At 49.3% G+C, this 60,948-nt stretch overlaps 1 protein-coding gene across 4 annotated transcripts; it reads right to left on the reverse strand.

Annotated features, from left to right (window-relative positions):
• Positions 1 to 25,211: 25,211 nt before the first annotated feature.
• Positions 25,212 to 60,541, reverse strand: USO1 (USO1 vesicle transport factor). Of its 4 annotated transcripts, none has more exons than XM_075422064.1 (25): positions 60,426 to 60,541; positions 60,253 to 60,339; positions 60,114 to 60,178; positions 53,690 to 53,769; positions 48,406 to 48,506; positions 46,307 to 46,409; positions 46,095 to 46,150; positions 45,335 to 45,455; positions 43,469 to 43,647; positions 42,577 to 42,717; positions 41,659 to 41,747; positions 40,788 to 40,942; positions 40,325 to 40,530; positions 39,451 to 39,471; positions 35,669 to 35,779; positions 34,884 to 35,002; positions 34,316 to 34,497; positions 33,230 to 33,351; positions 32,093 to 32,231; positions 30,678 to 30,841; positions 29,994 to 30,083; positions 29,117 to 29,203; positions 27,553 to 27,651; positions 26,863 to 27,078; positions 25,212 to 25,659 (listed from the first exon to the last, which is right to left on the reverse strand). In XM_075422064.1, the coding sequence occupies exons 1-25, from the start codon at positions 60,489 to 60,491 to the stop codon at positions 25,582 to 25,584; spliced, it is 2,877 nt and encodes a 958-aa protein (XP_075278179.1). In that variant the 5' UTR covers positions 60,492 to 60,541; the 3' UTR covers positions 25,212 to 25,581. The 4 variants fall into 4 exon arrangements, with proteins under 4 accessions (XP_075278179.1, XP_075278178.1, XP_075278182.1 ...); XM_075422063.1 differs by having other exon boundaries at positions 40,325 to 40,536; XM_075422067.1 differs by lacking the exon at positions 39,451 to 39,471.
• Between the last annotated feature and the right edge of the window lie 407 nt (positions 60,542 to 60,948).

Below are 60,948 nucleotides of genomic sequence, written 5' to 3' on the forward strand. Positions count from 1 at the left end.
ATACAAACAGTCTACTTTTTTTTCCTTGTGCCACATCTGTGCAACATCCAGTGAGGTCAGGGAGTGCTTTATTTAGATGACTTCATATGTATTTTAGGCTTTCTGTAGGAATACAGGGCTGGAAGGTACTGCGTAGTGCCTCAAGTCCAGCCACTGGCATGGCAAACAAACACTGTAAATCCTGTTCATTCCTTTGTCACGCTCCCCTTTAAACACACTTCGTTTTCCTGCCCCAGCTCCCATCGGTGAAAGGCCGCGGCAGAACGTCGGCGTGCATCCCTGCTGCGTGTCTGCACACCTCTTACCCTGCATTCACCTGGTTTCAGGCACAAGTTTGGTCTTTAGCACACGTTCCACGTCCACCTTGCTGGTTTATTATGGACTCGGAAACTCACAGGATTTGATGAATCTGTGCCGAAGAGTTTGGAAATCCCTCCCGAAAAACACCCAGGCCACAACAGCCTGTGAAATTTGAGACTTCGGCTCACCAGAGACTCGAACCTAGTTCCTCCTGCTGGTTTTGTATTAGCCTTATACCTAAAAGAAAAATACTCACAGCAGAAATTCAAATACTTCCTTTCTACAAAGCCAACAGTCAGTGGAGGTGACACAAATACTGGCTGTCGCAGCGCTTCCCGGCTGGCAGTGCTGTGAGCAGCATTTAGTCTCTGGATGAAAGCAGCCACCAGCAAGACGCTCAGAAGTAGCAGTATCAGGTAATGGAAAATGAGCTTTTCATTGTTGCTTGGAATTGTGTGCCTCGAAGCTTGGTAAATGTGGTCCTGATGTAGAGTTTTATGTGTAAGGTAGTGATTCATTTTTAAAGGTGCAGTTGTCCTCTGGAGGCTTGATTTTCTAGCTGGTTTGTGTCTGTCTTCCGTGGTGGACCCTCGGCCCCTTTGTTTAGTGGGTCACGAGCAAATTGTCTGTAAGGTGCTTGGTCCATGAAAAACCAAAGGGACGTGAAATGCACTTTTTTTTTTTTTTAATTTTTTGAGAAGGTTTCTTTTTTTTTTTTACTTGTCTTTATGTACCACAACAAACATTGTGGTTTGTCATTGTAGGATCTTGTTCTTTCTAACTGCTTCAAAAAATGGTGATAACATCAGTAGCCTGCTAGGGAGCAACATCATCTGATGTCTGCCACTGGGTGTGTGTAGGGGTACAGTCTAGCTCTCCTGAAGTCCATACAGAAATTCCTCCTCCTCTCCGTGCGGATCAGGCCAGTATTGCTAAAGACAGGTTTTTGTGGGTTTTTTCAAGTGATCAGGACCCAGGAGCATTTCGTGTGAAGTACAGTCAGTGCATGGGCAAGTCCTTTGGGCACACAGCTGCAAATCAGGCGCGTGGTGGTTGTGGTAATTACGGCCTCAAATCCAGTTGCCATTAAAGCGGGCATTTTCCACTCAGCTGAAGACTTCCCAGGCCATCCAGCGCCAGCCCGGCCGACCCACAAGCCCGGTTCATTCACCTCTCTGCCTCTTCTCAGGAGCAAACTGCCGGGACAGAGCCTGCCTGCCGAGCAGCCGGATAGCTTCTCTGGCACCCCTGAGCCGTGGCACTTCCAGCCAGAAGCCACCAGCGCTGCCGCTGTGGGAGAAGGGCTGCACGGCTGGGAGGGCCCTTCAGCCCGCTGCCCGCGCAGGGACGAGCGGGGCAGAGACCTGCGTGCCGCCAGCGTCCGTTCGGAGGGGAGCAGGGAGAGCGGGAGGGCCCGGGAGCGTCCTGTCACCCCGGCTGTGAGCTGACCTTAGCTGCCACCGGCCACCATCGCCTCTGCCCTGCAGAAAGGGGAAGAGAGAGAGAAGGGGAAGAGGGGGAGGCCGCTGCTGGTGTCACGAGCGGGTCCCGAAGCCTGCAGCCCTCCCCAGTAACTCGTGGCTTCTCTGGGCATGGGGTCGGCGGCGTGCATCAGGCCTGCAGTAGCAGAGGCAAAACACGAATCAGGGCCCAAGCTCCTCTCCCAGCGCTACGCCCTTCCTTTCCAACCTCTCCCCTAAATCCAGGTTACCCAATTCCAGCATGATTTAGCTGACAGCTGCCACTTTGAAATGCTTTGCTCCTGTCACCCTCGCCTGCCCTTCACTGTTTCTTAACCACTCTGTCACATGCCTCGCATCGCATGACTTAATCATTGGAGACTTTGTACTCGATTTACATACATAAACAAATAAAAAGATACACACCTGCAGGTGCTTGGGCCAGCTGGCAACTGCCTGAGCAGTGGCTGCATTCCTGGATCATGACATTTAGCAGGGCAGCAGATGTGACTTACACAAAGTGCTCCTCGTTGACAGCCGTTGGCAGCAACCAGTGCCTTTGCTCCCCTTGGCCCTTCGGCCGTGAAGATGAGGTGCAGCGAGAGGAAGGCCCAGAGCACCAAATCCAGCCATCTCTGCTCCTTTTTGTGCAAGCACCTTGCATCTGCTCCAGCACACAGCCCAGGAAACTCAGTCAGGACTGCGGGAGTGGTTGGGAGTCTCCGTGCAGGAGCCGAGATGCAGCTGCATCCCGGTCGCGCGCACAGGTAGCAAAGACAGGGCATGTTCCTGAAGCCTCCCTGTCTCCATCCGATAGCTTGCAGTGCGAAAGCAGATTTGGAAGGGTGGGATGAGAGAACAGACACACTGGTGTCAAACATCGACTTCCTTTAAATAATGAACAAACCTCCCTTTGCCTTCTGCATATGGGCAAAAACCTCAGCTATGCTGTCTCTATGATCTGAGCCAGCTGCAGTCACGGCCCAGGCTACCCCTGTGTCCTACCGTGTAAGCTGGTGGAGCATTTCATCTCAGCTGTGAGCTCATACACAGCTTGAGAAAGCATGTTGCCACCAAGGGCCACCGTCAGAGCGTCAGGATGTTTACATTTGGTGTGCAAATGTCAAAGCTTGGCTTCTGCCTGGAAAATTTTGACAAAAGTGGTTCCAGATATTACAGACCCCAACTGAATGTGGCTCAGAGGCAAACCAAAATCTATGGATAGATATTGCACTGACGAAATCCAGACATTTCTTCCTGCAAGACCTAAGGAAAAGAAAGGTCTAGTTAAAGCCCTGCCCAGTTTCAGGGGCACATGAAGTGCTCGGCACTTTCTGATGAGGGATTTTGAGTGGGACATGTGAGGAAATGAGTTTCATAAATGATCGAACATGTTTTTAATAGTTAACAAACATGGTTTTAATAGTTAACATTTCTTGACATTGCATGAAAAGCATTGGTGGCTCCTTTAGCAGGAATGAGAGTGCCCACATGTTTGAAGTCAGGCATGTGTTTAAACGCTTGAGTCAATTAAAACTCCAGGGCAGCACAACTTTCATTAATAACAACCCAGTGTTTCACCCCAGGATACTCTAATTGTTCCTCCTCAGGAAGATGTGATCCCAGGGACAGAAAGATTCAGCTTTTGAGAAGCTCAGATGATAACATTCAACGCGCTACCCTGAATGATCATGAATTGCCTGTTCATCTTGTAGACTTTGATGATAGCAACCATAACACACGAATGTTGGGCAGCTGGTTTCGGGTCAGACTTCCCCTGGAGGACAGCGAATCTCTGGATAGCAACCTGTCATGGTTTAAGGAGTCCCAGTACGTCGTGATACTTTGTTCTTCCGGTTCAGTTTTCATAAGACCCCCAGGAGCTTTGCAACCCACTAATTGAGCCTGTGTGCTTTTACTGAGAAATAACCACGTCGGAGCAGCGCAGCAGCTCAGCATAAACAATGAAAAATGTAGATGGTAGATGTGATTTGGGAAATCGTGTGGCATCTGTCCCTAGTCCCAGGTGGCCTCTCTAAAGTTTACCCGGTGTGGTCATCCCTGCCACGTGGTCGCTGTGCAGAAGGCGCTGGCTATGGAGACGCCTTTGGAATTAAAACAGCAGATGAAAGCAGTAGAGATCACCAAGAGAGATCCAGACTGTCTCAGGGACATCTGAGGAACGCTTTCTAAGTCAGGATTCATCCTCTCCACCTAACCCCTAGCCACCCTGGCCTTCTCTCTGCGCTCTGCTCCTTGTGACTCAAACACCTCTAGCCAGGAACTCTGCAGGAGAGATGTCTGGAGCCAGCGTGCAACCACACGAGAGACCAGTATGGGGAGTAACTTCTCTCTCTTTGTTCCTCACATTTAGAAAACCTCTGCCTGCCTCATCTCCTCTAACCTCTGTTGGAGAACCAGCCGTCCACTACATGCTGCAGCATGAGGTGAGGCAGGTGAATACGCGTGACACAAGCGACAAAACAAGTCAAAGCATTGATCGGCACAGTCCCTTCTCACCATGGCCCTGGAAGGCATTTACTCCTGTTCCCTGCAGGGCAGCTCAGACAAGTGACATTTGGGACCAAGCCCCAGGTGATCGGCCTCTGAGGGGACACAGGCAAGGACAGCTAAGGTTCTCCTTAGCTGTCTCACCCAGCAAGTTACTCCTCTGGCAGGATTTTATCCTGTGTTGTGTTTTAAGCTAACACCAAGAATTCTCCTGCTCCTCGCATGCAGAGGGTTGTAGGCAAAACGCACGTTATAAAGGCAAAGAAATTAAAAAAATTACTTTACTGCAGTATTGCAAATGAGAGGGAACTGAAAGCAGGGCTGTGAAACTGCTGGGAACCAGACTAAAGAGCAGGAGAGTTGCGGTGCGTTCAAGGGCTTGGAAGGGTCTCCCCGGGCGTGCGTGGTGCTGTAGGCTGGGCAGAGAGGAGCCATCCCAGCGGAGCGCCTACAGATCGATGGCACGAAGAGAGCACCTGGTGTGGGTAACAACTGGAGCTTAGCATCATGGGCAAAGTAATTAACTAATTAGAAAATACAGGGTAAACACAGGATAGAAGCTGATAGGAGGATACATGACGGAGAGAAGATGAAACAGATTCAACCTAGATGAAGGGCGATCATGGGATACGTTCAGAGGGCTGGGCAGATGGTACCCTCCGCACGTGCTGGCCAGCCACCGCCTGTCACCCGTGTCACCCGGGATCGGCGGCCTTCCTGTCAAACCCTCTTTGGAGTCCAGCCCTGCGGCTGGGCAAGGCTGGGAGAGCTGGGTCAGAAACATCGCTTGGGCTGCAGCCAGCGGAGGAGCAGCTGCCCGCTGGGGTGCCGGTAATGGCAGGGGCAGACCCTGGAAGCAGCACCCGCCGGCAGCACCTTGGCACGTCAGCACACAGCACCCGGGCACCTGGCTCTGCTGACTCGCTGGGACAGAAAATGTGCCCTTCTGCACTGGGAAAAACTCCGGGGCTCCGGCCCCAGAGCGGAGCGGCTGCGGTGCCCAGGGCTGCCGCACGAGCCAGCAGCAGCCGCGCTGGGCGCGAGGCAAGGGGCCGAGCGTGGAGGGAGCCAGGCGGCTGTCGGGGACTGTCCGGACCAGCGCCGCAGCACGGGAAGCTGAGATGTTTTCCCAGGGCAGGTTAAAGCCGGACAGAAGTCAGCATTAAAGACAGATCCAGAGATAAAAAAGCTCAGATTTACATAGATTTACTTTGCCACATCATTCACAAGCACACTTTGATCTGGAGTCATGTGTTGCTGTAATTACTGAAAGGTGGTTGGTGCAAACACACTTCCCACTGTGGCTGGGTCACTGCTGCGGGGACTTGCTTGCTCTAGCACTGACCCAAGCCTGCGTTCCCAGTCCTTTCTCTGTTCAAAGGGCTTCACACCCAGGGGTATCTGACAAGTAACCATTCTTTGGATATCAAACCTTCCTGAACAGCAGTCAGTTAGCCCTTGCCATGAAGCGATCGCCATGGAAAGAGGCTCTGGTACAAGGGAGAGCTGGAGAGAGAGCTCGTCAGGGGCAGACGAGCTACTAAGCCGTGCCTGGGGGTAGCTCAGGATCAGACAGTTCGGGTGCTTATCTGCGGATCATCGCTGCACCTTTTGATGTTCCCTTGCTGCTGTCAGGACAAGCCCATTCAGGAGCGGTTCCAGAAAAGCCACTCCACCTTACGGTTTTAGCAGAGTGAGACAGGAGCTGATCCCCGATGTAAAGATGCCCTCAGTGAAACAGGTGCACTTCGTATTCCGCAGCTCCCTACCTCACCGGCGAGGTCAGCCCCGCGTGCCTCCCGCTGCTCGCGCTGCCGCGGACGGCATTGCTTCGGGACAGGCCACAGCCTGCCCTCCTTCTCTTTGATGCTGCCTGCAGGCTGCAGAGGATGTGCTGATGCAGGGAAGAAATCACTGCTTCGTGAAGCAGGGAGAAGGGAAATCGTTGGGAGTAAGGTTGACAACAGAAGAAGCCTCGAACCTCTTGGGGACGAGAGGGAAAGGAGGTGCTTTAGAAATGCTGTCTCCCTCGAACTGGCACGCAACTGTTAGTCCAGGGGCTGGAGTTCAGTCTTAATCAGAAACAGTTGTGGACTCCAAAGCATCTTGATAGAGCAGCCAGCACTGTCAGTGTTTTTCTTGAGATATGGCTGGTGTGAAATGGGTACCAACCCAGCTCTTGGAAACAGCCAGCACTGGGAGAAATCATCTGCACAGGCACAGCGACTGCTGAGGAGCAGGTTCACATCTGTGGAGAGTCTGCAGGGCTGGTGCTGAGATACAGGCCCACACGTCCCGAAAGGCCACCTGAAATAAAGGTACCATTGCTCATCCCAGAGGCAGGACCAGAATGAGATGTCAACATCTCCGGGTGCAGCAGGGAAGAGGCAAAGGCCGGCGGACACACCACTCACGCATGGGACCTTCCTTTAGTAGCCACCTGAAGGTTAAAATACTTCCAGCAAAATATTCCTCTCCATCCCGGGCTGGATTCCTCCCCGTCTCGGTGCAAAGGTCTTGCATGATGAAGCCTTGCAGAGAGACTGTGCAGAGCACAGCAGCTGCTCATACCCAGGGCGGAAGAGAGGATTTGGCCCCAGTTGTCTTCTGTGGGGAGGGATGAGGAGTTTTAACGCGGAGGCGGTCAGGGAGACGGGACACCGCTACCTTCCTAGAGTTTGGCATGTGACAGCCCACCACTTGAGGTTAGAAATTGCCTTGGTCCTGTCTGAACTCACTGCTCTTTCTCTCTTTTCGTGCCAGTAGCAGGAATGACATCAGAGGCGCTGAGTCACGAGCAGATGTGCCTGAGACTCTGCCACGTTAGCCCCAGTGCTGTGCCCTCTGGTCTTTCAAAAAAAACCCTTCCTGAAGCAGGTCACTGTCACCTGTGTTAAAGGCCAGTTTGCCAATGTAGTCCATTGCCAGTCAGGAAAGGAGGCGGCGTTTTATTGGTTTTATCAGTTTGCACTTTGGCGTATCAGTGGTTTCCGTTCCCACTTACTTGTCGTCGTCCAGGCAGTGTCGCTTGCTCCCAGGGCAGTTACAGTGAGATTATGCGTGTTAGCAGTTGCCACATGCTGACTTGACTTAAACAAAGAACGCAACAAGTAGCAGACAGGAAATGAGAGGACAAAATATTTATGGAAAGGCATTTTTGAGAAACAGGCCACTCAGCGAAGTTTGTTTCAGATGCTTTGTTTGGAGGCTCTTTTGCTTATATGTCATTTCTTAGGCAGGAGAAGGGGGAATTCCCCTGTATATGTAACTGTAAGATTTTTATAATAGAACTACAGAAGAGGCTCAAATGAGAACACAGACTTTGAAAGGCCAAGATTTCACAAGCAGATCCATGCTGAAAGTTCCAGGTTAATGCTCACAGTTGCAGTGGCGATGCAATCCCTGAGAAGTGGTGCCTTCTCCAGGTTTATTTTGCCTTGGATCCAAATCTGACTAGCTTGTTCCAGTAAGTCATGGTCTGGAAAGGCTGCAGCTTGTCCCAGGCCTTGTACATCTGTGACATCCTCAGAGCTGAGCGCCGAAGCCTGGTGTATCTGTGGTGTAGAGCTGGGCGCGAGTTCCTCGCCTTGCCCCCATGGCCTGAGGGTGAGGGCTCCCTAAACCCTTCTGGTGTGGCAATCCATCCGCCCCGGTGAGGAGGTAGCTGTCAGCAACCATCACAGGCGAAGCCGCTGGGATGTGAGTTGAGCAATGCCATTCACTGTTCCAGCTGCTTGAAACCTGAGTCCCGCTTCACTCCCATGCCGCCCAAGACAGCTGTGCCCGCTAGAAATCAAAACTGCTCCTGCAGAAAATCTCAGGAGTGGGGCCCTGAGGGAAGGATTCGACATAGCGCTGGCCCTTCACTGCTTCCTGCTCCTCTGCCGCTTCCTTCTGCAGATCTTCAGCCTTCCTAGGGAGTCCTCAGCCCCCTTCCGCCCGGTAACATGACAGGAGGGGTCTCTCAGGCCCTGCCTGCTCCCTCCTGAGACAGCCCTTCCAGGGAGCCGTTCTCCAGTCCCACCACTCCCCTGCCTCTCGCTGGATCTTCTGCCACGCACAGCAGTCAAGCCCTTGCTCCCGGGAAGCCAGCTCTAGCGTGTCTTCTGGATAGAAAATTAAAAAATGACATTTTCTATCCAATCTTTACCCCTGGAGACACACAAATGCTTCCTGAAGGCAAAATGTTTTGTTGGGGCGGGAAGCTGAGGCACAGGCTGCAGTCTGGGGTTGAGATGCGGTACGGGAGCGTGCTCGTCTTTCACGCCACGGTGCGTGTGTGCACCAGCGGTGACCAGGACGCGTGCATCTGCGTGGCAGCCAGCCTCCTGGCTTCCCAGCCACGCTCCTGTGCCAGGTATTCACCCTCCTCCTTCTCTTCAGGTGTCCGTTTCATGGGAACTGGGTCCCCTCGTCCTACCCCCAAGGACCCTACTTTTCATGAATCTCATTGTGTTACGATTTGCCGTTCACAGTTATGTGTAATACTGTCTCAGATCTTAAATGCAACATATCATTACTACCTTTTGACAGGCAAAATATTTTCATCATTGTCAAAATGAAATACACTAATGTTATGGCAACAAAGCAATTGCATTGTCAAAACAGAAAGCTCATGTTCTTTAGCATTCTCCTCCTGTGGGAAATTGCCAGCTCTGGAGTTTTGCTCCTGTCAGACCATGGGAAATGCTAGAGAGTCACTGCTGCATGAAAAGAGGCTCCGCAGGCTTTAACCCTCATGTTTTTCAGACATCTCCAGTGACTATTAACACCAATCACTGAATATGTATTATCTAGGCCCATTCCAATTCAGCTGCCGGTGCTTTCTGGAAGGAAGGAACATGTGAGATCTTTCATACCTGAAAATAACCCACTTTGTGTTAGTATCACCAAAGCACTGAGGAATTCCAGGCCAAATCTGACCTCTGGCTCTGTGAGGATCATCCTCACTAAAGCTCATACGTGTCGTAACAGCCCAGTTACCGGCTCCCTGGTAGGAAAGCAAGTGGAAAAGTACTGCCAAGATGGAATTCCCTCACCCCCTCATCAAGGGCCGATGACACAACATAGCACGCCTGGTATCCTCCATTTCTCAAGCATCCTCTGTGCTAGGGAGGGACCTCTTCGAAGTCTGCAATCGATGGAGCTGATAAAGTGTGCCCGCAGCAGCTACGAGGAGTTGGTAGGTCACATGAGGCATAGCGCAAGATGGCACCATCCAGAGTTATGTCACATTCAGTTGATCCATGTATCACCACCTCGATTGCAGAAAGGATCAAAGCATCTATAGATAGTTTCAGTAACCTGTGCCCTTGTGAAGGACTGTAAGGAATACTGGTTTTGAGGTCACAAAACAAGCAATTATGTGCCAAGAGGAAATTGCCCAAATACTTGCAATGCAAGGTTGCTTTTCTTAATTTCACCTGCACGGTGTGTCAGTTCCAAAGGGTCAATTATGTTTCCAAAAGATGCATGTTTCTGTAATTGTACTGGGTCTGCAGTTGAACTGAGCAGGGCCCTGCAATCTGACACTCGAGTATGGGAAATACCGTGGGTATGGAGAAGGCTGGCCAGGTAACCCCCGAGCATCCTCCCGTAATGACTGCCTTTCCTTGCATCTAATTGCTGCTCTGCCTCGAGAAGCACCACAGCGTTCTCAGGCTACCGAAGAGCCAGGCTGTCTGCCCCTGCCCCATGCCTTGGTCGTTTCCCAAAGCCCACCAGGGACCCAGGTTCCTGGGGGGTGCCAGGAGGCAGCAGAGAAACACAGTGGTGTCCTGAGCCAGGAGTGAATTTCACCGGGAGAAGAAGGGAGCGTTTTAAATATCCATAACCCCAGAAAGAAGGCGATTCGGATCTTATAACCAACACGAGGCATCTCAGCTAAGGAGCTGCAATTCCTTTACGTTTGATTTTCAGTTTTTAATTCACTGGGTTTGAAAGAGTTTGGGAAAATCAAGGCATATGATGCAAAAGAAGGCTTGGCCTGAGAGTCACACCTGGCTCGTCCTTCCAACGTTCACAGAAAACAGCTGTCACGTAGGAACCCACAGGTCCCATTTTCCATCTTGTGAGTGGAAAGGGATGCGTGAAGTGTGGCATCTCCCTGCAGTGTCAGCACCGGGGGCTGGCAGTGCCCTCCTCTCCTGGGGGCCGCGAGGCAGAGGGGTGGCACAGCAAGAGTCCTTCCCCGCTTGTTTCTGCTCTGCCTGTTGCGCCTGTGTCCGGCCAGACGTGCGCCTGACGTGCCGGCCTCAGCGGCCCTGAGTAGTCCTGCTTCTGAAACGAGTAATGCTAACTGGGAGAGAGGTGAGAAACAGCAGCCCACTCCACAGAACCGCGTTTACTCACGGCACCGCTCCGAGGAGTTGTGTAATTCTTCCAGCCTCTGCTTTGAGGCCTGCTGCTATAGCCTCTCTTTCCAATATTTATTTTTTATTTCTACAGCTTTCTCGTGATTCATGAGGCTATTCTGCCAGGAAGCGAAGGCAGGAGAAGCCCACCCATGGGGAGGGCCCTGGCAGCAGGAAGGAAGCGATTAGCAGGTGGCATTCAGAGCTCCCACTCGCAGCCAGCCCTCCCCTACCAACAGGAAGTGCTCCTGCTTTGAAGTCTATTTGGAAAGCTTTAAAAATACGTACTAATTGCCTTGCACAGACCTATTGATATACAAGGAACACTTTGCAATGTAAATATGCTCCCTTGGTACACTGAGAATTAGATAACAAGCCCAAGCTCATACCTCTTGTAGGAACATAGCTCGTCACCACCACAACCCCTGTCTCCAGAGGCTCTGAGTTATTCTTTTCCCTTTATCCATAGTGAGTGGTTTCTGTGCCGAAGAAATGACATGTGAAAATGTGTACACTTGGTGTCTCTCTGATCAGTTTTATGTCCCACCTGTAGCACTAGCCAGACAGCTCTGAAATTCACCCAGCCCAGTCCGTCTTTGTCAGGAGAGAGTGAAAATGAGTTCCCATCTCCCAGCCAAAGTGTACCTGGAAAGCGAGAGGAGTAACTGGCCGTTGTGGAGACACGCTCCTTCCCCGTTCCATTGCAGGGCCTAACCCGTGGCTGTTGGCGCTGATGCACGGAGCTGGGAGCCATGGCAGAGTCTCCAGGAGGACAGGGAGCTCACGTAATACAACAAACTGTAACGGAGCCAGGTGCCAGATCGGAGAACATCCATAAACCAGAAGACGTAAGTGATTGATTGTTTCTGCAAGATAAATACACATGGAGTTAGCTGGAGCCAGTCTGAACTAACAAGGGCATGCTGGGGCAGGGGAGGTGTGTGAACAGGGAAACGAAAAGTTGGCTACTAGTTAAAGTGGGTGGATTTCAGAAATGATGTGTTACTCTAGCGAAGATTCAGGCCAGGTGAGATGGGATGGCAGAGAGAAAAGTACGGGACTGTTGCCCCAGCCAGCTTCCTCCTTGTGAGTACTGGCCACGTTTACGACTGTTTTGCCTTATTTGTAAAACATGCACCTCTGTCTGTTGCCCTGTAATCTTTGTTGGCTTCTGGACCTCTGTGAAGGAACAGTAAAGATGGGAGCAAAGGCAGTTTATGGAAGCAGCAATCCTTGAAACATCACAGCCCGGTTCTACCAGGAAATTTAGCCTTCCTTGCAGCTCACGGACATAATTTCCTTTCCTCATCCCTCAGCCAGCCCTGAATGCCCTGAGACTGTGACCCAGCTGTATGGAAAGATACAGGTTGGCAGCAGTGCTCCTGTGACACCGGCATCATGGCGAAGTGCCATTGACTCAAGGAGACCAGGATCAGGTCTTCAGAGAGGAGAGAACCTACCAGTTAGAGCAAACTGGAGATAGCAAGGGCTAATTTTTCACACATCTGATAATGTTACTGTAGAACGAAGGGAATTAACGTCATTCACATTCAGTCATTTGCAAATAATCAACCTAAAGTTGACCGTCCCCAGTTACTTCTCCTCCAGGAGTAGGCAACTTCCAGGTCCCGGCTGGGTGGGGGATTTCCTGTCTGCACTTAGTTTGTACCTCTTCCAAGGCTTGCGGTTTGCTGGGTGGTTCGTGCCTTCCATTAACACCTGCTGGATGTTCAACTCATTTTTAATTTTACAACGGGGGGGGGGGGGGGGGGTGAGCCCTGACTTCTGCAACTGGCAGAATTCATCCTGGCAGCTGAATCTGTGCCGCCGCCTTCTGTCTGCTGAGAGCCAGAGGCTTTGCTCAGTTTTGTTTCACCAGAAATTACCCTGATAGTTTAGAAATGAAAACTAAATAAATAGAAAGAAAGGCAGCAATGCAGGAGCATAGCTTCCAAGTTATCTTTGTTAGTTTGCCAACGGGCTGTGCAAAGCTTGCATTCTTTCTGCAGACTCTAAAAAGCACCTTCCCAAACAGAAAGTAAAACTCATGCAATCTTCGCAGTCTACACATGAAGCTGCCTCGTATGAGGCTGGGTCAGTGGCACAGTGGGAAAGCTTTTCATGAGCACAATGAAGGAACCAAAATCTTCCTTTTTCAAAAGACTGTGAGCTGCCGGTATTGATGAGTACACATAGTCAGTGTGTATTCTGAATTCATAGGAAGCTGGCTTAGCCCTTCTTTTACCCAACACCAGATCACACAAGATCAACAAGACCAGCCACAGAAGCTGTCTGGCTTTCAGCTGCAGCCATCTGCTTCCCTGAGGAGGACAGGCCCTTCGTCTCGGTCTGCTTTCGGTCAAGCAGCATTTGCACCTTGTCGTCTGGTGGAGCTGCCTCAACTTGGAAGTGCTGCTTTTATTTTTCAGTTTCTACTTCACAACCTCACAGGCTGTGAATAGATATATTTAAAATACATCTGCCATGAGTAGATGTATTTAAAAAGCTAGGTTGAGAGGGGCATTTTTGTTAAGGAGGAATGAAAAAAAAATCAAGGAAAATACTGTCTTGCGTCAGCCTGAAAGCATGTTTTCACCAGAGTGAAAGGAAAACTCTTAAAAACTTTGTTTGGTGTTCACCAAAACATTTCCTTTTTTCAGCATCTAATCCTAGCTATTTTCACCACGAACACATGTAAAAAATCCAAAGGGTTTCCTTAAAAAGAAATGGCTTGATATGAAAACAAAATGAAACGAAAATTAAAAATGTCCCCCCCGCTGGTCCTTGACTCTGCCAAACGTATTTGCCAAATCCAAGCCACAATCCTTCTTTCCTGAAAGCGCATTTCTTTGAGTGTGTAAACAATCCACTGGATTAAAATAATATTAATGCATCCAGTGGTAGCATTTAAATATATTCTAGCCGTAGTTTCTTTTCAGGTTTCACACCACAATAGAGATCTTCATGGTTTTGACAAATATTAAGCAAGACACAGGCTTCTCACTGCAATGGGAACTCCTCCTCAGAAGCTGTGGGGTTCGCTGTGGCCCAGACAAGCTGGTCCCCTGGGGATGTCCTGGGTGCAGTTCACCCCAGCACTGCAGCATCTCTCCTTCCAGACAGCTACTGGAGAGCAGCCCATCATCAGCACAGAGTTTCTGAAATAACAGGGAGGTGCCCCCGCCCCGCTGATGCCAGCTAAGATCTTTGCATGGAAGGATCTTTGGGGCACTTGGAGGTATTTCGTTTGACCTCCAGCCACAACGACAAATTTTGATTAGAGTCCTGGGTGATTTAAAGGTACAGTCATGGATATGTGTATCCCTACTCACGCAAAAACCATCTCTGAGGTGCAGTGTTCCCATCACGTGTCGTAAATCCATCTCCAGGACACATTTCAGTCCTGTATCATAAATATGCAGTTGGCATGAATTCAAGGGAGGTGCTTTTTAAGTACCACCTTTTCTTCAGCACCATTCGAAATGTCATGTGATAATAATGATAACAAAATGCTTCTGCAAGGCCCCTCTTGTAATTACTTTTCTAATAGCACAGAGAGGAACTGGAAGGCATTAGCTGACAGCGTCCTAGATATGTATGTCAAAACTGCCACATCTGATCTGCATTTGCTGAATCCAGAGCAGGCTCACTTTGGCTAACCTGTGGCTTTTCAGCAGGATAAGCAAGTGTGTCAATATATACACACACACACACGTATATTATAATATAATATATATGCAATTGGTTTTGTTGGGTTTTGGAAAACTGTGTAGTCAGGTTTGGGGAAATCCATGCTCGTTCAAGCCTCCTCACTGATACCAGGTTGGACTCTAGAGTTCTGGCATTTCGGTGTTAGCAGCCCTCCCCGAGGCGGAGCACAGCCCGGATACAACAAAACTGCTTTGTGGGGAGCCAGGAGGCCCCCCAGAGCAGCAGCACACCAGAGCTGCAGTCGCCCTGTCTGCCGTCCTGGTCTTTAGAGCTGTCGGGTCTGCAGCTCCCAGGGGGCTTAGTGCTTTCAGGAAAACAAAGGCCACGACAGAGGAAGGCAAAACTACTTCTTGTAGTCTTTTACTCTATACTTTTCAGTCAGCACGGGGTGTGCAAGGTGTTAGTATGGAGCCATGTCACCTGTAAGCCTTTATTCTGCGGTGGCTGGAAGTTTCTAACGCAATCCTCCCCTCTTTAGGGCTTGGGCGATGGGAGCACAGTTGAGCCAAAGACCGGCTCTCGGCGCCGAGGCCTGCGCGGCGCGTGAAGGGTGTCTGCGTGGCTGTGCACGCTCGGCTCACGAAAAGGCAGCAGAAGGACCAGGAGGTGTCCGAGCAGCCTGGGGTTCTCAGGTGCCTTTGTTCACACAAAGCGAGCAGCTCCCCCCTGCCGATGGCGACGGGACAAGACCCAGCTCCACACAACACAAACAGCACAGCGGAAGCTGTGATGTTGCAGAATACCTCCTGCCACCAAGATCTCACAGGAGATTGCTCACCCTTGACTCAGTAGGCAGAGCTTGTCTTTGCCCACTTGGTCTTCTGCCAGGCACGCTCAGGCACTGGCTGCTGCCGTTGCTCCAGCATCATGACTGTCTTCCGAGGTGTTACAAGAACCCAGCTTGCATGGGGCCAGCTCCTTCCTCCGTAGTTTGCGTTCTGCCTTGATCCAGAAAACACTGAGCAGGCAAGACCACTCCTGTTCTCCTCTTGTCCAGCCGAGGTACTGGAGGGGCTGGGCAGCAAGGGGCCACACACAGGCCACGTGAATGACGTTGTCTTTAGGCCACAACTGCAAGGTGGTCACCATTTCGCTCCCCATTAGGGTGGCTTTTCCATCACACCAGCAACCCTCTCTCTCTCTTGTTGTTTGGACAAAGAATGGAGACACGAAGGGTTGAAACGGTTTTGCTCTGTGCTCATCTGTGTCCGAGGGAACTGGACATAATGGGCTGCTGTGGAAAGCAGACATGTGGCACATGCATGGTCTGAGGTCTTTTAAGAGAGAGGCCATTTGAAATGTGGATTTCCCTCCCTCTGTTTCTTTGCTGAGGAGTCTAGGGCCCGGGTGTTTCTTTGGGGCCTAGACGGGTGCAAGACATACACACACGCCCAGAAATCTGGCTGGAAAACCACAGACAGACATGCAGGGAGAAACTGAGCATGGGCTTCACGCTGCAAGAGTGCTCTGCCTCCCGAGCTTGCTCCTTCCTTCCAGGCAGCAGCACGGCCTCTGGCAGGTGTGGGTCTCGGGCACCGCAGGTGAGCAGAGAGCTGAGGCAGGCCCGGAGGCCTGCTCGTGCACATTGCTGAATGCCAGGCACAACAGACACCGAGAAGCACATCTTCGCCAGCAGCCTCCGAGGAAGGGGGTACCGCTTTCCCCTGCTGGCAGAGAGGGCTGGATGTAAGGACTGGCTTTGGCAGAAAGCAGGGATCCTCCATGCAGTTCCTGGTCTCGTGTTGACTTGTAGCTGCTGTCAGTCCTGTGGTCCTAACCTGGAGTTAAATCCAGCTGGCGGCCGGTCACGAGCGGTGTTCCCCAGGGCTCAGTTTTGGGTCCGCTCTTGTTTAACGTCTTTATCAATGATCTGGGCGAGGGGATCGAGTGCTTCCTCAGTCAGTTTGCAGATGACACCAAGCTGGGCGGGAGTGTCGATCTGCTCTAGGGTAGGAAGGCTCTGCAGAGGGATCTGGGCAGGCTGGATCGATGGGCCGAGGCCAACGGTATGAGGTATAATCACCCTGCTGAAAGCTTCTAGCTGTGACATTGAGGCTGCTTGTTACCCTGCTCGTGCGACAGCGCAGCGGCTGTGGGACAGACGCAGCAGTTGCTCTCGGTCCGTGGTGGTCGCAGGAGGCAGGCAGAGCTGCGGGGGCTGCCCAGAGGGTGGCAAAACTCCCCGCAGTTCGAGCCCCTCGGACCCCGGTCCAAGCCCCATTAGTTCTGGCCCGGCAGCCAGTCCTGTGGCCTGCCGCCACGCGTGTGGCGAGAAATCCTTTGAAAAGCAACTAGCCTGGGCCCTGCCGGGAAGGGGAGTGAGTAATCGGCAACCTGCAGCTGAGGCTGCTCCGAGTGGAAGCCTGGTATCAGTTGCCCAACCGTCACCCTTCCTTCCCATTGAAGTGCGTAGCGTGCAAGATAAAATCTGCTCCAGACAGCTTACGACAAGAAGTCGAGTGTAGGTGTCTGAGATTTAAAAAAAATAATAGAGAAAGTTTGTTCTTATCCAAGCGGATTTCCTGGAGCGATGAGTGAGCCTGGCATGTTTCTGCTCTGCCTTTGGCATGTGCCTGCCCACCTGGGCGGGCTGCCACGGCCGGGTCCGTTGCTGCTGAGGAGGGAGCAGTCACCCTTACGCGCTCTTAGAGCCGGCTCTGTCCTCGCCTCTGCAGCCCTGGGCTTTGGGTGCCCTCGCTGGGGCGGCTGCGCTGCGGGGAGCCGGGCTGCCAGCCTGCGTGGAGAGCGTCCGGCTGCCGGCACCGCGCGTGCCGTACCTGCGGCCTCTGCTCGCTGCTCCGCGCCAGCACCCATGGCCGCTGCCACCGCAGCGCCCGTACGCCAGACCCCTGGCAACCTCCCCGCTTCCCCCCCTCGCTGGTGGCCGTGGCAGGCCGGAGAAGCCCCTTGGCAGTCACCAGGCATCCCAACAGACGCTCTCTTCTCTAGCCACCTGGGAAAATGCATTGCCCCCCAACAGGCGTTTGGGAGAACCGCTCCCCCGAAAAGAAACCCAGGCACAACCCTGCCCACAAGCAGACGGCGCTCTGCACTGAAGCCCTCCAGGCAGCCCGTTCCGGTTCCTGGTCTCTGTGTGGGCAGAGAGGGACACGGGCACATTTTGCAGTGGAAGATGTGGAAGACTTAGCACTGGGTTTATTTCCAGAATTTTTTTTTCCATTTTGGGCTTTCACATAGCTTAGAAACCTTTGAGAAGAGATCTCCCAACACTTTCGCCTGCCGCTCACGCCCTGGTGATCTCAAGCATGCCGATATTTCCGCTCAGATAACGCTTTTCATTCAAGCTGGGTGATCTTTTATGAACTCCTTGGTTTACTGAGACGTAAGTAAACAAGCAGTCCTCCAGTCACCTTGCAGTGAACTCGGGAGAGGTGATTCAGCGAAAAGGAGCCGGTGAGAGGGGAGGGGATGGATGGGAGGGCAGCCTGGGAGCCAACTGCGCTGCGTCTCGCCTGCGTTTCCCAGGACCCCCAGCCATCCCTGTCCACGCGCAGCACAACGGGCGGCACTGGAGTTCGCAGAAGCCTGGGAAACGAAGTTGCGTGGAGGTTGAGGCAAATCAAGCCGCTCATCTGCGGCGGTCACACTGGATCAGTGGCAAAACACGTCTGCTAACTTGGTCCAGGATGCTCTCTCGTAGGCGCTGTTGCTTCTCCACCAACGAGCGGGAAGGCAGGCCTGCAGGGTTCCAGGCGCGTCACCACAACGCTGAATGGGCGTTTGGAAGGTTGGAGCGCGGTGTGACAGAGAGTGGCTTCAGCCTGGCGCCTGGAGCATAGACAGGGCGCTTTCTGCTCCACCTCAGGAGCAGGGACAAGGGCTCCGACCACTTTGAAACCGCCCGGCACGTCCATCTTTACTGGGGAATTCAGCAGCGGAGCCTTGTTCGCCGCTTAACCAGGACACAGCAGAAACCCCAGGAGTGCAGAGGCTACCGGGCAGGAGCACGCTAACGGGGAACCCCTGTGGGCACCCAGAGTGGGTGCCCTGGAGCCCACCCCTCCTGTGGGTGCTGGCTCACCGAGCATGGCCCTGGAGCCAGCACCGCTCTGCCCGCGGCTTCAGATCAACTTGTCCTCAAACTGTGCTGGCCGCTGAAACTGTTTTAGGTTGAGAATTACCAGGATTAGGTAGCAGGGGAGTGACTTGTATTGTAGCTGTTTGCCTACAGCTGGGTTTAAAACCAAAAGCAGCCATCTGGTTAGCTCGGCAGCCCTTCCTTCCACTGGTGGGACCCGGTCCCTGCCGCGCGTGGGCTGCCCGGCCGTGGCTCAGGGCTCACAGCCGGGTCCCTGCCATGCGTGGGAGCACCGTGAGCTCTGGTGGCTGCGTGGCCGTCGGGACAGCAGGCATCAAGGCACTGCCCGGGACTGCTGCGGCCGGCCCGGCTGGCGCAGCGACGTGGCTCCGGGTTAACCAGCGCTCACTAACTGCCTGGGCAGCTTGCTCCCACCCAGCCGCACACCCCGTCCCCGCGGCACCGGGAGAAGCCTGCAGCCTGCAGCACACCCGCTGTCCCTCGCATCATCACCCGTGCGGCGGAGAGCGCGCAGGTGAGGGTCAGGGGTCCCCGGAGCGCAGGGGCACGCACAGCTTGCGGCGTTGTGCTGGCATTTCCCAGCTTGCCTGGGTCACGGGGGGTGAGGTGAGGTCAGCATTTGGCTGTGCTTTGGGCTCCGGTTCGACTGAACCTCATTGCCAGCGTTCAGCAGCAAGCATCTGTCCCCACATGAGGTGCAGGAAGGCTTGCACTGGCAGCTTAAACAAGTACTTGCCTGAGGACTCCCCTAATTGGTGAGGAAGCCCCGTGTCTCCTTTGCTTCTGGAGCGTATGCGTATCCGGGAGCGAAGCTCTTTCCCCAGTGAAGTGTCCATGGTGGATTTCCTGGTGTCAGTACACACCCCAGAGGCAGCCTGCGGAGTCAGAGCTGGGAGCGTGCCGCAGCCTGGCCACTGCCTCCGCTGAGGCGGCAGGGAGCCTACCATGGTGTACCTGCTACGGGTCTTAAGCTGCAGACAGCAGCGTGCAGGCCCTTTGTCCCATGCTGCACTTTATTCTGAGAGAGGAGATATGAATGGACAGGATGGGCTAAAACTTGGGCAAAGTCAGATACAGAAGGAAGAAGAAAGGTCTTTCAGGCAATATCCCTGGAAATATATTAACATACAGGCAACAAATCTGTCCACAGGGGGAGGAGCAGGTGATTGGCAGTTCAAGAAGCAAATTTAGAGTAGTGCAAGTGCTGGCAAAGCTTCTCCTTAGACTGGAGTGCTTCCGCAAGTCGGCTCCTGCTCCGCTGGAAATCTGGGGCCAGCACGATTGAGAAGTGCCTGAGCACCAGCTCTGTCTTTGGCCCCAGCATGGCCCGAACGGAGAGCCAAGAAGCCGAAGAGCAAGCTGGTTTCCTGCTGTGGATGCAGGATTTGCCTTCCTCGGGCTCACCAAGGCTCCTTGGTGTGAGACAGGGTGTTCAGAGGTCTCTGCCCTGCCAAGAGCCCTGGCTGCACCAGACAGCTCAGCAGCCGTCGGGGCAGCTGGGGGAACCCCGCACTGGTGGTGACACTGAGACGAGAGCCTTCCTGCTCTCTGGGTGCGGGGCCCGGACCTCCCGTGCTGGCTGTCTCAGGGGCAGGCAGAGACTGCACATACAGCCCCGCTGATTTTCTTGGTGACGCTTCAAGGCACAGCCAGGGACTTGCATGAAAGTCAGACTGTTCTTCCCTTGCCTAAATGGAGATGCAGCAACAGAAGAGTCAGAAATGGTTCATTCCCATAGCGTGGGCCTGATTTTGTGAGCTGCGTGCTCGGCGCCAGCCCTGTGAGCTGGGAAGCACCTCTCTCACCCAGCCTGTCACGTAGCCTCGACAGCCCAGGTCAGTCAGGAGATACCGATCTGGCTGCTGACATGGCTGAGGGGAGTCTCGGCTGCCCTGCGCCTCAGGTCTCACCAACCGTCGGGGCTAATTCATTTTTCTTGGTGCTGAGCTCCTCTGTCGCTCTCAGGGGCATCGGGCCGAGGCCCCTCTGTGACACTAACCCCAGAGCACGTGCTTTCTCAAGGACCTTCCCATGTGCAAATGCACTAGTCTGAGGAGCAACGGCTCCCCTTGACTGGCACTGATATCTCCCTGCGATCGAGCAGGCTGTCTGCCCTGTGATTTATGGTGCTGCTGCTGGTGATACACAGGCTGCCTGCGAGCAACCGGTAATGACCACTCACTGGCCCCTCTTTGCCCAGCAGTGAAATTTTCAGCTTCAAGGTTCAACACTAGGCACCAACGGTATTTTCAGCCTTGGCCTGACCTTCAGGTTAGCTTTAGGCTCCGAGTCCGTTGCATCACAGTTTGCTCCCAGTAGGATGTCCTATATCAAGAACAGTGTCACAAGGTGATTGGTTTCTTATAGAAGTGGTAGGAAGCCATCACAGGCTTGCCCAGACCCATGCCTTATTTCTGAAATGTCATTTCAAATAAAGGTCACGTTCTGCGCCTGCTTCATGGAGCGAAGGAGTCGGATAGGTATGGGAAGACCTACAGCGTTCACAACAGGGCTGTAAAATGAGCGGAGAGCGGTTTGTAAGCGCTGCAACCATCTATCTAGTGACATAGATTCAGACCTTGCCTCCGCAGAGAGCGCCTGTGGTTTTTGAAAAATCAGTGTGGTTGGATCAGCATGCCAGGTGAGCTAAACATCTCGCCTGGCAGGGACTTGAGCTCCCAGCACCCGTTTCTGCCCAGGGTCCAGGAGGAGCCGGTCCCATACAGACCACAGATGCACACACAGCAGTGCAGGTTACTGGCGTGCTTTATAGAATCATAGAATCATAGAAAGTTTTGGGTCGGAAGGGACCCCTAGAGGTCATCTAGTCCAACCCCCCCGCAGCAAGCAGGGACACCGCTAACTAGATCAGGTTACTCAGAGGCCTGTCCAACCTGGTCTGGAATGTTTCCAGGGATGGGGCCTCCACTACCTCTCTGGGCAACCCGTACCAGTGTTTCACCACCCTCATTGTAAAGAATTTCTTCCTTATATCCAGCCCAAACCTACCCTGTTTTAGTTTAAAACCATTACCCCTCGTCCTGTCACTGCTGTCTCTACTAAAAACATTGTCCCCATCTTTCCTGTAGGCTCCCAAATGGTGTCACAGAGACAGATAAGTCGTATGACAGCAGTCCCACCTTAAGTAGCAATTGGGAGGGATAGTGAGCAAATAAAAAACGTGTTTCTCTTCTGGCTTCACAACAGAGTTGTGCTGCAGAAGAAAAGCGCACAGCTCGGCCAGCCACAGGGACCTCGCTCTTGTCTGATGGCTCCTGCCCTTTTGCAGCTGCGGTCCTTCTGCGCATGAAGGCACGAGGCTGGGGTGACCCAGTCAGCTGTTTATTGAAAGTGGAGATGCTGTCTGGCGAACACTCGGGCACTCAGGAGGAAGAGGAGAAAAGGTCCTGGTTCTCCTCCAGTGTCTGCTGGGGGCTGAGGGACCGACTGCCCGGTGGGACGACGGCGAACCTTGCGCATGGGATGGATTGGTTCAGCGAGCAGGGTGGCTGCAGGAGGACAGAATGGTTGGAAATCCTCTTGACGGAAGGAGGCCGACACTGAGTGGTGCTACGGGAGCACCCGAGAGCAGTGTCAGGTTTGCCAGCACTAAGTCCCGCTCACGCCGCTGGCCACGGACCGCGCTGGCAGCCGCCCGAAGGGCTGTAGGGAGCGGCCGCGTTTCGTGGACACCCACACCCGCCTCACCTGAGCACGCACAGGCCGGGGACGCGATTGCTCGGCAACCAGCTTCCCCCATCAAGCAGTCTCCAGTCTCTCCCCACACAAACTTTCCCTTATTCCTGTAGTTCAAAGAAAGGGAGACATTCTTTATAATAAAGTATTTACAAAAAAAGATCTCTTAAGCCTGTATGCACTGTTGAACACTTTGACTTTATTTTCTAGGAAGAACTTCACAGAAATGAAGAAGGTTTGGCAATTTTTGAGCTTGGAGAAGACCCGCGGCAGGCAGAGACTGCGTAACACAGGTAAGGCTGCTTTTGCTTCCCAGAAGTCCATACTTTGCAAACAACTGATCCAGAAAATGCAAGCTGCCTTCAAGAAATTACAAAGACTTCCCGTGTTCAGACCAGGCAGCGCTGGACCTCTCCTGAAAACCCTTGCACTGAAGGGGTGTGCATGAAAGGACCCACTCTGCGTGGCCTGGACGTGGCACACAAGCACCAGCTCTGGACTCCAGGTGGGTTATGGCGTTCTACTGTTGGCATACAATAATCAGAATTACTTGCTTCTGCTCTTGACTCCTGGCACTCTCTGCAGCTCACCACTCTCGGCCTGATTATCTGTACCAATGTCAGTGCGTGCAGCAAGCAGGCTAGAAATCTGTGATGTGTTTACCTCCTCACTATCATCAGTTCCTTGCTTTGACAAAGAGACTATGTGGAAACGATCCAAATGCTGTGCAGCGTGAGGAAAACCCCCCTGCATTCATGATGTCCCAATCACGGGACAAGAAAAGATTCCAAAGAATTTAGAATAGGTCTAATTTTCATGACACAGCCAAGAATGCACAGTGAAGTGAATACCTTCTGGGCAAAGGCCACCCATTTGACAATACTACAGTTATAATCCAGACACGTCTACTACCAGCAGGAAGATATACCACTAGGATGGTGCAAGAAAATAATCCACAAAACAGGTTTTCTAATTGGGAAAAGTGCTTTGAACAGGCTTCTTTAGAACCTGTTTGTAACCAGTTTCTCTGTCTCCTGAACTTCCTACCCCACCTAGTTATCTCTTCCTTCATTTTTTGCAATTTCAAACATTCTGAAGTTGCATCCAAAAGGAAGAACTTCCCAAGCATAACACTGCAGAGAAGAGCAACACAACTTTGCGGCATGCCATCTTCTGGGGAGTGGCACTGATGTCCAGGTAAGGCTGCCAGATTAACAGCTCCTGATCAACATCAGGCCAGACCATCAATCACATGCCTTGTGCTTTCACATACCCAGCCTGTGCTGATGTTTATTTTTCAGGTGATTCCGTCCCATCAGTGTAAGGGCAAGGTTCGTTTAATTTCCCCTACCTTCCTCTATTCCCCTTCCCTCTACCCTAGAGAGGCACGCTTGCCTCCTAGGGTATCCTCGCATACTGAAGAACAACTTCCAAAAATATCTGTTCATTTCTGCCCGCAGCATTTTTAGAGACCTCACAGAAAGGCACCCAGAAGCCAATAAAGTGAAAACATCTGGGGCAAGGCAAAAGGTGCATGGAATAGACAAAAAGCCTTCCCCGCTTTGCAACGAAAAAAAATAATAAAGAAAAAAATTCAAGACCTGTTAGCTGTCAGTGCCACTAATGTACCACCTTCTGCTTAAACAGTGGCCACGAGCTATCTTCTTTCTTCTGTCTCACGTCAGGAAACGAGCATAGCCATACCAGTACGAGAGACTGGGCTAAGTCACAGACTGGGGCTGAACGCACGCCATGTGTGCGAGATGGGGGGGTGCAAGCAGCAAAGCTGGCAGTTCCTTTAGCGCTCGCTCACAGCCCTGAACACGCAGCAGCAGCACTTCAGGCCTTCTGCGCTGGCTTTTTTACTTGTAGTTTGTGCATCTCCTGCCTTTAAAAAAAACGAGAAAGTGGTGACTCAGAATCAAAGTACTATTATCAGTGAATCTATCTGCTACTCCTGCTGTGTAAGTAAACGTGGCAAAGCCACCCAGAAGAGCTTTCTGGGGCCTGCGTGCTTCTGCCCTCGTTCATGGCTTTGCATAGAAAGAGGGAAGGTGCAGAGGCAAGGCCTGGGTGCTGCTTGCTCCCAGCCCCTTGTTGCTGTGCAACGCTCAGCAGAAGGCACATCACACTGAAGAGAATCAGGCCTTGGTGTATGGAAGCCCCCCACAGCCACATCGTATTTCAGCTCCTGTTTCACCATTGCTTCTCACCCTTGCTCTTTTGCCCCAATTCCAAAAAAATCTGCCCAAGGAGGGACTGCAAGAGCGGAGCTTATTTAAACTACTCCTTCTAGCAATTTCACATTAAACACAGGCTGAGTGTATAAGGTGACTTCAAAAAAAGTCTTTCTTTCCTGGTCTTCCTCAAATTATCATTTGATTAAGGAATGATTTTATTTTAAAAAAAAGCTCTGAGGAAGGTAAGCAGCTACTGAAGTCTGTATTGCTGAGAAATGCAGGAACTGAACCAGCACCCCTATATACTCCTGTGATGAGAGCCCCAGCACATGCTACGCTATTACTTTCATCTGCCACTCTAGACTGGTTTTAGACAGTTTTACATGTGGATTAAAATGTATTTTATTAAAACAGGACACGAAAATTAAACAAATGAGTACTAAGTGGACATACCTATTTTATTACCAAAAAAATTAAATTGATGCATTTACTGTATTCAGTTTTTCCTTTTAAAATTTTATCTTTTATTCACTCGTCAAGAGCCAATAAGTTATATAAATCATAGTAGTTTTCATTTCCTTACCGAAGTAGTCAACAAGTTTTTTTTACTTATTTTTATGCTGACTGGGTAGCACATCAGACCTTTAGAAAGAGTGTATGGGTCTCTGTTTTTCCAAAGAGATTCTTCTTGAAAAGGCTACCTTTCTCGCGCAGGTTTCTGTGAAACCTCTTCCCCGTCATCAGCGTAGCGTTGCGGTTCCCCGGGAGGTCCCAAACGCTGCCGTATCAGGTGTCAAGGCACTCGACGCAGAGCAGGTCCATGCGCACCCAGAGGACCAGCCCACGAGGCCAGCGGAGCCACCCTGGCCCTTCCAAGAAGCCACGAATCACACCGAAGCTCCACGCTGAAGGCAGGGCCAATGATTCCATTTGACAGATGTTAAACCAAATACTTCTCTATTTAATTATGTTACGAGTTCCAGAAGGTTAAAACGGTAGACACATGCACAGAGCTTCTGTCAGTGACAATGAACTGAGGCAGCAGCATTGTCATCCCTGTGCTTTCAGTGTCTAAAGCAACTCCTAAACAAGTACAATTTGGGATACTCATGTCGAACTTAAACAGAGATTGTTGTTTGCTGTACTAGTATGAAGGGTTTTCAAACACTTCAGTAACTTATAACTAGTCTCACCGTTGCCACTTTCCCGTCTGCTTCTCATAAGCAGATGCTTTGCTTTGTATGCCAACAATAGATTTCCCCCCCCAATAACAATGCAATCTAGTTTTCATGGTAACACACAACAGCATTCTAGTCTTGCTCCTCTTCATCCCCATCCTCATCTTCATCCCCTTGATCTCCAGATTCGATATCATCTTCATCTTCAACCTGAAATTAAGAAAGACCTGTTGTGAGCAGTAACATCCCTGACTGATCCAACCTTTCGAAGCCAAGACAGATGCCGAGGGAGTGAAAATAAGCTTAGAGCTCACCTAACACGATCACGCGGTATCAGTTAGCGCTTAATAATGGCAACTGCCATCTCGTAATGTCACAGTTTTCACTGCTCTGCTAAGGAGGGCTGACTGCTGGGAACAGCCACCTCTGCCCAGCACCATCAGCTCTGCCCTGGACGTGCGAGCAAGCCGTGTCATACGCGCTGCGGGTTCCCACACAGCTGCGGGAGCTCAGACCCGCGTCCTTCACCAAACAGGTGGAGGAGGAAAGCGTCTGTCCAGTGCTTTGCAACGCCACGAGTGAAGCTGCTCATGTCTCCTAGGGTACTTTCTCCCTATTTTAGTCATTTACAAGTTGGACTCAAGGATTGCTTGGCTACACTTACAGGAGCTACGCTTGCTACAAATGCTTTTCAAGACAAAGAATGCCTCTGCCCACCGCAGACTCTTTAACCCCTATTCCTGCAGCTGAAGCTGAACCAGAGGACTGCTGGCTACCAAAATATAATCCTCCCTTGAAGACAGACTGCACGAGTGACAGCACGATGGTTTCCTGATAGGAAACCCAGGCTCTGGCCTGGCATTCAGCCACAATAACTGCAGCACAACAGCCAGTTACGTCCACCTTATGGTCACACATGCAGCTGCAAGTCACAAGGATCCTTGAAAGAAACTGCCCAGAAGATGAGGCTCCCAGACACTAACCTGGCTGTCTGCAGCACTGCTTAAGCAGAGGACTAAAGCTTGCTTTCTAGTTATCACTTGCATTATCTGTGGAACGATGCCTTAGGATTACAGAACGGCCTTCATCTGCTTTCTGGGCGGCAGCCAGGATAAGCTGCAGCAAGGCCAGGCAAGTGGTCAGATACCATTCCAGACACATACATGACAAGCAGTTTTCCTCACTGGAGTTTGTCGGGTACCTCTCAACATCCATAAGCTGAACAATTCTTCCAAGAGGCAGTCGTCGTCGTCTTTTATCGGTGGCTGCCAATATAAGGCTCAGAGGGCGACTCTGGCAGATTCAACAGCCCTCTATTCGTAGAGAGAGCCCTCACCAGACTTCCTGGATCGAGTAACGCCATACCCAGACTGCTCAGGCCTGAGAACTCACTTGACCCATTGTTCTGCTTACCGGTAGGCCAAGATCCTTCAATTTGATCTTCAGCGCAGATAGTTTCTGATCCTGGTCAGCCAAAAGCACCAGAAGATCATCCTGTTCTTTCTTGGATTCTGCAACTTCTTGCTGAAGTTTACTTTTCTCATCTTGCAAGACAGCAACCGTACTACTGGATGAATCCAAGTGCTGTTTTAGTGATTCTTTTTCCTCGGAAAGGGCTTTGACTTCACTCTGGCAACAGGAAAAATCCCACACCAAGTTACACCATAAGCATAGGAACAGGTGAAGCCTTGTTTCCTACAAACACATTCCACACACTACCTGTAACGCTCCAACCCCACAGAGTGCCCTGTGGCCTTGCTCCCACACACCTCCTTACCCAAACTCCCCTCGATATCAACCAGGAGTAAGGTCGGCAGAAGTCTTGGCAGTGGCTGCCTTCCTCCCAGCCAAACTGGATTGTCCACGTCAGCGTAAAGCTATTTCCTAGAGTGTTCTTACGAACTCTTTAAAGGCAGACAAGGCCTACATTTCCCAAGTGAAAAATGAAGGGGGAGATGCATCCAGCTTCCCCTACGTAGCCTGAAACACTTAGGATGCTGAGGAAACAAACCACTTCCACCCCAAGCCTCTTCTACTGTAGCAGTCCTCCTAAGTGAAGGCTAAGTATTAAGTGACTTGGACTGGTGTTCACCCACTACCAACCTTCAATTCTTTTATTTCTTGCTCAAGTCTTCCCTCCAATTCAGAGTTGTTTGCCGCTCTTGCACCGCTGTCTCCTAACGCAGGATCTGCAGTTGTATTCTGTGGACAAGAAATTCAGTTTCAGAGCACTGACTGCCTTGCGTACAAAGACAGCAAGCTAAGATGCTATACAGTCAGTTCTAGAATTTAAAAGCCGATTTTCTTCTTACAGTACATCCAAGGTGTGGTACTTACACACATCCTGCACTGCAAGGCATCAGGAAGCAAATCTGGGCTTCTTGGGTCTCAGTGAACACATGTGCACACGCACACAAAAAGGAGAACACAAGGTACAACCCTTCTTTCACAGAAGCTGCACTCTAAAGAGACTGTTAGGGTTTTTTTCTAGGCAGACCCTGTCTGTTACAGAAGGCCACCAGCCTTCACTCAGATGCTTCTGAAGTGCCAAAGTGTGGTTTTTTTTTTTTTTGTTTGGCTAAATAACCAAATCTTTGTGTGCGACTACTAAAAATAGCAATAGCTTAGCCTCAGCCAGCCCTGCCCACCCAAAGTTGTTATTCCTGCAATGTGGCAGCTGTCTTGCAGCTACAGCTGCGCCACGGCATGAATTCAACACAACTGCTTCCCCGTTACGCCCCGTGTGAGCCAAAGCCCCAGGAAAGGCAGGCAGCCGGCAGGACGGCAGCGCGGCGCTCTGACGGAGCACCTGAACGTGCCTCTGCCTCCGGAGCACACACGGCCAGCGCACGTGCAGTGGCACCTCCTGTCCCAGCCGCTGAGACTTCCGACAGCAGAAGCGCTAAAAGCCTTCCTCTCTCAGATGAGCTGTACGTACCGTACTCCTGCCCAGCCTGGTGTCACCTGCAAACTGACTGAGGGAGCCCTCAATCCCCTCATCCAGATCACTGATACAGACATTAAACAAGAGCAGACCCAAAACTGAGCCCTGGGGAACACCGCTCGTGATTTAACTCCATTCACCACCACTCTTTGGGCCCGACCATCCAGCCGCCTTTTACCCAGTGACTTATTTGTTAGCCACTTTTGAGGACACAATCGCATTTACTTAGCTATTCTATAAGGCTTTATGGGTCAATCTTTTCAATATACAGCTAAAATAGCTCAGAAGCATTTGGAGGTCTGCAGAGACAGATGCACCTACCATCTGCCATTCAACTGTACATCAACTTTTTAGTAGCCTCAACAGCACGTAGGAATAATGATTCCTCTAACGTACATGATATCACGTATTTGTCTCACAAGAGACTACTCCTTTGATTAGGGAAGAAGCTTAAAACACTGAACAGTTGGTGTTCCTTTGTTGAAAAATACCAAGGACCAATGCCACATGGAGCACTAACTTGACAGGAAGTCCCCTCTCTCCTCATGAAGGATTTGTCTAGGTAACACGTTATTCATTTAAAACACTGCTGGAATCACTTGCTGATGTGTATTCTTAAAACAAGCTTGGTTTAGGACAATAGCTAGAGACAGCATAAGCAGGAAAGCAAAGTCTTCAAGATTTAGCCCCCTGAGAGAAAATAAGGAACTTGTTCACTGGTACCATTACTTGCAGCTTTTGATTCTCAATCTGAAGCTTAGAGATTTCAGCAGACTGTAGTTGTATCTGACTCCTGAGCATTTCCAATTCCTTTGGGAAACAAAGACAAAACAAAAATTAGTAACAAAGTTAATTTGATAAAGCCAGGTAGTTATTCACATTAAATTTTTCTGAAGTTAAATGCTAGCATACTAACTGGTTCCTACTAGCAGACATGAGAGGAAAGCTGCATCTCGGTGAGAGCGCAGCAACTGTTTCTCTAGAAGACAGAACTAGTCAGCAACACGCGCCATTTTCCACCCTGCTCTTACGAACTCCTTTCTGTGGAACACGCAGCCAAGGCACCTGTCCGAGCCTCAGTCGCGTTCATAGAGGTGCTTCACACCACCAGCACTCCCGTTAGCATCACCTACACATCACCATTCCTGGTGCAGAAACCCATTATGGGCTTACCAACCCAGGCAGTGTTAGTTCTCTAATCGGAGAAACTCTGCCAGGTATTTTCTGAGCAAGAGTTACCTTAAAATTACTGAATCTGCAGATATTTAAACACGCTCTATGCTGTACTTCTAACACCTGGAAGCTTTCGTATCAACATTTAGAGACATGTTTTGCAATGGATAAACAGATGGATTTGGCAAGTCTGAAGAGTCAGTTGAAGTGTCTTCTGCTGGCTCGAACCAGCTTAGTAAAACCAACTGATTCATTTTTGGAGGCAATAACCTTGATGCTCCAAGCTTAGTACCATCATCACATAAACACATTAAAAACATCAACAACGCTCAGGAATCAATGCTCCTCCCTGAAGCCTGACAAAACTCCCTTCCCAGCCCGAGCTACCACTACTCAGCACAGCTTTGCTGAAACACCACAAGCTCACCTTCTGTAGTTCATTACTGTGCTCCAAGCCACCAGATCTGCTGGTCTCTGAAGGCTGCTCTGTTGTTCCCATTTCCAGCGGTGCAGACTTCTGTAATAGCAACAGGAAAATCAGCCATAGACCTAGACAGACTAAATACAGTCGTGTGGTCAGAACACAAAGCAAACTGTGTGCTTGCATGATCAAAGTTCCCAGCAGAGAAGGTGCAAACAGGCTAAGAAATGCACGTCAACACTCTCCAATTACACGAGAGCAGTCGGATGGTCTCCTCTGAGGTGGATGGAAAAGCATCTTTCACCAGTTCAAATGCAGAAGACATGCACAAGGTAAAAGAAGCCTGTGGCATCCTGCATTTTCACAAGCAGGCCACCATAAACGTGTCTTAGGCATCACTCCCACTAAGCTCCTAGGAGATGCCTACAGATTTTTCCCCACCTAAACCACGCTAAAACCCACTGATTCTACAGTACAACAGGTCAGCTGCACAAATTACTCTTGGGAACAGTGTGAAGCAGCAAAGGCTCTGCTCAAGCCATCTCCCACCATATTTGCTATTTTCAGCATGCAGTCAGTTACGACTAACTGCCATCATAATGATGAGGACTTACACAACTTAAGGCTAATGACATTTGAAAACAGGCATTGGAAGCTGCATCAAGTTCTGCTGAGACAGTCAGCACTTACCAGTTTTTCAATCACAGAATCCTTTTCCCTTAACTGCCCTTGCAGCAGTTCATGCTTGTTTTTCCATTCTTCCAACTCCTCTCTCAATTTGCTCACTTCTTCCACCTGAATGCCATTCATCTGAAACGTGTCGCTGTGGGAATTGTGATGCTGAGTGTCCTTTCCTGAAAGGCAGAGTTTATAACAAAGGTCACAAACACCAACATCATTTTGAAGTTAGCTTCAAACACACCAATTAAAGTATTCATTGCCTGTCGTCCTCCTGCCCGTTCTAACTCAAGAACCAAAGCAGAGTATTTGCAAATTCTCTATCGGAAGCTGAATGAAGAGCTCTAATCTGCCATTCCTCCAAGTGTGTATTTGTGGCTGCACTTGCGTGCTGCTTCAGTCATTCAGCTCATCCAAAGTTCATAGACACATCATTCTATAGAGGAAGGACAATTGTCTCCTTACGTATTTTTAATCGTAAATAATCCTGAAGGCAGAATTACTTTTTGAAATCCTGTCATATCCATCTTATCAGGCATCTTGACCTTGGAATAACTCGAATATATTGTCCTGATTCAAGCATTCAGCAGTCTCTCTAGTGACAGTCGTAGGCCTCAACTTGCACATCTGCCATACCGCAATTCGTCCCTAATTCACGCTTTCATTCACAGACCCAAACCTCAGCGCACACCGTGGTCCATCAGCTCACGTTCTAGGTCTGAACAGGCAACGACGGTTTCGGACTGACTTAAGAAACAAAGGTGCAGAAAGCCTCTGCCAGCAGCTCCCCGGCAGCCACCAGCTCCCACCGCAGCCTTCGGCTCCTGCCCCTCACCAGGCACACCTGCAGGCAAGGAGCAAGGCAGGGCTTTGCTTGTCATCGTGGGCAACCAAGCTGATACTGGGACCAGGTCAGAAGCTATTGCTAATCCTGGTGTTTCCATGTGTCCGTCTAAGTGAACTGTCTGGTCTACAGCGGTCTTCAGGTGCTCGTTTTCCCCACGAGCAGGCTGATGTGGCAGGGAGGCCCTAGCTCAAGTGCTCAAACCGATCTTGCAGGAAACAGTACTATTATTTCAAGAGACACAAGACTTCAGCACAAAGCAACAACAAATTATACCTCATTCGCATTTCCACGCTGTCCTCTCAGTCCTCACTGTGCTTTATTCTGTAAGTTTAAAGGCACTTAAAGCCAAACGTAGTATTTTTAGTTACTGAAGCAAATCTGATGCTTCAACAAAATTGTTTGCAATGCTCAACATCAACTTGACAAAAAGTGTACTTTATCTCTATGGGAGTTCTCCCGTGCTGCAGAAGACACAACAGCACGCCTGCAGCGGCAGAAGGTTATCTGCTGGAGCTGTGCGGCAGCTTGCCATGAATCACACAAGATCTTTGCATTTTGTATGATTCTTTCTGAAGCCTACCTAGTTGTACTTTAAGGAGATTATACTGGTCCTTATGCTGTTGGATCTGCGACACTTGCTGTGTAACTGTTGCTTGGAGCTGTTCATTTTGCGATGTTAAAGTATTAATTCGTTGTTTTAGTTCTTCAAGCTCCTGGTCCTGTGAAATAATAAAAAAGGCACTTGGAGCAATAACACTTTTGAATACAATACTATCCAGAAGGCAGATAAAGACAGAAAAACCTTAACTCCACCATTACACGCTACTGGTTAGTGACATTGTCAGTGCTACCTGTGACAGATGAGCAGAAAAGCCTCGTGCAAACCTACCTAGCTATTCCTAGGAAAAAAGCCTGGGAAAGACAGAAGCAGCCTGTCACACCAGGGCAATGCCTTCCGAGTCTTCTGGAAGAGACCTCCAGCATCCCCACACCAGGGACAGCAGAGGACAGAGAAAGGAAGTACACGACACCTGATGATTGTCATTTTTCTCCATCACACTGAAGCCTGCACGCATGTGGTCCACTTCAAAAGTCTTTAAAGAAGTCGTGGTAATTGCAGTCATCACATGTTCAATAAAGCCTCACTGGCCATTCAAAAGTGCCCCTTAATTCCTCATGTACCACTGTATTCTGTGTCCATTCCACATCCCTGAACTAACAGCACCTGCTTCAGTTCCCCATGAGCTGTTTCAGTTACTTCAGTTTGCTCCTCTGCTTTTCAATCTACGCTGCGGCAACAAAACAAGTGAACTACTGTTGGAAAAAAAAAATTTGAGAGTCCAACCACAGCAGGTATACCCAAACTTCATTTCTTCATTCAGCCACATTTCATCTGTCATCTTTTTAAAGGTGAGAGCACAGAACTAAGAATTGTATCTCTCTGCAAAGCGCTGCAAGGTCTCCAGTTACTCATTTGAAAAGAAACACTTCAGAGGAAAGAGCAGATGTACCCCAGACAAAGAATTAACCTTAATCAGTATTCTAAGCACTGAATTACAGCTGAACCAGAACTTGGCTTAAGTGTTTGTAGAAGCGTTTCTCCACTGCTAGATTCTTTGTTACTAGTTTTGGAACATCAGGTATCAAACTGCACTGCCACCAAAAGCCGGAACAACCAACTCCTGGAGGCACCTGCAGAGCATTAATTCCCTCTTACCTGCTCTCTAATGACTTTTTTGTAGTGAGTCACAATGTTGTCATGCTGTTCCAGTGTCTTCTTGACCTCCTCCTCCTTTTTATCTTCCTCGCTGGACTTGTAAATGGCTTTACTTATGACACCTGTCAAGAACAGTTTCTCTCAGCTCAAACCCAGTTCACGTATCTTTTCTATCCTCAGAAAGGTCTCACAGCCTCACCTAGTTTAACTGAGTTCATGGCATCAGAAACTCAGCCTGCACTTTAAAAAAAGCAATTGTCACAAACAGGTTTAAGAAAATAGGAAGTGGCAATGTTTTTATAGCAAGGTTTGCACACTTGCTGCTTTACAGTTTCAGAAAAGCCAATGAGTGTTTTGGGTCCTCCCGATCAGAAAAGGTGTGTTTTACTTGCATTATGGCTCCACGACAAGTGGTGCCCAGGCGGCTGTGCAAATGAGTGAAAGGCTGAGGACTACCACAGGGCAGCACGCAGATGAAGCGGATGGGGCAAAACCATCTCTACTGTTGCTGCTTTGAGGTTTTTCCTTCTCTAGACTGATTGAAGTTGGGCAATGTTAATAAACAGGACATTACATGTTAAGGATGATGACAACCTGTCTCTTTTGTGAAGGACAGAAAACACTAAAGAAAGTCCCTGTCATTTTCTAACAAGCCAGGAAATTCAGCATTCATCATTTTTCTTACTGCATCAGTTAGAAACAGCAGATAACCAGATCGCACACTTCCATGAATCAGGCTTTTATGAACATCACACGTGTTCAATACTTCAGTCTCTATACAAGCACAGGAAATACACCTCTTGGCCACAGTGTCACAACGTGTATTATGAATCATTCCACCTAAGAATATAAAGTTATCCAGTTAGTACAAGCCCCGATTATGGGCTTGTACTGGGAGTATTTTTACTAGATACTTGAACTGCAAGCTTGGGTATGTGATTACTTACAGCTATCACTGTAACCTGTTTTTCAGAATACTCCATTTTAGTACCATCACACTACTTTGAAGAGGGTTACATTCAGCAGATTTGGTAGTTTAGTCATCAGTTCACCACAAAAACTACGGAAATGAGCATAACATCTCACCTTCCAATTCCTTTACAAGCTTGGTGAATTCATGATCAAACATCATATGGTCTGGGCTAGAAAAACTAGGCTGTGGCTTCTGAGCAGCTCTGGAATAAAGTTCATGTTTGCTAATGAAGCCAAGCTTCTCAATGAAGTTCTCCCTGCCAATCCTCTTCTCAATCAGCTGTTTCAGCTTCTCTCTAAAAGGAAGAGATAAATCAGTCACAGTGCAATACTTGGACAGAAATGAACCCATCCCTCCCTCAAGGTGCTTGTCACAGTTACAACTCTGATTATCTATCTCAAGTCTCAACTGCAGTAGATGCTTCACATTCAAGATGCAATTTTTCAGTTGCTGCTGCCGTCTGTTCTCAGCCCAGGAACACAGAGGTGGGGAGGACCCATGCAAACCTACTGCCTGCTTCGCCTAACGAGAGGTGGGTCAGCGTCCCCTCAGGAGCATGCACAGAAAACCTTCCACCGAACATATGTGTGATGGCACAGCCGCTGGTCCGAGCCTCTTAAACCACCATCTGCCATTCACAGGACCCTTCCCTACAGTCCTCTCTTTCTACATTATACTTACTTCCTGTGATTTTCAAGGGAATTGTCATTGTAGTAGATGGAAATGCCAAGCAAAAGTGCACACAAGCCTTGGACGAGCTGCTCCTCTTCTCCAAGGTTTTCAGCTATCTGCCCTGTGAGCTAGAGCTCTTGTTAAGGATATTTGAGGTATTTCATAAGCACAAGACATGTAACATACTTCTCCCTGTATAAATTCCCAGTTAAAATTCTTTTCACATGTAAAACCAAGCTTGATTAGGAAGTATGCAAAATTGCTGATGAAACCCTCGCAAAGCTAGTTCCTATGTTGGAGGACTTGGGTAATCAGTAGTTTCCCCAAAATATCTTTTCCCAGTAACTGTCTGCTCAACCAAAGAGATTTAGTTGTTCCAAAACAGACTTTCTGTTAGGTAAGGTGACAGTTTAGCCTTATGTACTTTAGTCAGATTTTTTTCCTAAGCAAGCATAGAAAGAAGCTTCAACAGAATTAGGAAGCATTCGTCCTACCTCTTGGTTATAAGCACAAGTCACACTAAAAATATCAATGGGCTTGTTGCAGTAAAAAAAATACTTTTCTGGCAGAATGACCTAGCTTTCTGCTGCACTTTACACGCACATCTTACAGACAGTTCAGCACACGCAGAGCGCTGTCAACAAGAGGCTGGTCGTACCTCTTGCCCCAGAGCGTTGTCTTTTGCGTCATGCAGTATCCCTGCAACCTGATCTAGACCAACACTTGACTTGAACGTGAATAATCCAAGTATTTGCTAGGCAAGCGGTTCTATTCTGCGAGCAGGTCAAGGATACAAAAGGTATATTGGCTGGATTGTGAAGGAAGTGGGTGACAGCAATCGAGCAGTTGCTTAGCCACGTGCAAAGCAACATCAGCAGTCCAACCCTGGTCTGTACTTTGCTGCCCTGAAAAGAAGAAACCCCCCGGTTGTTATCCTTCCACAGGGGAGGACTAAATACCAAAAAAAGCTGTACTGATTCAGAACTCACCCACTTTCGCCTCATCATTTCAGAAACGACAAGTCATGTCTTTCAAAATACCCATTTGTTAGTTACACTGAACACAGCTTTAGTGCTTTGAGGAAACAAGTATTAAACCACTCCTATTTAACTGTTTTCAGAGCAAAACAACAAGCAACACAGATGTGAAATATGACTCAATGCAAATTAGCACCAATATAAAATCACAACAAATTAGTTCTGCATTTATAATTAATACTATGAAGGAACACACACACAACTCCTGTAAAGAAGGAACAAGGTGTAAATTCAGTCAGGTAAGGATTCCCTATAAGAAGGGATGCATCACTAAGCCTTCCCCTGCTGGAATACAAATTGCCACGTGCTCCCAGTGTTATCTTCTAAGTACAGAAAGGTAATACTGGGCTGGCTTTTGGTTCGGACAATATGCACAGTAAGCCAGCAAGAGAAATGCTAACTGCAGTCTTTGGTTTTCTTAGCTAGGGAAAATTAGTTTTCATCTGTAAATTGACTGTCTGCTCAATTCTGTCCCCCTTGTCTCTGCTGCAGATATCGTGGGCACAGCAGTGTTAAGACAGGCATACGTCTCTTCCAACAGTCAACATTCAGAAGGCAACCCAGAAAAGTGTTCCCTGCATGGAAAACCAAGCTTCACACAAACACCCAGTAAATTGGGTAAAGTCACTGGAAGCTAAAGTCATGTCTCAAAGGCAAGATGAGATGTATGGAACTGCTGGGCTATGTTCAAAAAGGGGCACAAAAATACACTGGAATGAGGGGTCCCAGGGATGAAGACAGTGGCAAGAGAGAGAAGTATTTATCACCAAAAAAGAGTCTGTGCTTGAGAGTCCTCTGCACTTGAGACACTGAACTTCCATCCTTGCCTCTGATAACCTTTATGTTTTAGAGCTGAAGGCACTGTTGTTTTTAACTTTAGCTAAGCTTTCAGGAAAAAAAAAAGCCCCCCCAAGGTCTTTGAATAAGCCAGGCTGCCCACCGAAACAGCCAGTGAGCCGCAGCCTGGCAAGAAGCTCTTCTGTAGCAGCTCCCAGCTACCTAACTGCCACTGCGGACCACAAGACAGACAGGAATTGAGTCTAGCACCTCTGGAAGAGACCAGCAAGCTGCGAAGAGACTGCCTTCAAGGACTTCCTTCTGAGGTGCTGCGATTTGCCGCAGCACATCGCCATCACCAAGATGAAAGGATCTCCTTAGAGGAGGAGAACACGGCTTACAGACACAGACTGTGTGGGCATCCCCAATGCTGCACACATAGCAAAGGGGGCATCTGGCCCTTTTTCATCATTACCATCGTCGTTACTTCCAGAGACCCAAGTGAACACTGTCGGAGCAGCAGAGGACACAGCCGTCACCACCAACTCGCAGCATCTGCCCGCTGTGTGTCACGGTGAGTACCACGTGCCCTGCGAGCAATCCTTGTTTAGTCTTTGCTCTGGGTTTGGCTGCAGCTTTGCTGCGACCCTGTCGTGCTGCTGTATTAACGCACAGACTATCTTCCTTGCTGCTGCCCTTCCAGCTGAATGCCACACTGGTTTCCACTGACCTACACCTCACTGAGTCGCCTAGTCCCCACCAAACTCTGCCCTCCGCTTGTCCTCCCCCTTCCTCTGGGCTGGCTCATTTAGCTTTCCCCATCGCTGTTATGCACTTCCCCTACCCACCCTGCACTTGGCAATTAGTTAGTGACTTGCATGCAACACTTTCAGATCTCTGCTCGTGAGTGACACTATTTCCAAGAGAGTCTCATGACAAGACATGCTGAAGAGATACTCGCTAGCATATAGCAGGTTTACCCACGAAGGCAAGACAGCACGCCCGAAGAGCTGTCCCACTTCTTACTACCCACTAGGTAAGGCTAAGAACTGTGTTCCCACTCCAGTCTTCAGGCAAAAAGCGAATTAAGACACAAGGTGACAAATCATAGGTCTTGCAAGCTCGTACAGAAAATCACCTGCCACACCACATCGGCGTAGTGAGCTGCAATAGTACTGTCTTGTCAAGCAGCTTGGCTGAAGAACCTTCTCCTCAGCCCTCCCACTCCTGAGGGAGAGCTATGCCCCTCCCTGTGCTCACCCTTAAAGGCTCTAGCAAACCTGAGAGCAGGCCACCGGGCTTGACCAGCTCCACCAAGCTCCTCCTTCTACAAGTGTCAGACTTTGCCACACTTCATCAGTTTAACTGTTGGCAGTCTGCATTTACTCCCCTGCTAACCACCCATGCAGCACTGCTTTCACTCTCCTGGACAGACAAGTGTCACCTGGAGTGACCAGAGTCAGTCCGGGGAAGGTACAAGTTCAGACTGAATAGTTACTGACAGAATGACCACGACACCCATTAATTAGCTGCGCAAAGACATCCGTCACGCCACCTTCCTGCTTGTCAGAGGATCGAGGCAAGTTCTCCCCTAACTGCACAAGAACTGCGTGCTTCAAACGCAGCAAACACCAACACCAGAAACCCTTCTGCCCTCACATTTACAAATGCTGGCTCTTGTTGTCCCAACACTATTAGCCAGGTCGTAGACACTGGGAATAGCCACCGTAACTGGCAGTCTGCCCTACAGCACGCTGGCACACCTCGTGCTTCCTCAGAGAACACCGGCTGAAGTGTCACTCATCTTGTCAGAAACACAGCGTTACTTCTGCTCTGCGCCCGGGCACTGACAGCGCGCAGTACCTGCTGGAAGCAGTCATGCACCACATTTATTCTCAAATGTTGCATGCTTTTCTGAGGTCAAATTAACATATTCTGCCTAAGGATTTCCACACAGTACACAACACTATTAAAAAAAAAAAAAAACACCACGCTGCTATTTTCTAGACATACCATGGTAACGCCTACTGTGATAGACGACAGCTCTCGGGCCGCGGCTCTACAGCTCAGGGCTGGTAACAACACAAGCCCACCCCTCAGGCCACCTGGGATAAATGGGGTAAATAATGCAGGCAATTGCACAGCAGTGGCGTTTCAGAATTGTTTTTCCTGCTGCTGATAACCAGCTTAGCAGTGATTTCAGTAACTCAGCCTGAAAGTCAGACAGCTCACTTCAGGGGTCATTTGCCAGCAATGAGATGCCGCTATTCACAACTCGTAGCTCCAGGGTTAAAACTTCTGCTGGTCAGCAGGACGTACAAACTGGCCGGAAGGCGGGTTAAGCACAGCTTTTCTTCCAGCAGTCAGGACATCAGCAGCATGTTCCCACTTCAGATTGTACCAGCTGTTTGCTACAGGCCAGTCAGGAAACAGCATTTCTAACAGTTTGGATTTTTCTGACAAGAAAGTGCATCTGTTAGGTGAACAGATGGTGAGTGAGCCTGCCCCACTGGAAAGAAAGCACCCGTGCTAGCCAAGATCTTTATCCCATAGTTTTGTGGAGCACCCCCAGAGAATCCCCTGGAGACACAGAAAGAGCTTGTTATGGTAGGAAAAAACCCAAACCCAACTGCAACAGAAAGCTGTAAGTGGAAACACATCAAAAAAGCAGTTAAAGAAAACCTCCCCAGCAAAACCCAAGACAAGAGGAAAAGGCCTGCTTTTGGCAAGAAAATGCCAAAGCTGTGCCAAAAAATACATACCCGTCTGTCGATCTTATCACCCTGCAAGTTACACACATATTACTTGAGAACCTTGAAGTGGAACACATTTCAGAAACAACCCCCCAAACTCCGAGTCCCTTGTAACATTTAAGGCTAAAGAGCCGCAGGCAGTTTTACTGACTCAAATTTACCTTATACAAAAATACTGAGAAAACGATAAAAAGAAGTATTGTCTATTTTCAGGTAAAGCAGATAAAAAGCGTCACATGAACCAGTTCAAAATTCCAGCATTCTGCCAGCATTCTCAATTGCAGGAAAGTCTAGTTGCTGCCAGAGTTAAGTAGCTCCTCGTTCTTCCAACCATTTGGGGGATCGGTATGCGTAACTGAGCGAGTGTCACAAGGAAGCGTGGGCGAGGAGGTGAAGGGCACCCACTCGTCATTTGCAAAGCCAGGTGTTAACGTTGGACAAGTTCAAAAATAACTTTTAGCTTTGAATAGCAAAATGAACAACTATCAATACATGGGAGCCTGGTATTTTTCAGAAGTTTCAAGGTAGCAGTTACAGGTTAAATACTAACTAGGCACTTCTTCAGCAAGAAAACGCGACTGGGGATCCTGCCTGTTTGCCTTGTCTTTTCAACCAAGTCTACGGTCTAGATGCTTTAGTCTCAGCCTGCTGAGAGCAGACACCACCAAGCAGCAACCACTGATTAAAAAGCAATGTTTGCTGCTTTTCTCCTCCCCTTGAAGCGCAGAGTGCTTTAAGCACAGCTTCAGAACAGCCTGTGAAAGAGAGAACCCTCCCTCTGATGACACTCGCACCGAGGCCTCGCTGCGATGCGCCGGCACAAGAGCAGCGTTCCTCCCGGGCTCGCAGAGCTCCAACCCGAAGCGGGCAGTCGGTGCCATACCTGCGAGAGGATGTTGGTGCACTGCTGCAGCAGCGACACGGGCGGGTTGCCGATGCTGGTGGCTAGCTGAACCCGCAGGAGCTGCTCCTTCAGAGTGGCGTTCTCCTGCAAGGCGTGGGCCAGCGCCACGGCCGCACACCAGTTCGAGAGGGAGTCCGTGGAAAAGAGGCCCCCGCAGAGCAGCTGACCCGCTGAGACAGAGTTACCTGTAGCTACCGGAACAGCCGAGAGGTACAAGTGAGATTAAAACGAGATGCAAACTGGCAAAATACTGGAGACATCAACAGACAGCTAAAACCCACAAAAACAAAACTAGTAAAGTTTCAGAGGAATCATAAGCCAAATCATCTTGCTTGGATCAGATACTCCGTGGCAGGTAACTAATTTTGCAAAAGACCCCAGCTGATGCATTAAACATTTGTGCTAGTTCACAGCTCACTGCAGAGACATTCGCTTTGCGTACCGTCAATAGTGGATGGCAGAAGTGTTGACACGATTTCTCCTTGTCCTTTCTGGTTTTTGTATAAAAAGCACTGGAAACAGTAGAGGACAGCACAGCGCAGCACAAAAGGCTGCCTTTCGTTTACCATGGACATCAGAAGTACTACAATTGCAGGCCTGTTTGAAAAGGAAACAGAAAAACCGTTAGGACAAAGCTGGGAGTGAAGGCAACCGCAGACACACTACTTGGAGGGTATTCTCCAGGGACGGAAAGAGACTTTTGCCTGCTCCATCTATTACCATTTCAAACATTTGAGTTAAACCTTTAATACCAAAGTTTTTCAGTTAGTTAAAACACAAGCCAGTAGATTCACTATACAGGACCGCACGAGCTAGTGTTCCCCCGCAGTACCTTCATTTCCCACCGAGCCCCTGCTGCTCCCTGCTAGCTTCAGTAATGCTGCAGAAGATGCCTCGTAAGGCCACTAGCAACTCGTAATACAGAATGCTCTTTTTCTGCCCTCACATCCGAATGTTGAGATTAAGTCTCATTAAGCATTCCCCGGCAAGTATCAATTACCCTGCTGTTTTCCTAGCCTCTAAATCCTTTCACAGACTGTCCTCTGGCTGACAGTCGCAACCGAGGAACTTCTCAGCTATTGCTCGTTCACTTTTCAGGTATCAGATACCAAATCAAATCAGTTCTAGGCCTCATCTCCACGGAAACACACCTGACATCTTATGCTACATCTAATACACCCAACAGGAACTCAAAGCTGTTGCTCTGTATCATAGTTCCAAACTCCGGATCTAAGCATTCCTTTGGATTAGACTGCCATTGCCCATACCAATACATCATTACCTAACACAGTTAAACACTTTTCTTCCTCTACCTTGGTGGATTCGAAGGTGCATTTACAGAGGCAAAGTAGTCTTGATTCATCTGGCATCCTCGAATGACCTCTGATACAGTATTAATGGTCTACAGAAAGGGCAGAGGAAAAATAGAATGGATAGTTAAATGTGAGCCATAATCTACTACCCACATCACACAAAATTATTCAAGGTTACCCTGACAGCTCAGTATTGAAAAACATATACCAAGTCTCAGCATAGAGATTTATTCAACAAAACCATTGCAGCTGAAATCCATACAACAGCTGTGAAAGGTGCTGAGCAAATGTTAAGGGACAGAACGCTCAGACGGCTCTGTCCTACCCAGTTCCCTCCAACTTCATTTTCTGTGTCAGTTTGGCTACGACAGCCAGTTAAACTGGACATTTTAAAGAAGTTGAAAGTGAAACCTTTTAAGAGAGAAAAGAACTGGAATGGAGGCTGCACCACAGGAACCGCTCTGCGCTCAGCCTAAGCACATCGTTTCATCGAGGGAAAACACACCCCCCCTGCACGGCTTTCCAGGAGCTAGAAATTCCTCACCCTTGGAAACCTGCCGAGTCAGAATACTTCTAGACTCTCTCAAAAGAAAGAGACAACAACAAAAAACCCACCCCTAGAACAGAGAAAAACATGAATCAGTTCAGCCACTCTGGGATATGCTGAAATTCAACAGAAAAAGAAAAGAAAAAAAAAAATCAGCAAATCCGAATGCTCTCTGGTTGCAGAATAGAATGTACCAGACTACCTCACACGTATGGTGCCCACGCAGGAAGCTGACATCTCTGGCATCTGAAATACCTTTCTTAGCAAACACTGTAAATTCAGTTTGTCTCTGCAGCAGCCGCTTATCCCTGTAGAGTCCCACTTTCACCCCTCCAGCTGCCCCCATCCCTGTGTCTGTGTACCCCCCTTACCTCCGTCAGGATATCAGCAGGAACCCCAGTTGCCATCAGGATCGTGCAGAGCTGCTGCAACAGCCCGCAGTGAAACATCGCCTTCTGACAGCTGCTGGTAGCACCCGGAGGATTTGTGGGAGACACGAGGACCCGCACAAGCTAGAAAACACGAAATATTTCTATGTGAAGAGAGCCCAAGACCTTCTGAAATGCAAAACAAAACAAATTTACCCATTTCAGGTTTAGCCATGAAATGGGATTGCTCCTAAAAATGGAGATAGACAACAATTAAACAGCATCTTCGCCTCGTTACTATGTATGGCCCTTTGACTTGGAGCTCGGCGAAACCCTCTAAAATCTTCAAGTATCCGACTCCTTTGCAAACTTCGCAACTGATGAGAAGTCAAGTTGTAACTATTCTATTATTTGGCTCACCATTTGTCAGAATTACATTTCAGAAAGTGAGAAACTACCTTCATTGTGAACGCTCAGCTTGCACACAGAGTGCCGCAGAGCAGGAAAACCTCGCTGCGTGTCTTTGGACGGGCGAGCAGCGGGGAAGACGCCCACCCACCAGTAATTATGAACCTACTGCAACTCGGTTAATACGTGCATTCATACAGGAGGAGTCTCTATACAGAACACCCCTAATTATGTATTTAACTCAAATCACTGTTACATCTTAAGTTACATGACATGAAGTTATGCGATATGCCAGTCATTACAAATTCAGAACCTGGCAACAGTATTTGTGCTGAACGCCGTACATCTCAGCAACATCGGCAGCTAATTCTGAGCTAACGACAACACACGGATTTCGCAGTTAACTGTTACATCACACTCACTCTTCATTGCAAGAAAGCTGGAAAGTGTTGACATCGGTACTTAGGAGTTAGGTGAAGTGTTTTACCTGCAGCATTAGGTGAAGATTAGTTACTTTCTGTGCAGACCACCCACAGTTGTCATCTCCAACTTCAAACCACGGCTTCATACGCTGAATGTATGAACCTTCTTTGAAGAAATTCTGATTGGAATTATTATTCTTCAGCAAGTTCTGCAATAGGAGGAGACAGTCTTCCACCACTATTCCTGGTGAGACAAAAAAAAAAGATTAATCAGTAGATGGCACATGGAAAACTAACTAGCTTCTCCACACACTACGCACGTTCCAGATGCAACAGAGCACACGCTTGTGAATTCTTCATTCTCAACACACATTAGATTTGGATCGAGAACTGCGAACCTCAGTAATCAAAGGTCATTCAAAATTAAATACATCGATGTTGATCCAGCGTATTTCTGAGGAAACCATAACTGTGTGTCTTCCGCAAGTCTGAAGCAAAAACGTTCCTTCCAAAGAATATACAGTTTGTATGAGTTAACTGGCTCGGAAGGGGAAGAACTTCAAGCAAAGCCTCACAACCACTTTGTGTGCCTCAAAGCATCCCTGCTTCGGACGCAGGCTACAGGACTGTCTTTGTATTGTAAGCTCTAAAATGAAGTTCCTCTTAACTGCATCACGATGCAAATGCAGCGGTTCTTACTGGATTACACACTGATTCTCTGTCATCACTGGCTACACCTTCAACTCATTTCAAAGCTACTTTTTGGGTTGTTTTGGTGCAGAAGCAATTCTTAGAAATAGCCCTCACAATGACTTGATTCAAACAACTCGGTGGAGTTGCAACAGCTTTTTTTTTTTTTTTTTTTACCCTCAGGTTTTACCTGTACTGAAAAAGCAGGACAAACAGTAATCAGCTATGTACTCTGTGCAGAGGAAATCCCCAGACAACTCTCTCCAGAAGACAACACGAGTAAAGGCAGCCTGCTGCTGGTACGCCTCCAAATCTGGACTCCGGACACAGGAGCGGGAAAGCGGAGAGAGACCAGCTGCCACGCTCCCCTTCCCACTCTGCTGCAGAGCCGCGGCTGGTCGGCCAGCCCCGAGCTGGGCTGCCGACGGCAGCGGGGAGCACAGAACTCTCAGCCCTTCAGAATTTACACACCAAGTCTCCCGAAATTATTAACTGCCTGAAAATAGCAGCTTTGAATCAAAGGCTTGCTTCATCCTTCCATGCCAACACAGCTGGAATAATCCAGCTGGGACAGAAGCATTAGCTGCTCCTGCAGCCCACAGAAAGGTCACGGAACAGCAGCCTGTCTTGCGACTGAAATAGATCCTGTAGCAAACTACAGCTGGTGGTAAACTCATTCAAAAAAAAAAAAAAGAGCACCCAAGGGCTGCATCATTTTTGCTTTTTTTTTTCCTCATCCTTTTTTTTTGTTGTTCCGCCCCCAACAGGTAGAAGATTTGGCAAGGAGCTGACCAGAAAACTGAGGTTATTAGCAGGGCTGAAGAAACTCAGCAAGCCATTACTGCCGGGCACTCCAAGACCCAAGGACCTTGCAGGAGGCAGGCAGACGCTGAACGCGGTGAGTGACGAACGCAGCACACACATATCTGACGCTGCCATTCAAAGTACACGCATTCACAGACCTAAGCCAAACAAGAACATACAAACTCATGCACACGTGTTCAGAGAAATCAACTGGTGTTTTAACTAAATATCTCACAACTAGTTTTCAAAAGATGCTGAAACCCTACCTACTTGCTGAGTCTGTTTCTGCTTGTTTTGTTACAACCAGGCTGTGTGTTCTGATCCTTCTGCCCACTGACCTGGCTCCAATTACATTCTAACACCAGCCTGTACACACTGCCACCTAATAGCTTGTGCAGAAGCCCAGGACTATGAATAAGTCTTAGACTTTTCTGTACCTCCATCGCTGTTTCCTTCTTCTGTTATGATATCCAGAAGTCTCTCAAAGGCATTTTCGAAGGCAACAATCTTCTGTATGGCTGCGTTACTTTTTGTCAATTGCTGTAACAACAAGACTCCCTTGACAGGTGAGGGAGAGAAAAAATTGAACTTAGTTTTACTAGAACCACATTGCTTTTCACAAGTCACAGCTCCTAGGAGGATGCTAAGTCAGCAGCATAACCCTTGGCCAGAATCACAGGACAAAACTGCATGCCCTGCGACTCGGCACACCTAACAAAACCCATGGGCACCACACAATAGTTCCCTCATGCCTGACCGCACTTCAGAATAGAAGCACAGTACTGCTAAGAAGGATGGTAAGCAGCTACAGAAGAAAGAGGCAACTTGTAAAGCACCTCATCTCTTCTGTAGTAAGTAATTAGATCATTTTGGCATCTGATGAGTTAAGAGGAATAACTGAAGTGAACCTGACAGAAGGCCAAGAGAAAGATCAGCTAACAGACTAGGAAAACCCTACACAAGTGTCAACATTTGCATTAAGTACACAGTAACAGTACGCCTTCCTTATGTGAATGGTGGCGAGACATCCAAAAGCCACCCAACTCAACTGAAGAATGAAATATTCCCAATTAGCATCCACAATAATTTCTTCACATGCATTCGTTTAACTTAAGCCAAATTCTGCAGGAGTACTAAGCAATTCAATTGACAGTTACTACTTATTATGAGGATAAACTGCCTTTGCTGTGTACTTACATCATTTCGTATAACCTCCCTAGAGTCTGCTAGTAAATCCATGAGTCTGGAAACACCTGCAAGAAACACATTAAAAAAAAAGCATAAAAAAGTGCAGCTTTTTCAGGCTGGAGGTCTTTAAAACACCTTGCTTGAGACTCCTCTGTCCCTCTGCCATGAGGCTTGCTAAGCTTCCAGCATCAAGTTTACCAGTAATAAACTCAACCACTTACCCATTGGGCTGACAAGAATTATCTGCTGCACTTGAGGTCCTTGCTGCTTTAAGAGAGATGTAAGTAGTTTCACTCCAGGCCAACGAACATGGAAATCAAATTCCTGCAAAGATGGGGAGGAGCACATTAAGTAATAAATTCCTCAGCATTCAACTTTCTCCTCTAGACACCAAGCAGATAAGGACTGTCATCTCCTGTCAATTTCTTTTTCCATCCATCCTATTACAGCACATGGCCAGCAAGACAAAACACTATCCCGTTCTGTGCTTCTCTCTATTTGATTATCAGCAACATGACCTCCCAGCAGTCTCCTTTCCTCCCTCTCCTCAGGGGTACTTTCCTAGCTATTTCTTATTTCTAAAAACAAGCCAATCTGATCCTCCAGGGATCAGCTCGTATTACCCAGAAACCCAAAAGGGAAAGAAAAGCAAGCCCTTATACATCTTCCTCCTGTGCCCAAAGAGTAACAGCAGCTTCTCCGTTAAAACTGGGTCTTGTCAGCAGGAGAAAGCTCAAGAACTAATGAGTCCGTGGACAGACTTGACCAACCACAACAAACCTGTGGGCTCCCAGGTGAGCTCAAACTGATTCAGCAGCTGGTGACTGGTCCCACATCTCAACTGGGTCACCTCACAGAGCTTTCTGTATTTCTAATCCCGCTGGCTTTAAAGCATCACCTCAAAGTAAGCCAGTAGATCACTAATTCGAACAAGCAGTCTTATTTTAACCCTGTTTCTAGCTACAAGTGCAAACTGAGGCTGTGTTATCCTTTCCTCAGCATCCTACGTACGTACCTCAGGCACTGGCCAAGATAAACACCTCTGCTCTACTTGCTGCCAAAGAGAGGTGGTAGCTAATCAGTTTTCTGACCACCTCGCCAAAAAGGCTAGATGGTTTATAAAGCTTTTACCAAAACTGACTCTTGTACAGGACAAACCCCGAATGGCATGATACTGCTAGCAAAGAGGACGCTGAACTAAGGCATCTGCACAGAAAAAGAACGGATAACTTGCAAGCCACACTGCAAGGTGCCAGCTCTGCACACTGCTGCGCACGCTTTCATCAACGGGCACTGTGCAACTGCAGAGCAGGCGAGGGGCAGCAGCCGTGCAGCCCACCCGCACGTCTCGCCTGTCTTTAGGACAGACGCTTGCTGGTGTGAGCTTGCAGATCTCAGATTTGGATCAGTAACATCAACAGAACCCTGGTGCTGAGTAAGGCCCTACTCCAACTTGTAACAGATACATCCATCACGTATATCCTGGATATTCCTGAAGTACGTATTGCATTTATGCATCTCAGGAGTGTATTTATCAGCCAGCCTTTCCCACTCATTAATTTTATAGGACTGTCAGCCACCAAACAGAAGTTTGTAATTTTACTAACTCACTAACCATAGTCTACAAAACTGTGCTCCTGATTTGCATGTCCATCTACTGCGGGTGACATTTGGCACTCAGGGATTAAGCCTCAGATATACTGACAAATGCTTAACACTGCTGAAAGCAGGGCATAAGTTCCATATGGGAAGAGGAGAACAGCATCTTTTTACTGAAGATGGACTGTGAAGAAAAAAAAAATTAAAATCAAAAGAGATTCTTGTTGCTCTTTTTCTCTCAAGCACAATCATATGCTTAGTTCGGAAACAAAATTTTTTAACAGTTCAGAATAGAGGCAGTCCTTGCAGGTAAAACCACTGGGAAATGAGTTAAACGTATCATGATGATGGAAAGCAGTCACCCTTTCTACGGGAACTGCATCTCAACAGACCTCACTATCTCGCTGGCATTTCAGGATCATCTGAAAAATCATCCTTGCAGGAGTGACGGCAGCGGCTGTTTGTGGAGCAATAACTATTGCTTCCAATCGAGTATCTAAAACCCTTTCAGTGTTACCCTGGTTTAACAGGCGCATTAATGGCGTTCATCCAGGCCATAGCCTTCACTCACCTCCAACCCCACCTTCACTACGTCTAAGAATACCTCACATTTGACACAGGCTTCACTAGAAAGACAAAAGCGTGGCTTTACACATTCATACGACCTCCCCGTACGGCACGACATATCTCTCAGGGCTCCAAGCATGATACTGTTACTCACCTCCACAAGAGTCAACAGGAGTGTGACATTTTCTTGCTGTTTAATGAAAATCTCTGTGAACTGACTTCCCAAATCATCAACTTGCTTTGGTAAATTTTCTTCTGTAATGGTAAAAAACAATGTGTTACTACACAACATCAGAAGAACTTCAGGTAGTTGTGACTTTTATTCTTACTAAAACAGGGCCATGGGTGACAAAAAGGTTTAGAGTTACTGCTACAAGTTAATTTAGGTATTTTCTAAACAAATGCTGACACAAGCTTTGCACAAAAGAGAAAGCCTACCTTATTCTAAACCTAACTTGTATTGAGAGGTATTTTCTTTTAAAAACAGGAGGGAACAAAGAATCTACTAAACAAATTCATTTCAGCATTAAAAGAAAAAAAAAAAATCCTATTTCCACTGATCATATCCAACCAGATTCACCGTTCTCGCCCCCACGGGTGCCCATGACAGATATAACCAAGCACACTCTGAAGTGAGCAGAGAAGTTGGAGAGAAAAAGCGAACGCTCCCAGCAGAGGAGGAGCAGCAAGCCTCCGAGCAGCTACGTCCACATGCAGCTGAACTGACCCCGCAGAGAAGCTCCTCATCAGGACCATCCGCTGATGTGCAAAAGCAAAGCAGATTTCATACCAAGAGGCCTGAAGCCAGCGGTGGGGAATACAAACCACCTAAAGCTAAATGGCTCCGGCACCTCATGTATTTATTTTAGTTTAACAATAGAAAAGACCTAAACATCAGGACAGGAGAGCAAGTTTGAAACAGGTGAGCACCGAAACCTCCCTGTCCCGTAATCTGCCTTAATTTCACGGAGGAAATGAAGCGCCGTTCTGTTATTTACTCTCCAGTTGTGCAGAACTGGGGTGGCACGTGAATGTCACCTTACGCAATTATTTCCTGCGTCATTGCTGCACAAACAAAAAACAAATGCAAAAGCATCCCACAGATTCAACGGGAGATGTTTATGATACTGTCATTCTGGAGCAGAAGAGGAGGTATGTCGTTCCAGCGCAGCCCAGCTGCTGAGACTCGGCTTTCCCGCTGCCCCGCAGCAGTTGCGACGCAGTCCCCCACAGCCAGGGCAGGAGTTCAGCTGTACAGGGACGGCACCAGCGGCCACCCCGCAAGGACCGAGTCTCTCGCCGAGCCTAAGAAAAAGGCTGGCTCTTTGCCTGGCTGTGTTCACACCAGGCTTCCCACAGCAGCGCGGAAAGCCCATGAAGGCAGGTGAACTGCTCGGGGAGCAAGGTGCAGGACCTCACTCGGGCCCAGCGCCGGCCAAAGGCCCCTCTCCCTGCAGGGCTCCACTCGTCCCCCCGGGACAGGCAGCCTGCTGCCCTCCACAGCCCCGGCTCTGCACCACGCCTGGGGCAGCTCCGGCAGCCCAACGCCTCGCTGCGGAGCCGCAGCAAAGGCGCTGCCGCTCGGCCTCGCTGTCAGGCCGCCCTACGGATCGCGCGGATGCGCGTGCAGCTCTGCGACACCCTCCCCTGCTAGCTGAAGCACAGAGCACAAAGTGCGTGGTAAAGGCACCGAGCTTCTGCCCAAATCCAAAGATCTGATGTGGGTAAGTGCAGGCAAAACAAGGGTTTTTCCTCCTCCTTCAGCTGCAGGATTTACAACCTTATCAAGGAGTCACTAACAAACCATTAACAACTGAGCAGCTATAAAAAAGGTCAAAGACCACGCATAATCTCCAAACTCCATTCCTTGTTAGGGGAAAAAATTTTCTCTGGCAAACCAGAGAAATCAAAGGACTCTACTGCAAAAATTTGGTGCCAAGAAAAGAATTTTCATTCAACCAACCCAATTCAAGCTGTTGGCGACGGTGATTCACTGCAAGGTATCAGTTTACAAGATCTAATTTCCAAGGGTTTCCAATAGAGGAAAGAGGTTTTTGCTTGGCCTTTCAGACATCAGGGAGCAGCTGATCGTTTCTCTAATGCAGTACAGCTATATTTCTCCCTTCAAGCAGGCTTATCAGTAGGTAGCTTACAAGAGGGAGAGAGAAGCAGCACCGGTCTGCTGTAAGCTTTTAGCTGCAGAAAGTATGAAATACTAACAAAAGATGCCAAAAGGGAGGACAGACTGTGCAAAAATGACCCTAGCCCAGGATGTAGCATCTAGCAGAACCCAAGTCCGACAGTGAGCGCCCTGAAGCCGAGGGGCTTATCAAGTCTGGGTCACTCCTGGTTCACCTGAACAAGCGAACAGCCGCAGGTAAGCCAACGCCGCAGGCGTTCAGTTGCTGCACGTGCTGCTGCAGAACAAGCAGCTACTCGGCGGAGGATCGTACGCGCACTGCACGCACCGCAGCTTGCTGCAAACCAAGGACAGCCCCTCCACCTGAACTGTTTTTCTTTTAAACCGATGCTTAAGTCAAAATGTTTCACTTTGAATTTTCCATGAGCTGCAACTGAACACCTTGTCCTTTACCCAAACTCAGCTACAGCTAGCAAGTGTTTGGACTATGGATTCGTCCTAATCCCAACTCTTACCCTTGCACCAGTTCCGGGTGCTAAGGCAAAACCCGAGCAGTACACACAACCTGCACAGCCTCTTACAAGTTTGCTGTAGCTTTTATTTATTCCAAAAGCTTGACTCTAGTTCAGGATGTTTAGGATTCTTCTATTAAAGGGCCAAATTAAAGTTGTCTTTTCCTCCCTGCCTCCCCCAACTCCTACTTTTTCCTATCAGTATTTCTTCTACTGAATTAAAAAAAAAAAAAAAAAAAAAGAGAGAGAGAGAGAGGGGAGCCAGACAGAAACAGGCAAAGTGAAACTGCATCTTCTGCTTGTGTGCATACACCACAGACCTTGCAGCCAGGCTTCTACCCATCATCACTCTGTAAATCTACGCGTTCACAGGGCTTAAATAAAGAGAACAACTTCCATCTCTTAAGATTAGCTCTTAGTGATTCACCAACAAGCAGCACTACAAACTAGAATTTAATCTCAGAATAAACAGATGAAGTGCATTTTGATTAACTAGTTTAAAAAAGGAGAACATACAAAGTGTTAGTGGTAACTCACGGTAGAAGTGAACAGTGTATTTTAACATGCATTGCTTAAAAGAGACACTGTGAAGGATGCTTACGTGCAGCACACACATTTGTGTCGAAATTCAGGGCTTCTTGAAAATAAACTCTGCTCACAAACTTATGCCCATTAAAATCCTGCCAGTTCTGAGGCTGCACACTTTCATGACATCCTAAACAAGAATTTGTCACTATTACAATCTCTGGAGATCTGCTGGCATTCAACATGCCCAAATCACATGAGAAATGAAATTGGGAAGACGCCTCAGCTACAGAGCAGAGCGCAAAAAGCTTTTGCTAAGCTCCAGTACAAGTCTTCACAGTGTCCTTTTTAAACGGCAGCCAGTGTTACGGGTGTGAGTAGCAACTAGGCCTAAAATAAAGTGCTGTACGTCTATAAGTAAAGATTCTTTTACCTTCAGAATCATCTGGCAATGCAGATAAAAGAAAAAGAAACAAGAGAAAGGTTTACAAGTTGAATAGCTTTCCAAACAGCACAAAATGCAGCACAAGCTCAGCTTTTCCAAGCAGCCATCCTAGCTTTCCGCGGCAGCGCTTGCACCCTCGGGTAGCTCTGGTGGCAGGGGCCGAACTGAACAACCCATAACTCTCACACCACCGGTGACGGCACACACGCAGCTCCACTTGGTCAGTTCTTTGCATCGCCTCACCTTCTGCCCACTCACAGGAGCATTCGCGCTCCACCACATGTACTGGGAACTGAAAAATGAGACACAAGCACTGCCCAGGACTAGAAAGACTCTTGAGGTCCATGGCAAATGCAGGGGGTTAGGAAGCCACAAATATTCAGGCATCTTAAATGTAGCCTTCTGCTCACACTGCATTCACGCTTGCCCAAGAAGTCTGATCTTTCTTTTTCATACAAGTTGCTACGATGGATTTTCATGTTCATTCGCCCAAAAGCAGAATAGATATCGTACAAGCCTTTTTATCTGTTGTTGATATTTTCCTCTTAAAACCCTGGAAAGCAGGTCTACAGCCATTTGGCTCAGATGACTAGTTCAAACTGTGATGAAGCCAAGACTGGTTTGCACATGCCAACAGGAGTGGTTTTCCAACACCACCTGCAGCAAGGCACGAGTGGCACGTCGGAGAGGCCAAGTGAAGGCCGCGGCTGGCTCCACGACACAGCTCGCTTCGCTCTGGCAGGCAGCGACCTTCCCGGCAGAGGCACGGTGGTGGCAGCTGCCTGCGAGGCTGTAAGGGGTGCTGCTCCCCGTCCTCCCCAGCGACGGGGAGGAGAGCGGGCGCACGCAGGCTCGGCATCTGGCAGGCATCGCTCTCCGGGCGAGGCCTCCTCCCAGGCTAGCGCTTGCACAGCCCTCAGCCAGATCCCAGCCCCGTTCTCTAGACACATCCTTGATGCTAAAACCAGGGAACCCTGGACTGCCCTGCCCTCCACCCCAGCCACCCTTCGAGAGCCTGCAATGGCTATAACCCACAGAAGGTTCACTTGCAAGAAGCATCTGGCTCTTCCTCAGTCTGGGCACTCGTGGCTCCTACCCATGTATCGAGTTTTAAGAACAATCCTCTTCCCCAAGCCTAATCTGGGTTACTGCTGCGATTTTTCTTCAGCATACTGATGTTTCTGTGAAATGTGCGTTACTTTTAAGAGCTGCAACCACTTCACTGGCCTCAGACCAGCTGTGACAGCCGTTCAAGACAGGCTTTTGAAAATAAAATACAGGCAGGAGGGGCAAGGAGTTTCACAGCCCAGCTGTATAGTGTCTACTGCCACATCTAACTGTCTTGGGAAGGACAGGCAGAGTCATCTTCTAAAATGCCACAGCAGGGCTGGAAAAGAAAGTTTTCACGCTCACATATAGCCACCTTATCATAGGTGCCTGAGATTTTCTTTCTCAATATCCTTGTTAAATCATCAGATAGCAGTGTCCCATTTGACAGTAACAGCCAGAACTGTCCTCTCCCAATAGCAAAGAATGAATCGATTCTTTATTTACGACCCAGAAAAAACAATTAATTATCCCATTCCAACCTGGCTGCTATTCACAGAACGTAGCTTTTAAAAGTAATAAGCAAGAGATCCAGTATGACTTTAACACAAGCTGTGTACAAGATTTTTAGCACTGTCATAACAGCTACACAATAACAAAGCAAGTCTCAGCATCAGTAAATCACAGAGTGTTACAGATTATAATTTGAACAAAACCACCGAAGAAGGCACCCCCACAGTTAATACAGCTATTGCTACCAAGCGCTTACCTTGCTCCTCCTCTTCTAGGTCATTCGATATTACATTGTAGAGAGTGTCCAAGGCATAGCCAATTATTTCAGAATCTGAACTGCAAATGAAAGAACCACTTTTCTTTAATGACTTATTTCCAACTACTCTTACAACATTGTTTTCTGCACAGGCAGTTTTCTTCGCAGCATTAGATCAAGCGGGAAGGACTGATGTTGACAGACATTTTGTACCACCATATAAACATGAGCTGTCCGGTCACTGAACAGGGTCAAACTCCTTTTCCCGGTTTCATTCCCTCGGGCAGCCACATCCTGGTGACACAGGGTGACCACGGGAAGCTTCACTGTAAGCATATCTTCCATCTGCTGCGTCACTCCTTCCAGCCTGCTCCCCAGGTACAGCAGGAGACACCTCGGGGAGGGACTCCGACCCCTTCCCAGGAAGGCGCCCAGGGAAGCTGCAGACCAGTTTCAGCACCATCCCAGGAAAGACCCTCCCCACCACCCTGCCAGCGGCAACAGGGGACCAACAGCTTGCGCTCCACGTGAACGCAATGGTGACAGCGGCGGGTTCTCCCAGAGGCCAGCCTCCGCGTCACCAGCTCGGACTACACCCAGGTATTAAGGGCTTTTGAGCCCCAAGCATTGCCAGGAAGCTGCCGGGCAGCCAGTCTAAGCCCAAAGCAGCAGTTCACCTGCTTACACCAAGACTCTGCTCTGAATAAGCCCTGCTTTAAGAGGGGCCTGTTTCTTCTGCGTTACGAAGACCGAACAATCTGTAAACCCTACACTACAACAAAGACACGGTGCAAGAGTTGGGGGGGACGAGAACGTAACCGTTTTTGGTGCTTGCTTTGTTGCTCATAAACCAGAAAAGCATGAAAGCACAGCTGGTCAAAAACCCAAAGGACAATAAAACGTAACATCACAGAGGAAGGCACCTCAGCATGCAGAAGGACACACCTCACAGCTGCTTTCACGTCTTGCCCAAGACCAGAAGAGCAGGCTGTCAAAACAAGACCTCTCACTCAAACTTTTCAGGATTTGCTGTCACTGATCTCTAAGGCATACAAAACAAGGCCTCCACACCAGAGATTAATTTGCATTTTAAGAAGCTACTAGGCCAGCGCAGAGCAGAGGCCTAGCAAACCACCTAATCAGCAATCTTAAAAGCCAAGCCTTAATTGAGGCCAGCTATCTCTGCTAGACCACTAATTACAGATGACAGACCTATACTAGTTACAGAATCCCAGCATGGTGGGGGTTGGCAGGGCCCTCTGTGGGTCACCCAGCCCAACCCCCTGCCCAAGCAGGGTCACCCAGAGCAGGCTGCACAGCACCGCGGCCAGGCGGGGCTGGAATATCTCCAGAGAAGGAGACTCCACAGCCTCCCTGGGCAGCCTGGGCCAGGGCTCCGTCACCCTCAGAGGGAAGAAGTTCTTCCTCATGTTCAGCTGGAGCTTCCTCTGCTTCAGTTTGTGCCCATTGCCCCTTGTCCTGTCACTGGGCACCACTGAAAAGAGTCTGGCCCCATCCTCCTGACACCCACCCTGCAGATATTTGTAAGCATTTATGAGGCCCCCTCTCAGCCTTCTCCAGACTGAACAAGCCCAGCTCCCTCAGCCTTTCCTCCTAGGAGAGATGCTCCAGTCCCCAACTGTTGTTGCAACGAAGAAAATTAGAGGTGCCTCAGCAAGGGCTTTAGCAAGCTCTCCAAGTGACACCTCACCTCCCATTCTACGACTCTCACACTAAATCACGAGCTAAAAATAATCAGGTGTCAGTGTAGTTTGTTCTTTCACATTGGGTTTTGAACTGAATCCTGGTCCTGCTGATGTCCTCCCAGGACACAGGCGTTTCTCCTTAGTGTGTCACTCAACTCATACCACCTGCTTTTAAGCTGGGCTGTAATGCAAACAAAAGGGGAAAAAACCATCTCCTGCTCTGCCAAACTGTTAGTCAAAGCAAGTAAAGGAAGCTTTTAGTCCATGTAAAGGGTCTCATCCAGCAGGTATGCTCAGATTTCCAGCCTGCTTATGTTTTTATGGTAATTTTAGTTCTTCAACACAACTCTACAAAGCCTGTGGTTTCCTTTTCATGTAACTGAAACAATTCTGCATCTGAAAAAATGCACAGAAATTATTTCCTGGAGACTTAAAAAAACCCCAAGTTGCAGCCTTGCTTTTCCTTTCCCTTGTTAGGGAAATCACAGCAGCTACAAAAGAATAAGCAAAGTTTACGCAGATGTGGCAAAAGCAGGCCTTGTTTCTCTTATCCAAAGAGGACCACATTACAAAATGAGGAGAGCAGCATCCTATCTTTGCTGTTCACTGCCTCGTTAGCGTCTGCTGCTCACCACACACAATGCTTTGTTGACTGTTCTGTTCAGATGGAAGCCACGCAGCTTTTGCTCCGTAGTGAAAGTCAGTCAGGAAGCAGAGTTGCAGTCCCTCACGCAGCCATGGAAGACGCAGCCTTCGTGCAATGCAGCGATCCAGCATAAGCCACCTCGGGCATCCTCCCCCTGCTAGCTCTGCTTCCACGCTGCACCCGACCAAGGTGTCCATGCGGCGCCCCGGGAGTTCACCAAGAGCAGCCCAGCAGAACCACAGGGAAGTGAGGGCACCCACCTCCTGCCCTGCCCAGCTGGGGGGCCTCAAGAATGCTTTTACCTCTTCTTCTAAAATGACAGCATTTCACTGTCAGAACAGAGACAAGCATCACCTGCACTGTCAAGAACAGCACAGGAAAGCAGAGCGTTTCTATCATGCCATCAATCACAGCACGCCTAGAAAGGCAGGCATTTTGCTACCCCTAAAACTCCAGTCGTGGAGAAGCTATCAAAGGGGTAATGACATTCACATTACCTCTCACAGAAGTTTTAATGAGAGGCATATTACAGTATGAAAATTTGGAACTAATAGCACATAAGTAACCGAGGTTTGTGCCTTAATTCTTTTTCTTAGGTTCATATTAGGTTTCAAACCGTTAGAATTGTCACGCTGAAATTTAAAAACCTTGTCATATAAGCAGAACCGAAGCAGCTAAAGATCAAGCTGACTTCTCGCCCTGGTGCCTTCTCCCACACCAACAGTTAAGTGGTACTGGCCTGTTCTACAGTCAATGCCAAGTATTTTTCAAAGCAGTCCCTGGTGGGATATGGCAACATCTAGACAGTGAGTCAGGGAAAGTCCTCCAGTAGGTCGTACTTCATCTTACAAAAAAAGCATATGGCATAAGAACTCTGGCGCGTGTAAGAGTCTGGAACACTTAAAGGCTGGCTCGGGAGTGTTATCGGGCTCCAGGATGGCTGATGCACACAGCTGAAAAACGAGTGAAAGAGGTCAGTTTCCTACAGAACAAGTTTTAGGTACTCGGGCAGGAGACAGAGCTTAAGGCAATCTACAAGTAAACTGCATAGCAAGTGGAATAACGTGTTCATTTGAGAGACACTAGTAGTCTGTTCCTGTTCCAGGATAAAGGCTGTAAATAGTTCGAAGCAACAGTGCAAGATCCGAGGACAGAAATGAGAACACAACACAAGAAGCACTCGCCACCTCAGCACAGCCACGCAAGCCAGGACTTTTCCCTGCTACAGTTGGGAGATGAAGCTATAAATGCCCCTCACCTCGTACTAACAACTTCGGAATTAAGAAAATATCAGCATGTCTTATAACACAAAGAGCTAAGGAAAAGTGTGATTCACTACAGGGGAAGTAAATGATTAGCACAGCAACGAGGGGAAGGGAGGGAGGAAAGGGGGGAAAAGGGACGAAAGGGACTACTGCTACAGAGCTGATACCGTATGTGTGCGTATCCCTTCAGATTCCAAGGGAAGGAACAACTGATTCACCAAAAATCAGGAGATACGCTGGAGATGAAAGACAGCTACATTTCTACTCAAGGGCGATATGAATAATAGTTAACATAATTCTCAGAAAAGGTAAGAGCTGAGCTATCATATTTGGCTGAGAAGGCCTTAAAACCAAACGACCTTTCGATTAGATACTGATTTCACAATGACCTTATCCGCATTAGGAAATAATGACCTCCTACCAGAAAAGTTGCTTCAGTTTTTCATATTGCTATTGCATATTCCAGCAAGACAAACGCTGCTGAAGATCAAACAGCTGTGCGTCCTGGACCACTCCATTACTTTCTGGCAAATACCTAACAGGAAAGCGTGTTTGCACTTGTCGCTGTTCTCACGTTTCTCTCTACAGCAGCTACCCATTCCACACGCGCTCGGCGCTGCCGGTTCAGAGACCCAAGCCCGCTGCTGGCTCCTGCCCCGGAATTCTTTCCACCCGAACAGCCCATCCCTGCAGAACAGGCTGGAGAGCAGATGAAGCCTCACCTGATGCAGCCCAAGCAAGCCCTGCTTCTACTCAGCCGGCAACTCGGAGGGGAACCCCATGGATTACATTCACATTCTGATGCACACAAAAGACAGCAGCTACAGGCGTACGTCCAAGACAACAGGCAGATCGGTGGGTAACATCTCCAGTCAGTTAGGTACCAACCACCGGCAGCTCCACGGCCAAAAACCTTCACCTCAGGAGCTCAATCGCCCATCCTCAGGCCAACCTAATCGTCACTGAAAAAACATACTTCCCTGAAGCTAAGCTACAGAGAAGACAAAAGTCACTACGTTGACTTCAGCGTACCGTTTTCCTGGTCCTTCCATATTCCTAATCAAATTAGACCTTCTGTAATCTTAAACCTCACAGCGACACAGTCAATGCAGAGGACCGGCGCATGTGAGTCACTCACATGAATACGGTGACATGTGAGAAGACAACTCGAGTCACTCATGGACTTCTGTATTTTCTGAAGTTGCATTGCTGCTTCTTAAAAATAATCTTAACCAGCTGCAATGCTACAAAATAGAGGAGGACAGGAGGAGGAAATGCGCATTTTCTACTTCTGCAGAAAGCTTCAGGGCACCCAAGGTGGACACTGGCAAGGTCCAAAGACCTCCCCTACGGCCACACACCAAAAGAGAGATGTGCTGATGTGCTCACCCAGCATAAAACAGGCAATAGGAAAGACACCTATCAACCGCTGGGAGACAGCATTTCTCCCAAATCCAAAGCCAAGACAGATGTGTTTACTGCTTGTGAACTGCAGCCCGAGCCACACAAGACATCTGCACAGAGCCCCAGCACCCTCCAGTTCCGAAGGGACAACTGGAGCCCCAGCAGCACAGAAAAGCTCTCCGATTCCTGCCCTGACGGGTTCGGGTTAGCATCCCAAAGGAGAAGACGTGCCTCCCTGCTCAACGTTCAGATCTGGCCTCAAGAGCCGAGCAGCGAGTGAAAGCAGGCTCCCCGACCTCACCGTTTCAAAGGGCTTCCCCTTCACACCAGTGACAGTTGCCCCTGCTCCCTTCTACCGTTTGCATCATGCAAGCTGCGTGCAGGCCAGACGTCCATGTCTCACTACCCAGCCGACGGAATGGAAACAACGTGGGCTCACCAAGCCACCAGCTGCGCACCTCCCCAGCCGGCATCACTGGCCAGGTGTGATGGCCACCAGCAGCCTTCGGCTGCGCACCGAGAGGCTTCCTGCCCTACGTACGTAAGCGGAGCAAGATGCCTCCTGCTAGACGCTGAACTGCTGCTTTCCTAATCCTCCTTTATCTGGACACAGAAGACGCTCTCCTGCTTCCCACACAGGCATGTGTAAGTATTCCATATACGCCCTTACGACTGTGTTTTTAATATATATTTACCATCTTTATGTTCAAACCCAGACAGAAAGACTGTCCCAATGCACGTGCCTCCCTACGCACTAAGACTGTGCAGTAGCTGAAGCTTAAATCAGAGCGCTTCAAACCGGTCCCGAGTTACAACACGAGGGTACCATCAAGCACAGCAGCGCAACCAGTTGCAGAGATGGATAGCAGAGATATTTTAAATGCTGGATTGCATAAATATTACATTCTAGCCCACAAGAAATATTTAAACCAGTGTCATCTGTCTCCACAGCAGCCGTGGAGTCCAGCTCCCTGTTTACTCGAACCCTTCAGTATAAACACCCGCATTACTCCCCGTGACAGGGTGATTCTGCCGATTCACTCGGTGACACACACCTGAGAAAGCACGCTGACTTCACACGTTTCCCGTCCACTCTGCCCCGTTCGCCTTGTGTCCGACAACAGGTTGGCCTGGGTGACTTCCAACACCGCGTTTAATCACCGCGGTCGCTCGGGATTTAGCTTTCTGCAGAGTGGCAGCCAGCCGGCCACCGAGAAGCACTGAGACGCTCTCTGGGAGCCCTCTGCGCTCAGCTGGCCTTCCCGCCCCTCTCCCTGGGAACTCCGCTCTCCCCAGGCGACGCTCCGGCGCAGCCTGTCACCAGACCAGGCCCCGGCGACAGGGTGCCAGCCCCTCCGAGCGTTCCCGGCCGGCGGCGGAGCAGGGCGGGGTCCCCGGCTTACCGGTCTGTCTGCAGGACGCGGATCAGGTGCTCCATGGCCTGGATGCCCACCTCCAGCCGGTACTTCTGTCGGGAGAGAAGCCCGGCGGTCACGGCCCGGCCCGGGGCCCGGCTCCCCGCGGCCGCAGCCCGGCGCTTACCTTGGAGAGGGACTTGAGGGCGCGGACGGCGTCCCGCCGGTCGTCCAGCAGCGTGGACGACGCCACCCGGTCGCACAGCTTCTGGATCTGGAACGGGCGGGAGGCGGGCGGTCAGACACCGCGCCCGGGCCCCCGCCGCCCCCCGGCCCGGCTCCCTCCCCCGCCCCGCTCACCGTCTCGGCGCCGGAGGGCTGCGGCCCGGCGCTGGGGCCGCCCATCACACCCCGCAAGAAGTTCATGGCGGCTCGGCTCGGCCCGGCCCCGCCGCCCCCGCCACGGAAGCGGCCGCCGCGCCTGCGCCGGGACGTGGCAGCGACGTGGCGGGCGGGAACGGGCGGGGAGGGAGGGCCGGGCCTGGGGCCGGCCCCGCACCCCGGCCCCGCCCGGCGCTAACGGAGCCAGCCCACCCCCCCCCTCCATCAGCCCCGGGGCCCGGCCCGGCGCGGCCCTCCCGGCGCTCCCCGCAGCGTTCTCCCCCCGGCGGTATTTTGGGTTTTCTGCATCCCAAATCACAGCAGGTTTTATAGCAACAGCCGCAGATGAACACAGAAAGGAGCCGGTCAGCTCACTCCAGACTACAGCCAGTTCCCTTCATTCCAGGGAGAAAACCCCTCACTGCAGTTTAAATCAAGAGCTTTGGGGGTTTTATCTTCCCCGTCAACCAAAGAATGAAATCGACATTTTAAATTGTGTAAT

This window comes from Opisthocomus hoazin, chromosome 5 (genome assembly GCF_030867145.1).
Source record: "Opisthocomus hoazin isolate bOpiHoa1 chromosome 5, bOpiHoa1.hap1, whole genome shotgun sequence".
NCBI lineage: Eukaryota > Metazoa > Chordata > Aves > Opisthocomiformes > Opisthocomidae > Opisthocomus > Opisthocomus hoazin.

Coding starts and splice junctions, on each gene's coding strand:
- USO1 (XM_075422063.1), bottom strand. CDS start 60,491: ATGAACTTCTTGCGGGGTGTGATGGGCGGCCCCAGCGCCGGGCCGCAG. Junction 41,748..42,576: donor CTGCTGATATCCTGACGGAG/GTAAGGGGGGTA, acceptor CCCTTTCTGTAG/ACCATTAATACTGTATCAGA. Junction 40,943..41,658: donor GCACCTTCGAATCCACCAAG/GTAGAGGAAGAA, acceptor CTTTTCAAACAG/GCCTGCAATTGTAGTACTTC.